This window comes from Salvelinus alpinus, chromosome 17 (assembly GCF_045679555.1).
Source record: "Salvelinus alpinus chromosome 17, SLU_Salpinus.1, whole genome shotgun sequence".
Classification (NCBI taxonomy): domain Eukaryota; kingdom Metazoa; phylum Chordata; class Actinopteri; order Salmoniformes; family Salmonidae; genus Salvelinus; species Salvelinus alpinus.
The window spans coordinates 40,450,969-40,523,057 of NC_092102.1; the positions used below are offsets into that span (position 1 = coordinate 40,450,969).

Sequence of the window (72,089 nt, forward strand, 5' to 3'; positions counted from 1 at the left end):
GGTTTTACAATATATAGGCCTCTGGTTATGTAAAGCTCTGACATGTATATGGATGTTTTGAATGAATCGTCACCTTAAAAAGCGCTGTCCATTTAGTTGTATAAGGCTTTGAAACAACATCCACAATGAGCATGTTTTCATTCAGTTTCAACCTGTTGTTGAACTTCTTTCTTCAAATTGATCAATCACAGTCAGGAGAGCTTTAAATGTTTTGATGATAAGTGTTTGATGTGATTTTCGATCACATTTGCATTGATGTCAGAGTGGTTAGAGGGACAATAGAGCCCTGAGTACCAGGTCATTAGCGACCTGATGATCGTTAGCAAATTGGGTACTACTAACACATGTCCAGAGTGCATAAGAGGAGATTACTACGACTCAAGAGTCATATAGAATTTTTACTGTGGTTATGACTCATGTGTTTAATGCGGTCACTGCAACAGCTTTAGTCGAGAGCCGTGCATTTGCCATACCAAGCGGCGAAACAGCCAGTCAAGAAGCTCTCGATGGTGCAGCTGTACAACTTTTTGATAATCCGAAGGCCCATGCCAAATCTTTTCAGCCTCTTGAGGGGAAGAGGCTCTGCCGTGCCCTCTTCAAACTGTGCGGATGTGTGTGGACCATGTTAAATACTAGGTGATGTGACGCCAAGGAACTTGAAGCTCTTGACCCCCTCCACAACAGCCCCATAGATGTGGATGGACGGGTACTGTCCCCTCTTTCTGCTTGTCCATGATCAGATCCATCTCACTGACTGTGCCGTCCCATTAGCTTTTAGGTGTCGTGGCAATGAGGTGACGTGCTCGAATTCCCCTTCTGCAGAAAATTTCCGGAACTCAAAGCAGGAGAATTGGGGTCCATTATCTGAGATGACCCTATCTGGCCATAGCGGGCTAACTGAGCCTTGTAATGTTTGATTGTTGTCTCTGCTGAGAGGTTTGAGAGAAGGTCAATCTCCCAGAAGTCTGAGTAATGATCGACTACCAGAAGAAAGTCTTTGCCACTGTGCCAGAAGAGATCTAGACTTACTGTCTGCCAGGGGCGCATCAGTAGCTCGTGGGACATCATCGGGGTAATTAAAAATGATAACCATTGTGGAAGAAAGGAATGTATGTGTGTACCGAAAGAAAACAAGAGACTCGTTAACCTATGTTTGAACCGACCCAGCTATAACTCTGTGGAGATAAGACAAGACAGCGAGAGCTCCTCCAGGTTTTCCGTATCTGGGGGGGACTGGAACTGTCAGCTAAGTGGTAATAAACTGTGGTGAGACTTCAGGAGATATTCCAGATATAGTGTGTAATGTATGTGCGTTAGTGTGTTGGAATGGACTTTTGAAGCAGCTTTGTCATTGTCGGAGAGGAGGAGGGACATTTAGGACGCTATGACACTATGTGTGATATATAAACTAATGTACATGGTGTTTTGATCTAGAGCTCTCTCGAGAATAAACGCTATTGATTAATTTGGTGGCTGGTCTTTGTCTATTTTATACAAATAAGAATCTTACAAATTCTTAGAAATGGACAGAGTGTTTGCTTTGTTATAATTAAATTGGTTAACGAACACATAGGAATCTAATTCCTCTAACAACGTGCACCAGCATCTCAGGGTGCAGAGACCGGGGAATAACGACTCTTGAATATTACTTCTTTTTGAACACTGAGCTCCTCTTTGACTGGCCAAAGCAGTTTTTTCCTTGCAGTCTCGCCAGCCAATCAGAATCACAGACCTCAATGCCTGGAGGTGCTCGTCCCTGCCTGTGTGCTGTATGATTTGTATAATGCGCTGGTCAGTAACATTGAGGTAGTCTGCCTGGTTGATGTGTTCAACATCCACTTGCTCTGTTTGTAAGCTGCACACTGTGTGTTGCTCATGCATGGAGCATGTGTGTGATACTGATGCAGTAGCCCTGCTGAGCGTGTCACTCAAATACATCTCCGTCCCTGGCTTATACACCACCTTGAGGTTGTAGCTTTGTAGAGCGAGTAGCATGCTCAGCAGTCGTTTTGGGGCGTTCAGAAGAGGTTTGCTGAATATTGCAATAAGAGGCTTGTGATCTGTCTGTGCGGTAATGTTTATTCATTTATAAAATAAAAAAAATGTGTTGTTGTGCCCGTACATATAGTGTTGCAAGCGTTGGCATGCAACCACAACGCTGAGGCACTCTTTCTTTATCTGGGCATAGTTCTGCTCTGTTGGAGTGAGTGCCCTAGGGGCAAATACCACAGGCTGGCCCTCCTGCATCAGGCAACAGCCAAGTCCATACTGGCTCGAGTCACTCTGAATGGTGACAGGTTGACACATCGTAGTAGTAGTTCCCCCTCACCGCTGCGTTGTGTTTTGGGAGCCAATGCCAGACGGCGTCCTTGTCCATGACAAGGGGGGGGGGTCTCAGGATCCGGGGGAGGACAAGATGTACCCATGAAAGTGGAAAGGAGGCACTTTGAATTGAAGCTTTTCTATGCTTAGCATTAGCTTGACCTGTCTGCATCTCTCCATCAGGGCCAGCAGCTTGGAGTCATGGTGCACTTTACCCTCCTTTCTCTTGTTTTTCATGCAGACCCTTGCGAAGTGAATATCAAGTTAATTTTTATATAGCCCTTCGTACATCAGCTAATATCTCGAAGTGCTGTACAGAAACCCAGCCTAAAACCCCAAACAGCAAGCAATGCAGGTGTAGAAGCACGGTGGCTAGGAAAAACTCCCTAGAAAGGCCAAAACCTAGGAAGAAACCTAGAGAGGAACCAGGCTATGAGGGGTGGCCAGTCCTCTTCTGGCTGTGCCGGGTGGAGATTATAACAGAACTATGCCAAGATGTTCAAAATGTTCATAAGTGACAAGCATGGTCAAATAATAATCATGAATAATTTTCAGTTGGCTTTTCATAGCCAATCATTAAGAGTTGAAAATAGCAGGTCTGGGACAGGTGGCGGTTCCATAACCGCAGGCAGAACAGTTGAAACTGGAATAGCAGCAAGGCCAGGTGGACTGGGGACAGCAAGGAGTCATCATGCCCGGTAGTCCTGACGTATGGTCCTAGGGCTCAGGTCCTCCGAGAGAGAGAAAGAAAGAGAGAAGGAGAGAATTAGAGAGAGCCAAGATTTTCAATATGTTCATAAATGACAAGCATGGTCAAATAATAATCAGGAATAAATATCAGTTGGCTTTTCATAGCCGATCATTAAGAGTTGAAAACAGCAGGTCTGGGACAGGTAGGGGTTCCATAACCGCAGGCAGAACAGCTGAAACTGGAATAGCAGCAAGGCCAGGCGGACTGGGGACAGCAAGGAGTCATCATGCCCGGTTTGCCGTGACGTATGGTCCTAGGGCTCAGGTTCTCCGAGAGAGAGAAAGAAAGAGAGAACGAGAGAATTAGAGAGAGCATACTTAAATTCACACAGGACACTGGATAAGATAGGAGAAGTACTCCAGGTATAACCAACTGACCCTAGCCCCCCGACACATAAACTACTGCAGCATAAATACTGGAGGCTGAGACAGGAGGGGTCAGGAGACACTGTGGCCCCATCAGAAGAAACCCCCGGACAGGGCCAAACAGGAAGGATATAACCCCACCCACTTTGCCAAAGCACAGCCCCCACACCACTAGAGGGATACCTTCAACCACCAACTTACAATCCTGAGACAAGGCCGAGTATAGCCCACAAAGATCTCCACCACAGCACAAACCAAGGGGGGGCGCTAACCCAGACAGGAAGATCACGTCAGTAACTCAACCCACTCAAGTGACGCACCCCTCCCAGGGACGGCATGAAAGAGCACCAGTAAGCCAGTGACTCAGCCCCTGTAATAGGGTTAGAGGCAGAGAATCCCAGTGGAGAGAGGGGAACCGGCCAGGCAGAGACAGCAAGGGCGGTTCGTTGCTCCAGAGCCTTTCCGTTCACCTTCACACTCCTGGGCCAGACTACACTCAATCATATGACCTACTGAAGAGATAAGTCTTCAGTAAAGACTTAAAGGTTGAGACAGAGTCTGCGTCTCTCACATGGGTAGGCAGACCGCTCCATAAAAATGAAGATCTATAGGAGAAAGCCCTGCCTCCCGCTGTTTGCTTAGAAATTCTAGGGACAATTAGGAGGCCTGCGTCTTGTGACCGTAGCGTACGTATAGGTATGTACGGCAGGACCAACTCGGAAAGATAGGTAGGAGCAAGCCCATGTAACGCTTTATAGGTTAACAGTAAAACCTTGAAATCAGCCCTTGCCTGAACAGGAAGCCAGTGTAGGGAAGCTAGCATGATATGATCAAATTTCTTGGTTCTAGTCAGGATTCAAGCAGCCGTATTTAGCACTAACTGAAGTTTATTTAGTGCTTTATCCGGGTAGCCGGAAAGTAGAGCATTGCAGTAGTCTAACCTAGAAGTAACAAATGCATGGATTAATTTTTCTGCATCATTTTTGGACAGAAATTTTCTGATTTTTGCAATGTTACGTAGATGGAAAAAAGCTGTCCTTGAAACAGTCTTGATATGTTCGTCAAAAGAGAGATCAGGGTCAAGAGTAACGCCGAGGTCCTTCACAGTTTTATTTGAGACGACTTTACAACCATCAAGATTAATTGTCAGATTTAACAGAAGATCTCTTTGTTTCTTGGGACCTAGAACAAGCATCTCTGTTTTGTCTGAGTTTAAAAGTAGAAAGTTTGCAGCCATCCACTTCCTTATGTCTGAAACACAGGCTTCTAGCGAGGGCAATTTTGGGGCTTCACCATGTTTCATTGAAATGTACAACTGTGTGTCATCCGCATAGCAGTGAAAGTTAACATTATGTTTTCGAATAACATCCCCAAGAGGTAAAATATATAGTGAAAACAATAGTGGTCCTAAAACGGAACCTTGTGGAACACCGAAATGTACAGTTGATTTGTCAGAGGACAAACCATTCACAGAGACAAACTGATATCTTTCCGACAGGTAAGATCTAAACCAGGCCAGAACTTGTCCGTGTAGACCAATTTGGGTTTCCAGTCTCTCCAAAAGAATGTGGTGATCGATGGTGTCAAAGGTAGCACTAAGGTCTAGTAGCACGAGGACAGATGCAGAGCCTCGGTCTGACGCCATTAAAAGGTCATTTACCACCTTCACAAATGCAGTCTCAGTGCTATGATGGGGTTTAAAACCAGACTGAAGCATTTCGTATACATTGTTTGTCTTCAGGAAGGCAGTGAGTTGCTGCGCAACAGCTTTTTCTAAAATTTTTGAGAGGAATGGAAGATTGGATATAGGCCGATAGTTTTTTATATTTTCCGGGTCAAGGTTTGGCTTTTTCAAGAGAGGCTTTATTACTGCCACTTTTAGTGAGTTTGGTACACATCCGGTGGATAGAGAGCCGTTTATTATGTTCAACATAGGAGGGCCAAGCACAGGAAGCAGCTCTTTCAGTAGTTTAGTAGGAATAGGATCCAGCATGCAGCTTGAAGGTTTAGAGGCCATGATTATTTTCATCATTGTGTCAAGAGATATAGTACTAAAACACTTAAGTGTCTCTCCCGATCCCAGGCCCTGGCAGAGCTGTGCAGATCCAGGACAGCTAAGCCCTGGAGGAATATGCAGATTTAAAGAGGAGTCCGTAATTTGCTTTCTAATGATCATGATTTTTTCCTCAAAGAAGTTCATGAATTTATTACTGCTGAAGTGAAAGCCATCCTCTCTTGGGGAATGCTGCTTTTTAGTTAGCTTTGCAACAGTATCAAAAATAAATTTGGGATTGTTCTTATTTTCCTCAATTAAGTTGGAAAAGTAGGATGATCGAGCAGCAGTGAGGGCTCTTCGGTACTGCACGGTACTGTCTTTCCAAGCTAGTCGGAAGACTTCCAGTTTGGTGTGGCGCCATTTCCGTTCCAATTTTCTGGAAGCTTGCTTCAAAGCTCGGGTATTTTCTGTATACCAGGGAGCTAGTTTCTTATGACAAATGTTTTTCGTTTTTAGGGGTGCAACTGCATCTAGGGTATTGCGCAAGGTTAAATTGAGTTCCTCAGTTAGGTGGTTAACTGATTTTTGTCCTCTGACGTCCTTGGGTAGGCAGAAGGAGTCTGGAAGGGCGTCAAGGAATTTTTGTGTTGTCTGAGAATTTATAGCACGACTTAGCTGTACCACAGGATTTGCAGTTTTTCCAATCGGCTGGGCAGTGTTCTTTTCCACGTCCGTGAGATACGCCACAATATCTGCACATATTGGGGTGGTCTATTGCAGAGTTGGCTGTAGCATTAGCTGTGGCAAAGGGTTCTTTACTGGCTGCCTGAATGTAGCATTGACATTGTCCATATGTTGCTTTTCTATCTCTATGGACCTTATCCGTATATCAGTAAGCTCTGCTGCACGGCATGTCTCCACTGCCAAGACAAGCATCAGGTCATGTTCTCTCAGCAAACGTCTGTGCATGCCCTCATCAGCAATGCCAAACACTATCTTATCTCTGATCAGTTCGTCTCTCTTAAAGCACCATATTCACATGTAGCTGCCTTTTCCCGTAGCCTGGGGACAAAGCTGTCAACAGACTCCCCGTCCTCCTGTTTGCAACAGCTGAAAACATAACGCTCGTGGATAACAGTATTTGCTTGCTTAAAGTAATGTTCAAAAGCATCAAGAATAGCTGTTGCGTTACCTTGCTGAGCTGCTGTTAGGTTCAGGTTGTGTTTGTATACGTGTCGGCATTCAGTTCCCATTATAATCCTCAAAGTGGCAGCCACTACCTCATCGTCCTTTTCAGAAGTCCCGTGGCTAGTGCACAGTCCTCCCATCCACCTTTAAACGTATCCCAGTTGCTCCAATCTCTGCGGAGCTTCATAACGGCAGGAGGGGGAATGTTCGCTGCCATGTCTATCCGATGCTAACAACACTGAATCTAACTGCTAACTAGTAAACTCACTGTAGCTAAGGTGAATTCCGGCAAAATTGTACTCACGGAAGCAATTCTTTTGGTAAACTAGAACAGTTCGCCCTAATTTACAAAAATCATGGATAGTTATCCCGATATTGACACCTTGTTTGGATGTTAACATTGATGCGAGTTACCAGTCTTGTTCAGTTGCAATACATCAAAGTATATCAAGCACACCGGTAAAAACAATGGTGTTGTAATAATTAACATTTACCAACAGATGGTATCAGCGTGCCATCTTACACCCATAACAAAGTTCCAGTAAGATAAGAGATATCTCTCTCACACACACACACACACACACACACACACACACACACACACACACACACACACACACACACACACACACACACACACACACACACACACACACACACACACACACACTTTTCTCTTTACTCCAATGGAGGTTTTAACTGTCAATCTGATGTCCAGAAGTGCATTGCGGTCATATGTGATGATAGTATGAACTTTCTGTACAAGAAAGTAAAGGTAAACATGATAAAAGTCACTATCTTTGTCATTCCACTACATTCATAGTTGATGAAAAGTTGTCCTGGAAAGATCATATTCACTTTGTCTGCATCAAAGTGGTGAAGTCTATTGGTATCATCAGAAAGATTAGTGGTTTGGTTCATCAGGCTTGCTTCCTAACACTACAGCTTCATTTACCTGTATCTCATTTACTGTAATACAATGAGTATCATTATCTGGCAGGTGAGAGTTTTACAGAAAGTATTGATAGGACTGTTACATCCTCATCAAACCTCTGTGGGTTGTCAGGAAGCTGCTGTTCATTTTGACTGTATCTCACACTGGTCAGATCTGTGAAGTTGTCTGGATGTCCTTTTGACAGACAAGCTGTCTTCATCAGGGTATAATAGCATTGGTCAATTCTCATATATTAAAATAGCATGCAAAAAAACATAAATGGATAGCATCTGATCGTAGATACAATTTGGCTACATAGGCCTACAAACATTTACAATAGCAAAATCACAATAATGACAAGAATGGCTTCAGATCAAAGTCTACGTTGAGACCGGAGGGAGCAAGGGTCTTTAAGTTAAAGATCCAGGCAGCCTCTCGTTTTAACAATAAATTGTTGAGGTCACCTCCTCTCCTAAGGAGGGTGACATGTTCTATGCCAGTATAATGTAAGGATGAAATCGAGTGGTTTGCTTCATAAAAGTGGTCCGCAACTGGGTAAGTCGAGTTTTTGCACCTAATGGTGCTACGATGCTCCGAGATTCGTACTTTTAATTTGCGCTTTGTTTTACCCACATCATTTTTTTGTGGGTAAAGTTCTAAGATAAATAACTGCCTTAGCTACTTCATGGAATTGCTCCGCTGTCACCTTGAACCCCAGGTCGTGGCGTTCCGCTAGAGATCAGAACCCCTCCATCAGGTTCTGAAGTAGCTCCTCCTGTTTCTTAGTGGTAGCTCCCTGAAGGGAGACAGCGTGACGGAGCTGGTCCAAGTCTGCTGGGTCAGTCATGGCCAGTTCGTACTATAACAGCACAAGGCGATACCCAGATGCAGACACGGGAGGCAGATGGTTTGAGCTGTGATATTTATTTTAGTCTAAGGGGCAGGCAAGAGTTCATAACCAGGTCAGAGTCAAAAACAGTACAGGGCGGCAGGCAGGCTCGAGGTCAGGAGCAGGCAGAATGGATAGGCAGGCAGGCTCGAGGTCAGGAGCAGGCAGAATGGATAGGCAGGCGGGCTCAGAGTCAGGACAGGCAAGGGTCAGAACCAGGAGGACGAGAAAAACAGAGACTGGGAAAAACAGGAGCTAGGAGACTTGGCAAACAAGACGAACTGGCACAGACAGACACAGGTAGATGGGCGATGTGTATTTATACACAGGTATAAATAAAAATGTATACACAGGTATAAATACACATGGGATAATGGGGAAGATGGGCGACACCTGGAGGGGTGAAACAGGTGAAACAGATCAGGGTGTGACAGTACCCCCCCCCCTCTAGGGGTGCCACCTGGTGTCCTACCTGGGCGCATACTTGGTTGACCGGGGTGCCGGCAGTGGAAGTTGGCAAATAGGACTGGGTCCAGGATGTCTCTAGCGGGGACCAAGCACCTCCCCTCCGGGCCGTAACCCTCCCAGTCAACCAGGTACTAGAAACCCCTGCACCGTGGTCGAACACTCAGGAGGCGTCTCACCGTGTACGCCGGATGGCCATCGATGACACGGAGAGGATGGGGTGGGCCTGGAAACAGAAGACAAAGGGCTGTGAGACACGGGCTTAATCCTAGACACATGGAACGTAGGATGAATATGGAGGGTACAGGGTAACAAAAGATGAACAGCAATGGAACTCTAAAGATGGGGAAAGGACCAATAAAACGGGGGGGGGGGGGGGAGTTTGCGGGACTCCACCCGAAGGGGCAGGTCCCGTGTGGATAGCCATACCATCTGCCTAATGCGATAGCGTGGAGCCGGAGTCCGGCGGCGGTCCGCTTGTCGGCGATACCTGGAGTTGGTCTTGAGAAGCGAGCTCTTTTCCAGGTACGCCGATAGCGGTGGATGAACATCTGGGCCGAGGTTATGTTGACTTCCTTCTCTTGTTCTGGGAAAAGCGGAGGCTGATACCCCATGGAGTACTCGAAAGGGGAGAGCCCTGTGGCCGAACAGGGAAGAGTGAACCCCCTTGGATTGTGCCGTGGGGGAGATCTTTGTGGGATATACTCGGCCTTGTCTCAGGATAGTAAGTTGGTGGTTGAAGATATCCCTCTAGTGGTGTGGGGGCTGTGCTTTGACAAAGTGGGTGGGGTTATATCCTGCCTGTTTGGCCCTGTCCGGGGGTATCGTCGGATGAGGCCACAGTGTCTCCCGACCCCTCCTGTCTCAGCCTCCAGTATTTATGCTGCAAAAGTTTGTGTCGGGGGGCTAGGCTCAGTCTGTTAAATCTGGAGTACTTCTCCTGTCTTATTCAGTGTCCTGTGTGAATTTAAGATTGCTGTCTCTAAGTCTCTCTGTCTTTCTGTCTTTCTGTCTTTCTTTCTCTCTCAGAGGCCCTGAGCCCTAGGACCATGCCTCAGGACTACCTGGCCTGATGACTCCTTGCTGCCCCCAGTCCACCTGGTCGTGCTGCTGCTCCGGTTTCAACTGTTCTGCTTGCGGCTATGGAACCCTCCCCTGTTCACCGGACGTGCTACCTTGTCCCAGACCTGCTGTTTTCAAATCTCTAGAGACAGCAAGAGCGGTAGAGATACTCAATGATCGTCTATGAAAAGCCAACTGACATTTACTCCTGAGGTGCTGACCTGTTGCACCCTCGACAACACTGGGATTACTATTATTTGACCATGCTGGTCATCTATGAACATTTGAACATCTTGGCCATGTTCTGTTATAATCTCCAACTGGCACAAGAAGAGGACTGGCCAACCCTCATAGCCTGGTTCCTCTCTAGGTTTCTTCCTAGGGTCCGGCCTTTCTAGGGAGATTTTCCTAGCCACCGTGCTTCTACACCTGCATTGCTTGCTGTTTGGGATTTTAGGCTGGGTTTCTGTACAGCACTCTGTGACATCAGCTGATGTAAGAAGGGCTTTAAAAATACATTTGATTGATTGATTGTTCTGTGCATACTCCACCCAGACCAGTTGTCGGCTCCAGGTAGTGGTGTTGGTCGAGACTAGGCATCTTAAGGTTGTTTCCAGGTCTTGGTTGGCTCGCTCCGACTGGCCGTTGGATTGGGGATGGAATCCGGAGGACAGGCTGGCTGACGACCCAATAAGTGTGCAGAACGACTTCCAGAACCGAGACGAGAACTGAGGACCCCAGACGGAGACCATGTCCACCGGGAGTCCATGGATCCAGAAGACGTGCTGCACCATGAGCTGGGCCGTCTCTTTTGGCAGAGGGTATTTTGGGGAGAGGAATGAAATGGGCGGCCTTGGAAACCCGATCCACTACCGTCAGAATGACGGTGTTGCCATCAGATGGAGGGAGCCCGGTGACAAAGTCCAGGGAAATATGGGACCAGGAACAATGAGGGACAGGTAGTGGCTGACGGAGGCCAGATGGAGCTTGCCGCGGAGTCTTATTCTGAGCACAAACAATGCAGGTGGAAATGAAGGCAGAGGCATCAAGAACCATTGTGGGCCACCAGAAACGTTGTCGGAGGAAGGCCAGGGTTCGACGGGAACCTGGATGACTGGTCTGAATTGGGGACGGACTGAATTAGGTACGAACACCCAGTTAGTCGTGCCCCTCCAGGGGCAGGCTGTGAACATTGTGCCTTGCGGACCAGGGTCTCAATACCCCAGCCCACTGATGCCGCAAGTGATGAGGTAAGGAAGATGGTCTCGGGGTCAGAGGGTTTAGGGGGTAACGATTCTTGGTCGTTATGTCATTTAGACCCCGGTAGTCAATGCATAGATGCAGGCAGGGGATGCAGAAGAACAGATACTTCCAGCAGCCAGAGAGTCCTCAATATACTCCTCCATGGCCTTGGTCTCCGGGCCAGATAGGGAATATAGCTGACCACAAGGCGGTGTTGTGCCTGAGAGAAGGTCAATGGCATAATTGCAGGGACGATGCGGGGGAAGAGAAGTAGCCCGTGCTTGGCTGAAGACCTCCAGGAGGTCATGGTACTCTGCGGGAACGGAAGAGAAAATCCGAGGCTTTACTTAAGACTTGAGGAGGATGTCTCGGGGAAGGCTGCTCCGCTTTAAGGCAATGGGAATGACAGAACGGACTCCAACCCTGGACTGAGCTCGTGGTCCAGTCAATAACGGGGTTGGGTTTTTGGAGCCAAGAAAATCCCAAAACAACAGGAACATGGGGGGAATCAATGAGAAGAAGCTGTATTGACTCACTGTGATTTCCTGAAACCCACAGATTACCGGAAACAGTTCACTTCCAGTGGAGCGGCCGTCCAGTGCTCTAGCGTCCATGAGAATAGAGATGAGTTGAGTGGGGATACCTAATTCAGAAACTAGGGTAGCATCCATAAAACTCATCTGCCCCAGAGTCAATGAGCACCCGGTGAGACTTAGTCTCCCCACAGCAGTATCACAAAAAAAGGAGTGCGGGTGATGGGAATTAGAGAATTCCCAGTCTGGCTCACCAGTGTACTTGTACCTACTAAAGAAATAGGTCTCTTAATAACAGGTTAGGTAATGTCCCGCAGCCCCACAGTACAGACAACAGTTGGAGATCACCCTACGTGAACGTTCCCTAGGTGACAATCTAGCTCTGCCCAGTTGTATAGGCTCAGGAGTAACCGACTCACCCGTCGCCGAGGATTCTCGAGGGAACTTGGCTGGCTTTAGCTCTTCTTGGAAATGCACACTTAGGGGATTTCCGGATTCCTTTGGAGGTGAGCAGAGCAGCAGCGGATACACGAATGTTCCCGAGACCCGACCTCCTCTCACTCTGGTATCTCGTGGACGTCCATCAATCCTAATCGTAAGGGCGATGAGGGAATCGAGGTCCAATGGTAGCTCCCGAGCTGCAAGCTCGTCCTTTATTTCCTCGGGCAGTCCGTGAAGGAAGGTATCGAACAGAGCCTCCAGTTTCCAGGCACTCTCGGCGGCCAATGTTGAAAACCTACCGCGTAGTCTGCCACACTACGGGAGCTCTGATGTACCTTCAGTAGTTTTCGGGCCTCCTCTCTCCCGGGCACCGGAGAATCGAATACCTTCCTCACCTCCGCCATGAAATCTTCCAGGTTATGACAAACGGCGGATTGTTGCTCCCAAACAGCCATCACCAGGAGAGCGCCCTTTTGGACATTAGCGTAATTAGATACGCTATCTTCGATTGATCCGAAGGGAATGAAGATGGCTTGAGCTCAAAAATGAGAGAGCTCTGGGAAAGATTTGCCCGGCAGGTTCCAGGATCGCCAGCATATTGCTCCGGAGGAGGTAAGCGGGGTTCTCAGGGAGCCGGGGTAGGCTGAACAAGCCCACCACTAGTAGGGAAGTTACTGAGTGGCTGGGAAGTCTCAGATGCAGCGTGTTGTCTGCGAGCTAATTCATTGGTACAAGGCGGCAGGCAGGCTCAAGGTCAGGGGCCGGCAGAAAGGTCAGACAGGCGGGCTTAGAGTCAGGACAGGCAAGGGTCAGAACCAGGAGGATGAGAAAAAAAGAGACTCGGAAAAACAGGAGCTAGGAGAAAAACATTGGTTGACTTGGCAAACAAGCCAAACTGGCACAGACAAACAGAAAACACAGGTATAAAAACACAGGGGATAATCGGGAAGATGGGCGACACCTGAGATGATTTTTTTTCTTGGTCATTTTTGGTGGGAAGCCTGGCTTCCCTTGGCATCCATGAATATACTCCACTGCTTACAGAAGCACTCATCTCAAAAGCACAAACTTTATTGCATGGAATGTGTTCAGTGGACATTTAGGTGCTGAGCGTAATTTAATGAAAGCTCGTAAACTGTGTTATTGGCCCTACATGTCTCGTGACATTCATAAAATTTTTACAAACTGTCTCTCATGTCAGACCCACAGCTCCCCAACTCCCAACGTGAGGGCCGCGCTGCAGTCCATCAATGCTGAGCGGCCATTCCAGAAGGTTGCAGCTGACATCACTGAGTTGCCCGTCACCTCCGAAGGCAATAGGTATGTGTTAGTTGTAATGAATTATATCACACGCTAAGTTATTCTTTACCCCCTTAAATGCATTATATCCCTCAGGTGGAGTTAAATAAAGGTTAAATATATATATATATACAGTGGGGAGAACAAGTATTTGATACACTGCCGATTTTGCAGGTTTTCCTACTTACAAAGCATGTAGAGGTCTGTAATTTTTATCACAGGTACACTTCAACTGTGAGAGACGGAATCTAAAACAAAAATCCAGAAAATCACATTGTATGATTTTTAAGTAATTAATTGTATTTGATACATCAGAAAAGCAGAACTTAATATTTGGTACAGAAACCTTTGTTTGCAATTACAGAGATCATACGTTTCCTGTAGTTCTTGACCAGGTTTGCACACACTGCAGCAGGGATTTTGGCCCACTCCTCCATACAGACCTTCTCCAGATCCTTCAGGTTTCGGGCTGTCGCTGGGCAATACGGACTTTCAGCTCCCTCCAAAGATTTTCTATTGGGTTCAGGTCTGGAGACTGGCTAGGCCACTCCAGGACCTTGAGATGCTTCTTACGGAGCCACTCCTTAGTTGCCCTGGCTGTGTGTTTCGGGTCGTTGTCATGCTGGAAGACCCAGCCACGACCTATCTTCAATGCTCTTACTGAGGGAAGGAGGTTGTTGGCCAAGATCTCGCGATGCATGGCCCCATCCATCCTCCCCTCAATACGGTGCAGTCGTCCTGTCCCCTTTGCAGAAAAGCATCCCCAAAGAATGATGTTTCCACCTCCAAGCTTCACGGTTAGGATGGTGTTCTTGGGGTTGTACTAATCCTTCTTCTTCCTCCAAACACGGCGAGTGGAGTTTAGACCAAAAAAGCTCTATTTTTGTCTCATCAGACCACATGACCTTCTCCAATTCCTCCTCTGGATCATCCAGATGGTCATTGGCAAACTTCAGACGGGCCTGGACATGCGCTGGCTTGAGCAGGGGGACCTTGCGTGCGCTGCAGGATTTTAATCCATGACGGCGTAGTGTGTTACTAATGGTTTTCTTTGAGACTGTGGTCCCAGCTCTCTTCAGGTCATTGACCAGGTCCTGCCGTGTAGTTCTGGGCTGATCCCTCACCTTCCTCATGATCATTGATGCCCCACGAGGTGAGATCTTGCATGGAGCCCCAGACCGAGGGTGATTGACCGTCATCTTGAACTTCTTCCATTTTCTAATAATTGCGCCAACAGTTGTTGCCTTCTCACCAAGCTGCTTACCTATTGTCCTGTAGCCCATCCCAGCCTTGTGCAGGTCTACAATTTTATCCCTGATGTCCTTACACAGCTCTCTGGTCTTGGCCATTGTGGAGAGGTTGGAGTCTGTTTGATTGAGTGGGTGGACAGGTGTCTTTTATACAGGTAACGAGTTCAAACAGGTGCAGTTAATACAGGTAATGAGTGGAGAACAGGAGGGCTTCTTAAAGAAAAACTAACAGGTCTGTGAGAGCCGGAATTCTTACTGGTTGGTAGGTGATCAAATACTTATGTCATGCAATAAAATGCGAATTAATTACTTAAAAATCATACAATGTGATTTTCTGGATTTTTGTTTTAAATTCCGTCTCTCACAGTTGAAGTGTACCTATGATAAAAATTACAGACCTCTACATGCTTTGTAAGTAGGAAAACCTGCAAAATCGGCAGTGTATCAAATACTTGTTCTCCCCACTGTATATATATATATATATATATATATATATATATATATATATTAATTTAAGACCAGCGTGCCACTAGTGTAGCTCATTGCATCTTTGAAGACTACATACGCCAGCATGTAATTTTTTTGTCCATTCATACTGATCAACGCCGACAATTCGAGTCAGACCTCGTAAAACAATTATGCAAAGTACTGTGCATTGAAAAAACACGCACATCCCCATATCATGCTGAGTGTGTTGGCATGGTAGCGAGGCAGAACCGGACCCTGAAGTACCAGCTTGCACAGGACATCAGTCAGTACGGTGGGGAATGGGACAAAAATATCCCTCAGGTGGATCTGGCCTAGAATTGAAGTGTGCACTTGTGCACAGGCTTCACCCCTTACTTTCTAGCTCATGGCAGAGAGCCTCGTCTGCCAGTGAATGTCCTGTTTAACTTGTACTCCTCTCTCGCAACAACAGCCCCCACCACAACCGCTGCTTATGCCCAGGACCTGACTACACGACTAGGCTACCTGGGGCAGCAGGTATAGAGCGTTGGAGAGCGTTGGACTTGTAACCAAAAGGTTGCAAGATCAAATCCCCGAGCGGACAAGGTACAAATCTGGCCCCCAAGGAGGCGGACCAGCAGTCTACTGCAACAGAAACATCATTATGATTGAAAAGTGGTGTTCTGCCCATACAAGGAAGGGGACCTGGTTCCCTTATATGACTCAGTCCAGCGCATAAACAAACTTACACACAGATGGAAGGGTCCATAGAAGTTGCTGACAAGGATAGGAGAACAGGGGTGGATGAAATCAAAGACCCCAGGAAGGTGAATGCAAGGAGATGGGTGGTTCATCACAATCGCCTTAAGCCATGCAACAGTGATTTGTCTGACTCCCCTGACAATCCCCCAGTGTCACCTCAGGCCAGTGAGACATAGACCCACTCCCATCTCATTGTCCAGAACTCTGTCTTACCGCCCACCAGCTGTACAGTCAAAAGCATTGCAAGTTAAAGGACTTTGTTACTTAGAATGTTTAGGCTCAGCCCCACTACTGTTATTTCTGTCAGGTTGACAGAACCAAGGAGAAGAGAGAGACATAATAAAAAGTCCCCTTACCTTTTCACTGTATCCTTGTAGTTCTGTAGGGAAACAAAATAACACATTAATGTGTATTGTATAGATGTATTGATCATAGCAAATCAATGTAAAACATATCAATTGATTACTAAAATGTTTATTCATAAATGACAGGGCAGTTGATTTATCAGAGGTCGATTAGTCCTTACCTGCAGGAATGAGATGTCCTCAGCTCCCAGCTCTTCCTCTATGGTTCTGATTGTGTCTGAAAGTGATGATATCTCTCTGCTCATCTCATCAATCTTCTTCTTCATCATCTGACTCTTCTGCTCCTCTTCCTCCTTCAGTGCAGCTATCCTGGCCCTCTCTTCTTGATGTAGAAACTGATGAAACTTCTCAAACCCCATCTTCATCAGCCTCTCTGTGTGCTGGGCCTGACTCTGGACACAGCAGAGAGGAATGTCAAAGATATCATCAATATCCATAATTCCACAGGGTTATATGTACATGCTGTAAGTCAAGCAGTGTTAAATACATCTCCTACCTTATGATCCAGTACAGCTTCATCTAATGGGCAGCAGTCATGGCTTTTCTGCTTTTTTGAAGTTTGACACAAAACAGACGGGCTGTTTATCTTCCAGACAGAAGAGGTTGAATTTCTCACTGTGCTGACTGCAGAGCACCTCAGACCCTGCTGAATATCTCTGACTTCTATCCTGTAAGTAGGCTTCACACAGGTTCTTTAAAACCAGGTTACAGGGGGGAATTCCATTGATGATTTTTTTCTGCAGACTGGACATTGTCGAGATGTCTTCTCTTTCCAGTATTCCTCCAGACAGGCTTTACAGAAGCTGTGGCTACACAACAGGACCACAGGATCATTAAAGATGTCACAGCACACAGGACAGGAGAAATCAACCTCGGAGAGATACGTTTTAAAGGCCATGTCTCACTGCTTATCTTGTGTTCTGGCTTTTGAACAGAAGGTTTACTTCCACTTTTGAAAACTCTTTTGAGGAAGGTTTACTTTTGAAAACTCTTCTGAACTTAGAAATCTGTGTTGTCCTGCCAGTGTTCCTTAGTCTTCAATTGTTGTTTTGATTCTTGATTGTTTTGCAAAGATTATTGGTCTTTCTATAAGACAGTTATCAGTTGAGCTGAATGCTGAATAGCCACATTTTACATTGTTATTCTGTTGTGAGCTTTTCTCCTTCCTGTTAAACAGGAGTAGGGTGGAGCTCTGCCGAGTTGTCATTTACATCAGTTTGAGTCTGTGCAGGACACTTCACTAGATGTGAGTGTTTAAATATAACTGGATTTGAATGCTTCAAAAATGCGAGGTGTATGAAATGTACCAAATAAACTGATCTAAGGTTTCTCCTCATCTGACTTGACTGTTAGCTGAATTCTGACTATCTATGTCTCTGGTCAATTCAGCACCATGGACAACCACTGTATGGAAGTGCCAAGCAGTCAACTTCAGCAGCTGAAACTCCTACATTGGATTAGCTTTTACATTCAGTCTGCCAAGAGCAAGATGGTGACTCCACCCCAACAAACCAACTCCCCAAACAAGCGCCCACAATATGTGTGTGTGTCTGTCTGTGTGCAAATGATATTTAACCCCATAAACACAGATGGAAGAAGTTCCAAATAATTGAACATGTTTATTGGGTGAAAATGTGTTGCATTCCATAGACATGTTGGTGTTAACAGGCTAGTTAACTGAGTCTTGGTCCACGGCCACAACACTATACGGCAAATGTTTTTCAGGGAGCCCAAGTGTATTGGGATACATGCCAGTGTTAACATAACCAGTGACAACATCTAAATGTGTTAAAAAGAAAACCCAACAACCAACAGGTGACATTTATATTCTATAATAGTAACAGGTGAGTCAACAATGATACTCTCCATCACAGTGTGTCCTCCCTCTGTGAGAATCGCAATGAAAGACATCAATGGGTGTTACTGACTATTTTACATCATGTTAGTCCCTGATTCAGACAGAGACAGTATCCACTGATACAGTCACCTTACCTGGTAACACTCTCAGAGGGTGGAGAAAACAGAGATTCCTGATGTATGGAAAGACTCTCTCAGTGAAAGTGTGTGTGAATGTGTGTAGATGTGTGTTATTGACAGGGTCAGAGAATGACAGCTTTCCTCCTTCCCAGTCTAGCTGCACTCTGATCCTCTGGGGGTTCTGTCTCACTGTGAGGTGAGTGAATGGCTTATTTGGTACATGTGTTTTATATTTACCAACACCAAACAACACACCCCAGGATCCATGCCAATATCCACTGTCTCCCTTCCTCTGGACAGACTCTGTGGTCACACCCAGGTCCCAGAATGTATTCTCCCCAACATCAATGTCCCAGCTGTGTGTTCCTGAGTTAAAGCCCTCAGAACCCAGGACCGTTCCATCCTCATCAAATCTCTCTGGGTTGTCTGGAAGCTGCTGTTCCTCATCACTGTGTCTCACACTGGTCAGATCATCAGACAGGATGAGTTCTGGGTGGGCAGTGTTGGGGTCCAGAGTCACTGGAGCTGGACAGAGAGAACACAAACACACCAGATTAATTCAAATGTAGGGGGAATACATTACTGTATATGATATGTTGTATGTTTTGTGTTATATATATGTTTACATTACTTATTGTAAGATCCTCTGTAAACGTACAAAGCAAATGTACAGTATGTAAGTCATTCTAAATATCATTCACTGTTTCTTTTTTTAGTATTGGAGAGTTTTAGGGGTGGTCCAATATACAGAGTACAAAACAGTAAGAACACCTTCCTAATACTCATTTCTGATACTCACGGGAACTGCTGAGCGTGAAAAGCCCAGCAGAGTTGTAGTTCTAGACACCATACCCCGTTCAAATGCACTTAAATATTTTGTCTTGCCAATCCACCCTCTGAACGGCAAAAATAAACATTCTATGTCTCAACTGTCTCAAGGCTTTAAAATCCTTCTTTAACCTGCCTTCTCCCCTTTATCTACACTGATTGAAGTGGATTTAACAAGTGACATCAATAAGGGTTCATAGCTTTCACCTAGATTCACCTGGTCAGTCTATATCATGGAAAGAGCAGGTGTTCTTAATGTTTTGTACTCTGTGTTTAATACCCGTTATACAGGGCCTTCTGAAAGTATAGACCCCTTGACTATTTTCACATTTTGTTATGTTACAACCTCATTCTGAAATTGATTAAATCGTTTCATTCCCTCAATCTACACACAATACCCCATAACGATGAAGCAAAAAAAGGTTTAGACATTTCCAATTTATTTAAAATAAAAATAAAAATAAATATCTCATTTATATAAGTATTCAGATCCTTTAATCTGTATTTTGTTGAAGCACCTTTGGCAGTCTTGAATCTTCTTGGGTAAGACGCTACAAGCTTGGCACACCAGATTTTGGGGAGTTTCTCACATTCTTCTCTGCAGATCCTCTTAGGCTCTGTCAGGTTGGATGGGGAGCGTTGCTGCACAGCTATTTTCAGGTCTCTACAGAGATGTTCAATCGGGTTCAAGTACGGGCTCGGCTGGGCCACTCAAGGACATTCAGAGACTTGACCCGAAGCCAATCCTGCATTGTCTTGGCTGTGTGCTTAGGGTCGTTGCCCTGTTGGAAGGTGAACCTTCGCCCCAGTCTGAGGTCCTTAGTGCTCTGGAGCAGGTTTTCATCAAGGATCTCGCTGTACTTTGCTCCGTTCATCTTTGCCTCGATCCGGACTAGTCTCCCAGTCCCTGCTGCTGAAAAACATCCCCACAGAATGATGCTGCCACCACCATGCTTCACCATAGGGATTGTGCCAGGTTCCTCTAGACGTGACGCTTGGCATTCAGGCCAAAGAGTTCAATCTTGGTTTCAACAGACCAGAAAATCTTGTTTCTCATGGTCTGAGAGTCTTTAGCTGCCTTTTGGCAATTTCCTGCCATGTGCCTTTTACTGAGGAGTGGCTTCAGTCTGGCCACTCTACGATAAAGGCCGGATTGGTGAAATACTGCATATATGTTTGTCCTTCTGGAAGGTTCTCCCATCTCCACATAGGAACTCTGGAAGCTGTCAGAGTGACCATCGGGTTCTTGGTCACCTCCCTGACCAAGGCCCTTCTCCCCTGATTTCTCAGTTTGACCGGGCGGACAGCTCTAGGAAGAGTCTTGGTGGTTCCAAACTTCTTCCATTTAAGAGTGAGGGAGGCCACAGTGTTCTTGGGGACCTTCAGTGCTGCAGACATCTTTCGGTACCCTTCCCAAGATCTGTGCCTCGACTGTCTCGGAGGTCAACAGACAATTTCTTCGACCTCATGGCTTTGTTTTTGCTCTGACATGCACTGTCAACGTTTGGACCTTCTATAGACAGGTGGGTGCCTTTCAAAATCATGTCACATCGATTGAATTTACCACAGGCGGACTCCAATTAAGTTGTAGAAACATCTCAAGGATGATCAATGGAAACAGGATGCACCTGAGCTCAATTTCGAGTCTCATAGCAAAGGGTCTGAATACTTATGCAAATAAAGTATCTGTTTTTATTTCATATAAATTATAAATATTCTAAAAAACAGTTTCCCGCTTTGTCATTATGGGGTATTGTAAGTAGATTTCTGAGGAAAAACATGTATTAATAAATTTTATAATAAGGCTGTAAAATCAAGGGGTCTGAATACTATTTGAAGGCTCTGTATCTAAAAGAACCACTCACTGTATTGAACTCCTCCCTGCATCTTCTCCCAGACTCTGAACTGCAGGTTGCCCAGGTGCTTTGCAAAGTATATCAGTTCTCCTGAAACCCTCTCTGGATCTGGCAGTGGACACTGGGCTCTGGAAGAACATTCAGGAGTCATTGTTGCTGTGGCCTTACTTTTGTTATGACTTTCATGATGTCGTAATGTATTGAGGCACTGTTATTTTGTACCATGGGGACTTTTATTTTGAAAGCAATAGTATTCCCAGGGGCACCTGCTCGTGTCGGGAGAGGGTGGAGGAAAAAAAGACCAGAGTGAATTTTCATGACTGCATCTCCTGGTCCAGTAGACATTACACCACAAGTAATAGTTTTCAGTTATAACCCGTGTTTTATTTTTTTCTGCTGAACCCACAAGTCCTCTGGTGGAGAAAGTGTTAAATACCAACAACAAGAAATAAGGGTTACAGACTAGTGTAATTGGACTGTGCCCTTGCTTTGTTCTAGACACAGTGCCCCACTCAGATGCAGTGCTGTTACTTTTGATCCCCTGTGCATCCCAGCCCTGTCCCAGACAACATTATCAGGGACCCCCAACTGAGCCTCCGTCAAAGTCCTCCAACTAGGTAGGGCTACTTGAACCTGACGTTAGCAACTTCCCAGATCTGTATGTGTCACGCACTGTATCCCCAGTCAGGAAAGGTGTCAAATTCATCCGTGTAATGAAGCCAACCAAAATTGACAGTCATATCCCAAGTGACACCATGCTAGTTCCATTCTCGTCAGTCAGGGAGGTGAGGAATACACTGTAGTTGAGATTGTTTTACTGCAATCTGCAGACACAACGACAGGGTCTCCCAAAACCTGACCTCCATTAATCACCAGTGAGCAGCGCCAAGTTCTCCAACTTGGTGCACAAATACTCTGATGTCTTCAGTGCTCATGAGCAGGACTATGGACACACAGATCTCATCAGACACACTATCAACACAGGAGACTCCCTGACCTTCTGACAACATGCATATAGGACTAAGCCCAAGGTGAGGAAAGACCTGGACAGGCAAGTTGAGAAGCTGTTAGTTCAGAAGAGAGAGCAGGAGAGCAGATTTTGCATTGATTTTTGGAAGCTGAATGCAGTGACAGTGCGAGATGCATATCCCCTGCCACGGACATAAGATGCTTTGGACAGCTTGTCAAGTGTGTGGTGGTTCAGTACAATGGACTTATCTAGTGTTTACTGGCAGGTTGAACTAGCTTAGGAAGACAGAGAGAGAACTGCCTTCACACCTGGCAGCTCCTTGTACCATTTTAAGGTCATGCTGATGGACCTCATAAATGCTTCTCCCACTTTTGAGAGATTAAAGGAGCTTGTACTTTGTGGCCTATAATGGAAAGTGTGTCTCATCTACCTTGATGATGTGTTGGTGTTCAACAGGACCTTCATGGAACACCTACAGACTCTCAAAGAGGTGTTTATCTGTTCTCAAAAGTCTGGATTGAATCTCAAGCCAAGTGTCATCTTGCTTGCACCCAAGTCATATCCAGTGATGGCCTACAGCCCGACTCGAAGAACCTGGACAAGGTCAGGGACTGGCACAAACCTAGAATGACTACTGAAGTGAGAGCCTTTACAGGCTTGTGCTCCTACTACAGAAAGTGTGTTATCAAAACCTCTTGGGGCTAGGTGTCCCTCTAGCGGGATCGAAGCTGACAACATCTGGTGAAATTGGCGTGTAATTTAAATAAATATTCATGAACATACAAGTGTCTTATATAATTTAAAATCTTAACTTCTTGTTAATCTAACTGCGTTGTCAGATTTCAAAAAGGCTTTAGGGCGAAAGCATACCATGCGATCGTCTGAGGACGGCGCCCCACAACATATTTTTCAACCAGCACAGGCTTCACAAAATCACAAATAGCGATAAAATAAATCACTTACCTTTGAAGATCTTCCTCTGTTTGCAATCCCAAGGGTCCCAGCTACAACATGAATGGTCGTTTTGTTCGATAAAATCCTTCTTTATAACCCAAAAAGTCTGTTTAGTTGGCGCCATTGACTTCAGTAAACCACTTGTTCAACATGCAGACAAAGGAGTCCAAAAAGCTACCACTAAACTTTGTCCAAACAAGTCAAACGATGTTTCCATTCGATCCTCAGGTACTCTAAAATGTGTTCAATGTAGTATGTTCAATATGAAAGCCAAATTCGTAAGCGCACGCACTCTCCTTCGCGCGCCGAAAGACTGATTTGCTCCAGGTGGTAACCTTACCCTCCAAATACTTGTTTGTTTTTCAAAATAGGAGCCTGAAACCTTGAATAAAGACTGTTGACATCTATTGGAAGCCATAGGAATTGCAATCTGGGTGACGGACACCCATACAAACAATAGGTTTACATAATAAGAGCTTGGGAGCTGAAAAAAATTTATAATTCTGTTCGGATTTTCTTCGGACTTTCGCCTGCCATATCAATTCTGTTACAGCCACAGACATTATTTTAACAGTTTTAGAAACGTCAAAGTATTTTCTATCCAATGCTATGCATATCCTGGCTTCTGAGCTTGAGTAACAGGCAGTTTACTTTGGGCACTTCAGTCAGGTGTAAATTCAGGATACTGCCCCCTAGCCTTAAGAATTAAGAACGTTTGATGCCTTTGTGGCTCCATTGAATGCTCCCGAGTGGCACAGCGGTCTAAGGAACTGCATCTCAGTGCTAGAGTTGTCACTACAGACACCCTGGTTCGAATCCAGGCTGTATCACAACAAGCCGTGATTGGGAGTCCCATAGGGCGGGGCACATTTGGCCCAGCGTCGTCCAGGTTTGGCCAGTGTAGGCCGTCATTGTAAATAAGAATTTGTTTTGAACTTACTTGCCTAGTTAAATAAAGGTCTAACACCTCTCCCATTGTGGCACACTCATTGTTCAGCGCCGTTCCTACTCTTGCACATTGCCAAGGCAAGAACTGGAAGTGTGTCATAGCATACCACAGTCACACCCTCTCATCATCAGAAGGAAAGGAATCTACTAAACAACTATTGATTTAGAGCTACCACAAGTCGACAAGAAAACAGGCGCTGCCTCCACTATTTCAGCACCATTTTAAATTCAACATTTCAACATTTTTTATTTATTTATTTATTTTATTTCACCTTTATTTAACCAGGTAGGCTAGTTGAGAACAAGTTCTCATTTGCAACTGCGACCTGGCCAAGATAAAGCATAGCAGTGTGAACAGACAACACAGAGTTACACATGGAGTAAACAATAAACAAGTCAGTAACATGGTAGAAAAAAAAGAGAATCTATATACAATGTGTGCAAAAGGCATGAGGTAGGCAATAAATCGAATAATTACAATTTAGCAGATTAACACTGGAGTGATAAATCATCAGATGATCATGTGCAAGAAGAGATACTGGTGTGCAAAAGAGCAGAAAAGTAAATAAATAAAAGCAGTATGGGGGGGTGAGGTAGGTAAATTGGGTGGGTAGTTTACAGATGGACTATGTACAGCTGCAGCGATCGGTTAGCTGCTCGGATAGCAGATTTTTAAAGTTGTTGAGGGAGATAAAAGTCTCCAACTTCAGAGATTTTTGCAATTCGTTCCAGTCGCAGGCAGCAGAGAACTGGAAGGAAAGGCGTCCAAATTAGGTTTTAGCTTTAGGGATGATCAGTGAGATACACCTGCTGGAGCGCGTGCTGCGGGTGGGTGTAGCCATCGTGACCAGTGAACTGAGATAAGGCGGCACTTTACCTAGCATAGCCTTGTAGATGACCTGGAGCCAGTGGGTCTGACGCCGAACATGTAGCGAGGGCCAGCCGACTAGGGCATACAGGTCGCAGTGGTGGGTCGTATAAGGTGCTTTAGTAACAAAACGAATGGCACTGTGATAAACTGCATCCAGTTTGCTGAGTAGAGTGTTGGAAGCTATTTTGTAGATGACATCGCCGAAGTCGAGGATCGGTAGGATAGTCAGTTTTACTAGGGTAAGTTTGGCGGCGTGAGTGAAGGAGGCTTTGTTGCGGAATAGAAAGCCGATTCTTGATTTGATTTTGGATTGGAGATGTTTGATATGAGTCTGGAAGGAGAGTTTGCAGTCTAGCCAGACACCTAGGTACTTATAGATGTCCACATATTCTAGGTCGGAACCGTCCAGGGTGGTGATGCTAGTCGGGCGTGCGGGTGCAGGCAGCGAACGGTTGAAAAGCATGCATTTGGTTTTACTAGCGTTTAAGAGCAGTTGGAGGCCACGGAAGGAGTGTTGTATGGCATTGAAGCTCGTTTGGAGGTTAGATAGCACAGTGTCCAAGGAAGGGCCGGAAGTATATAGAATGGTGTCGTCTGCGTAGAGGTGGATCAGGGAATCGCCCGCAGCAAGAGCAACATCATTGATGTATACAGAGAAAAGAGTCGGCCCGAGAATTGAACCCTGTGGTACCCCCATAGAGACTGCCAGAGGACCGGACAACATGCCCTCCGATTTGACACACTGAACTCTGTCTGCAAAGTAGTTGGTGAACCAGGCAAGGCAGTCATTAGAAAAACCGAGGCTACTGAGTCTGCCGATAAGAATATGGTGATTGACAGAGTCGAAAGCCTTGGCCAGGTCGATGAAGACGGCTGCACAGTAATGTCTTTTATCGATGGCGGTTATGATATCGTTTAGTACCTTGAGCGTGGCTGAGGTGCACCCGTGACCGGCTCGGAAACCGGATTGCACAGCGGAGAAGGTACGGTGGGATTCGAGATGGTCAGTGATCTGTTTGTTGACTTGGCTTTCGAAGACCTTAGATAGGCAGGGCAGGATGGATATAGGTCTGTAACAGTTTGGGTCCAGGGTGTCTCCCCCTTTGAAGAGGGGGATGACCGCGGCAGCTTTCCAATCCTTGGGGATCTCAGATGATACGAAGGAGAGGTTGAACAGGCTGGTAATAGGGGGTGCGACAATGGCGGCGGACAGTTTCAGAAATAGGGGGTCCAGATTGTCAAGCCCAGCTGATTTGTATGGGTCCAGGTTTTCCAGCTCTTTCAGAACATCTGCTATCTGGATTTGGGTAAAGGAGAAGCTGGGGAGGCTTGGGCGAGTAGCAGCGGGGGGGGGCGGGGCTGTTGGCCAAGGTTGGAGTCGCCAGGAGGAAGGCATGGCCAGCCATTGAGAAATGCTTGTTGAAGTCTTCGATTATCACGGATTTATCGGTGGTGACCGTGTTACCTAGCCTCAGTGCAGTGGGCAGCTGGGAGGAGGTGCTCTTGTTCTCCATGGACTTTACAGTATCCCAGAACTTTTTGGAGTTAGAGCTACAGGATGCGAATTTCTGCTTGAAAAAGCTGGCCTTTGCTTTCCTGACTGACTGCGTGTATTGGTTCCTGACTTCCCTGAACAGTTGCATATCGCGGGGGCTCTTCGATGCTGTTGCAGTTCGCCACAGGATGTTTTTGTGCTGGTCGAGGGCAGTCAGGTCTGGAGTGAACCAAGGGCTATATCTGTTCTTGGTTCTGCATTTTTTGAACGGAGCATGCTTGTCTAATATGGTGAGGAAGTAACATTTAAAGAATGACCAGGCATCCTCAACTGACGGGATGAGGTCAATATCCTTCCAGGGTACCCGGGCCAGGTCGATTAGAAAGGCCTGCTCGCAGAAGTGTTTTAGGGAGCGTTTGACAGTGATGAGGGGTGGTCGTTTGACCGCGGACCCGTGGCGGATACAGGCAATGAGGCAGTGATCGCTGAGATCTTGATTGAAGACAGCAGAGGTTGGTCAGGATAATGTCTATTAGGGTGCCCATGTTTACGGATTTAGGGTTGTACCTGGTGGGTTCCTTGATGATTTGTGTGAGATTGAGGGCATCAAGCTTGGATTGTAGGACTGCCGGGGTGTTAAGCATATCCCAGTTTAGGTCACCTAACAGAACAAACTCTGAAGCTAGATGGGGAGCGATCAATTCACAGATGGTGTCCAGGGCACAGCTGGGAGCTGAGGGGGGTCGGTAGCAGGCGGCAACAGTGAGAGACTTATTTCTGGAGAGATTAATTTTTAAAATTAGAATTTCGAACTGTTTGGGCATAGACCTGGAAAGTATGACAGAACTTTGCAGGCTATCTCTGCAGTAGATTGCAACTCCTCCCCCTTTGGCAGTTCTATCTTGACGGAAAGTGTTATAGTTGGGTATGGAAATCTCAGAATTTTTGGTGGCCTTCCTAAGCCAGGATTCGGACACGGCAAGGACATCAGGATTGGCAGAGTGTGCTAAAGCGGTGAGTAAGGCAAACTTAGGGAGGAGGCTTCTGATGTTGACATGCATGAGGCCAAGGCTTTTTCGATCACAGAAGTCAACAAATGAGGGTGACTGGGGACATGCAGGGCCTGGGTTTACCTCCACATCACCCGAGGAACAGAGGAGTAGTAGGATGAGGGTGCGGCTAAAGGCTATCAAAACTGGTCGCCTAGAGCGTTGGGGACAAAGAATAAAAGGAGCAGATTTATGGGCGTGGTAGAATAGATTCTGGGCATAATGTGCAGACAAGGGTATGGTGGGGCGCGGGTACAGCGGAGGCAAGCCCAGGCACTGGGTGATGATAAGAGAGGTTGTATCTCTGGACATGCTGGTCTCAATGGGTGAGGTCACCGCATGTGTGGGGGGTGGGACAAAGGAGGTAACAGAGGTACGGAGAGTGGAACTACAGGGTCCATTGCAAACCAAAACAATGATAATGATAACTAGCCTGAACAACAGTATGCAAGGCATATTGATATTTGAGAGAGACATACAATAAGGCATAAAGTGATTGCAGGTCTTGATTGGGAGAGCTAGCTAAAACAACAGGTAAGATAACAGCAGCAATAACAGGGTGCTAGTCTAACACAGCAACAACAGGTAAAAATGGCGACGACTAGGCAGAGAGGGTCGGATTAACTACACACAGATCCTGAGTTAAAGCACAGAGCCGACAGATAAAACACAAATAAACAGAATGGAGTACCGTGAATTAATGGACAGTCAAGCATGCATCAGCTATGTAGCCAAGTGATCATAGTGTCCAGGGGGCAGCCGTAGATGGAGCAGGGAGGCCTCCACTAAGCTAGCACGCGGCGTTTAAAGTTAGTAGCCCGGGGGGTGGTCTGCTCAGACGGAGGGGGTCTGCTCAGACGTGGTCGTGTCGACAGAGAATCCAAGCCGGATGGTGAAAGAGAGGTTGTGAATCGTAGAATTGTGTTTGCTAACTGGTGCTAGCTTCGTGGCAGTGGCGCTAGCTGCGCTAGCTGCAAGCTAGCTGTGAGGATCAGAAGTAGTGGCTCAGGGATTACGGCAGGAATCCGGCGTTGTTGTCGAGAGACAGTCCGATGCTGGTAAATTGGTGAGTAATATCCAGGCTAATAACAGGGCTGGTGTCTGTGCAGAAGGTAAAAGCTACTAGCAGCGGCAAAAAAATGGCTAAATTAGCTTGTAGCTGATTTAGACCAGTTGTGATGGATTGGCAGGGCTCTGTTTCGGCAAAAAAAGGTCCAGTCCAATTGGCAAAAGAGGTATTGTAGCCCAAGAATTCGCTGGTAGACCTCTTCGGCTAGCCGGCAGATGGGCCTAGCTCGAGGCTAGCTCAAGGCTAACTGGTGCTTGCTTCGGGACAGAGGTGTTAGCCAGTAGTAGCCACTCGGTTGCAGCTAGCTAGCTGTGATGATACGGTGTAATTGTCCAGAGCTTGCGTCAGGAATCCGGTGATGTGGTAGAGAAAAAGCAGTCCTATATGCTCTGGGTTGATATCGCGCTTGCAGACTGGCAGGTATTGGCCCGGTATTGAAGCTGGCTGTGTCCGAGTTAAGGGCGAAGACCGCAGCAGTGGCTAACTGACTACTAGCTAGTAGCTAGTTATCTGGCTAGCTTCTGATTGGGGTTACGGTTCTAAAGTATAAAAAAAAATAGCAGGTCCGTACCACATTGGGTGAGGCGGAATGTAGGAATGTATATTCAGTTCCTAGACGGAAAGTGAAATTAAAATATATACGAAATGTATACGAAAAATATACGAACAAGACAAGACAAGACAAGACAAAGACACGTCCTACTGCTACGCCATCTTGGATGGCGTAACATCATCTAATGCTTATTCTAATACAGTGACAACTAAATGATACCAAAAAACGATTTAGTCCAATCAACCTAAGCTAAATATGATGGGTTGGTACTGATTTCTCTGTGTGTGTGTGTGTGTCTGTGCGTGCAAGTAGACAAAACAATGTTGACTCACCCTACTTGTAGAGAAACGCCAATGCCGCCATCCTCTCTCATGTTGCCTGAACAGTCTATGACTCTGTCATACAGTACACACTTTTAGTTTTTGTTGTCCTAGGCTACCTGTCTAAAACTTTTGCTCGCTATCCTAACTTCCATTAATTGGCAACGATGCGCCAGGCCAGCTAGTTAACATTAGCCTTCTACATCTAGCTAAATATTGAACTTTCATCCTCTCAGCCAGGAGCACAATGTATGCATTTTTGGTTGGATCAGAAACGTTGTTATAATCATTGGCCAGTACAGAGATTTAAGTAAAATCACAAGTCCAAATCCCTATCTCCATCCATGACTAATTTAAGAAAGGGCCAATTTGAACTAGCTAGCTAGCCACCGGAGGACAACTACACAATGAGATGCAACAAGTTTTCTGTCAGTGACATTTGGCATCTTATGTGATTTGATTGGTTTGAAGTCAAATCCAAACTGGCTTCCTTTGACAATTGTTTTTGGTTCGCCTGGATCATTCACAGATGAGCTCACTCACATGTTTCAAGCAGACCACCATAGTCCCTGTGCCCAAGGAAGTGAAAGTAACCTGCCTAAATGATTACAGCCCCGTAGCACTCACGTTGGTAGCCATGAAGTACTTTGAAAGGCTGGACATGGCTCACATCAACCGCATCTTCCCGAACACCCTAGACCCACTCCAATTCAAATACCGGCCCAACAGATCCACAGATGACGCAATCTCAATCACACTCCACACTGCCCTTTCTCACCTGGACAAAATGAACACCTATGTGAGAATGCTGTTCATTGACTACAGCTCAGCGTTCAACACCATAGTGCCCACGAAGCTCATCACTAAGCTAAGGACTCTGGAACTAAACACCTCCCTCTGCAACTGGATCCTGGACCTCCTGATGGGCCGCCCCCAGATGGTAAGAGTAGGCAACATCATGTCTGCCACGCTGATCCTTAACACTGGGGCCCCTCAGGGGTGTGTACTTATTCCCCTCCTGTATTCCCTGTTCACCCATGACTATGTGGTCATACACGACTCCAACACCATCATTACGTTTGATGACGACACAACAGTGGTAGGCCTGATCACCGAAAACGATGAGACGCCTATAGGGAGGAGGTCAGAGAACTGACAGTGTGGTGCCAGGACAACAACCTCTCCCTCAATGTGAGCAAGACAAAGGAGCGGATCATGGACTACAGGAAAAGGTGGACCGAACAGGCCCCCATTAACATCAACGGGTCTGTAGAGGAGCGGGTTCAGAGTTTCAAGTTCCTCGGTGTCCACATCACCAACGAACTATCATGGTCCAAACATACCAAGAGTTGTGAAGAGGGCACGACAAAACCTTTTACCCCTCAGGAGACTGAAAAGATTTGACATGGGTCCCCAGATCCTCTAAAGATTCTACAGCTGCACCATCGAGAGCATCCTGACCGGTTGAAACACTGCCTGGCATGGCAACTGCTCGGCATCTGACCATAAGGCGCTACAGAGGGTAGTGCGAACGGCCCAGTACATCACTGGGGCCTAGCTTCCTGCCATCCAGGGCCTATATAATAAGCGGTGTCAGAGGAAAGCCCATAAAATTGTCAGACACTCCAGTCACCCAAGTTATAGACTGTTTATCTGCTACTGCATGGCAAGCGGTACTGGAGCACCAAGTCTAGGACCAAAAGGCTCCTCAACAGCTTCTACCCCGCAAGCCATAAGACCGCTGAATAATTAATAAAATTGCCACCGGACAATTTACATTGACACCCCCTCCCTTTTGTACACTGCTGCTACTCGCTGTTTATTATCTATGCATAGTCACTTCATCCCCAGCTACATGTACAAATTAACAAACTAGCCTGTACCCCCACACACTGACTCAGTCCCCCCTGTATATAGCCTCGTTATTGTTATTCTTATTGTGTTACTTTTTATAATTACTTTTTATTTTAGTGTACTTGGTAATATTTTGTTAACTCTTCTTGAACTGCACTGCTGGTTATGGGCTTGTAAGTAAGCATTTCACTGTAAAGTCTACACTTGTATTCGGCGATGTGACAAATAAAGTTTGATTTTATTTGATTCATGCCACTGCTTCCAGAGGCACTCATCCCGAAAGCACAGACTTTTATTAATGGAAATGTGTTCTGTGGACATTTAATTGCTGAACGTACTTTGCTGAGAGCTCGTAAACTGTGTTTTTGACACTATATGTCTCGTGACATTCACAAAAATGTTGCTAACAGTCTCCCATGTCAGACCCGCAGCTCCCCAACTCCCGCTGCAGTCCATCAATGCTGAGCGGCCATTCCAGAAGGTTGCAGCTGACATCACTGAGTTGCCCGTCACCTCCCAAGGCAATAGATATGTGTTAGTTGTAATGAACTATTTCACACGCTATGTTAATCTTTACCCTCCTTAAAGACCAGCGTGCCACTAGTGTAGCTCATTGAATCATTGAAGACTACATACGCCAGCATGGAATTTCTGGACATTCGTACTGATGAAGGCCGAGAATTCGAGTCAGACCTCGTAAAAAAAATATTTTAAAGTACTGGGCACTGAAAAAACACGCACATCCCCATATCATGCTCAGTGCGAAGGCATGGTAGAGAGGGAGAACCGGACCCTGAAGGACCAGCTTGCACAGGACATCAGTCAGGACGGTGGGGAATGGGACAAAAATATCCCTCAGGTGGAGCTGGCCTAGAATTCAAGTGTGCACTCGAGTACAGGCTTCAACCCTTACTTTCAAGCTCATGGCAGAGACCCTTGTCTGCCAGTGGATGTCCTGTTTAACTGTAACTCCTCTATCACACCAACAGCCCCCACCACACCCACTGGTTATGCCCAGGACCTGACCACATAACTCACATAGGCCCCCAAGGAGGCGAACCAGCAGTCTGCAATGGCTAAACTGCAACAGAAACATAATTATAATTGAAAAGTGGTGTTCTGCCCATACAAGGAACGGGACCTGGTTCCCTTGGATGACTCATTCCAGCGCATAAACAAACTCGCACACAGATGGAAGGGTCCATACAAGTTGCTGAAGAGGATGGACAAGGATGGGAGCACAGGGGTGGATGAAATCAAAGACCCCAGGAAGGTGAATGCAAGGAGATGGGTGGTTCATCACAATCGCCTTAAGCCATGCAACAGTGATTTGTCTGACTCCCCTGACAATCCCCCAGTGTCACCTCAGGCCAGTGAGACATAGACCCACTCCAATCTTATTGTCCAGGACTCTGCCTTACCGCCCACCATCCTGTGTGCCAGACTTGATCCCTTTCCGTGTGCTTGTCCATGCCCCGGCCCCTGCCGCTGGGAATCAGGCAAAATTGGGGATCAAGCAATGCCTTCACTACCTCCACCCACCCAGGGTCACCCTAACCCTGCACACGATGCTGAACCAAACGGGCCATCTCCTGTAGTACAGGCTTCTGCCACAACAAGGTGTTTCCGTACAGTTAAAAAGCCTTCCAAGTAATAGGACTTTAATACTTAGAATGATTAGGCTCAGCCCGACTACTGTGTTTTTTTGTCAGGTTGACAGGGTGTTCTCAAGTTCTCATTGAAATGAGGACGTTTCCTTTTCTAGAGAGTACAACTCTAGCCCTAGTTTTGTTATGATTTTTATTTTGGCATAACGTATTGAGGCACTGTTATTTTGTACCATGGGGACTTCATTTTGAAAGTTATAGTAGTGCCAGGGACACCTGCTCGTGTCGGGAGAGGGAGGAGTAAAATAAACACCAAAATGAATCTTCATGACTGATTGGCTGCATCTCCTGGTCCATGAGACAATAAACTACAAGTAATAGTTTTCAGTTGTGTTTTGGTGGTGGAAATAGTGTTCAATACCTACAACATGAATGAAGGGTTACACTAGTGTGGGGTTGGGTACAGAACCGCAGAGAAGAGAGAGACATAATAAAGTCCCCTTACCTTTTCACTGTATCCTTGTAGTTCTGTAGGGAAACAAAATAACACATTTAAAGATGTATTAATCATAGCAAATCAATCTAAAACATATCAATTGATTACTACAATATTTATTTCATAACTGATAGGGCCGTTGATTTATCAGAGGTAGATTAGTCCTTACCTGCAGGAATGAGATGTCCTCAGCGCCCAGCTCTTCCTCTATGGTTCTGATTGTGTCTGACAGTGATGATATCTCTCTGCTCATCTCATCAATCTTCTTCTTCATCATCAGACTCTTCTGCTCCTCTTCTTCCTTCAGTGCAGCTATCCTGGCTCTCTCTTCTTGATGTAGAAACTGATGAAGCTTCTTAAACCCTGTCTTAATCAGCCTCTCTGTGTGCTGGGCCTGACTCTGGACACAGCAGAGAGGAATGTCAAAGATATCATCAATAATTGAGCATCTGTAATTCCACAGGGTTATGATTCATCTTTACAGTTTCATTGTATCTCAGCTTCACTCTGTATTCTTACATTGATGTGTACTGCTGTTTGATCATAGGTCAGTTTAACTTCTCTAAAGACCTTCAACTTCTCTTTTAAGGGCTCCAGTGCAGTCTTGAGTTCCTCCTGGAATGAAACAACATTATAAAGAGGTGCTGTGTGTAAAATGAGTGGATTGGCACACAGATCTTAATTCACATGTGACTATATGTACATCTTGTAAGTCAAGTAGTGTTAAATACATCTCCTACCTTATGATCCAGTACAGCTTCATCTATTGGGCAGCAGTCATGGCTTTTATGCTTTTTTGAAGTTTGACACACCAAACAGATGGGCTGTTTATCCTCCAGACAGAAGAGCTTGAGTTTCTCACTGTGCTGACTGCAGAGCACCTCAGGCACTGCTGAAGATCTCTGACTTCTATCCTGTAAGTAGGCCTCACACAGGTTCTTTAAAACCAGGTTACAGGGGGGGAATTCCAGTGATGATTTTTTTCTGCAGACTGGACATTGTCGAGATGTCTTCTCTTTCCAGTATTCCTCCAGACAAGCTTTACAGAAGCTGTGGCTACACAACAGGACCACAGGATCCTTGAAGATGTTACGACACACAGGACAGGAGAAATTATTCTCGGAGAGAGAAGCTTTAGAGGCCATGTCTCACTGTTTATCTGCTTATCTCTGTAATTAAGATTTAGTTGAACTTTTGACAACTTTTTTGATGAAGGTTTACTTTTGAAACTCTTCTGAACTTAGAAATCTGTGTTTTCCTGCCGGTGTTCCTCAGTCTTCAAATGTTGTTTTGATTCTTGATTGTTTACAAAGATTACTGGTCCTTCTATGAGAGATATATCATTTTAGCAGAATGATGAAAGTTACAGCGTTGTTCTGTTGTGAGCTTTGCTCCTTCCTGCTAAACAGGTCAGTAAGGGGTGGAGCTCTCTGCTGAGTTGTCATTTATATCAGCTTGAGTCTGTGCAGGACACTTCCACTTGCTGTCAGTGTTTGGTTAAATAGAACTACATTTTTAAGATACAATGCAGCCGTTTTTATCTCAATATCAAATAATTTCTGTGTAAGGATTTTAAAAAGATACAAACATAGCTTCTTAGCAAACATAAAAATTTCATGCAATAATTGTCTGGGAGTGGTCTGAGTGGGATGGGAAAAATGTAAACTAGCTGTTATTGGCAGAGAAGATTGGAAGTCTATTTCTTATTGGTCTTATTGTCACAGAATTACTTTTGTTAAATATTCTCCATTCCCTCCTGTTCATTTCCAGCTGCCACGAGAAGTGGAATATTGGAAACTGGTCAGAAATGTCAGTATAAAGTATACCTGTTTTATCCACATTATTCAAAGAATTAGTAAAAAACTATTATCAATATTATCAGTCTGTTGGGGCGGAGTCACCATCTTGCTCTTGGCAGACTGAATGTAAACTCCAGTCCAATGTAGGAGTTTCAGCTGCTGAAGTTGACTGCTTTGTACTTCCATACAGTTGCTGTCCATGGATCTGAATTGACCAGAGCCATAGATAGAATTTAAATAAAACATTTCATTCACTTAGCGTTTTGCAGCATTAAAGGCCCACTGCAGTCAAAGATATGATTTCCTGTGTTTTATAGACACTACCGGTCAAAAGTTTTAGAACACCTACTCATTCAAGGGTTTTCTTTAATTTTTACTGCTTTCTACATTGTAGAATAATAGTGAATACATCAAATACATCAAAATAACATATATGGAATCATGTAGTAACCAAAAAAGAGTTAAACAAATCAAAATATATTTTAAATTTGAGATTCTTCAAATAGCCACCCTTTGCCTTGATGACAGCTTTACACAATCTTGGCATTCTCTCAAACAGCTTCACCTGGAATGTTTTTCAACAGTCATGAAGGAGTTCCCACATATGCTGGGCACTTGTTGGCTGCTTTTCCTTCAATCTGCGGTCCGACTCATCCCAAACCATCTCAATTTGGTTGTCGGGTGATTGTGGAGGCCAGGTCATCTTATGCAGCACTCCATCACTATAATAGCCCTTATACAGCCTGGTGTGTTTTGGGTCATTGTCCTGTTGAAAAACAAATGATAGTCCCACTAAGCCCAAACCAGATGGGATGGTGTATCACTGCAGAATGCTGTGGTAGCCATGCTGGTTAAGTGTACCTTGAATTCTAAATAAATCAAAGAAAGTGTCACCAGCAAAGCACCCCTACACAATAACACCTCCTCCTCCATGCTTTACGGTGGGAAATACACATGCAGAGATCATTCGTTCACCCACACTGCATCTCACAAAGACAGGGCAGTTGGAACCAAAAATCGCACATTTGGACTCCAGATCAAAGGACACATTTCCACTGGTCTAATGTCCATTGCTCCTGTTTCTTGGCCCAAGTAAGTCTCTTCTTCTTATTGGTGTCCTTAACTGTTTCTTTTGCAGCAATTTGACCATGAAGGCCTGATCACAGTCTCCTCTGAACAGTTGATGTTGAGATGTGTCTGTTACTTGAACTCTGTGAAGCATTTATTTGGGCTGCAATTTCTGAGGCTGCTAAGTCTAATGAACTTATCCTCTGCAGCAGAGGTAACTCTGGGTCTTTCTTTCCTGTGGTGGTCCTCATGAGAGCCAGTTTCATCATAGCGCTTGATGGTTTTCGTGACTGCTCTTGAAGAAACTTTACAAGTTCTTGATTTTCCTAATTGACTGATCTTCATGTTTTAGAGTAATGGTGGACTGTCGTTTCTCTTTGCTTCTTTGAACTGTTCTTGCCATAATATGGACTTGGTCTTTTACCAAACAGGGCTATCTTCTGTATACCCACCCTACCTTGTCACAATACAACCGATTGGCTCAAACGGATTAAGAAGGAAAGAAATTCCACAAATTAACTTTTAACAAGGCACACCTGTTAATTTATATGCATTTCAGGTGACTACCTCATGAAGATGGTTGAGAGAATGCAAAGAGTGTACAAAGCTGTCATCAAGGCAAAGGGTGACTATTTGAAGAATCTCAAATATAAAATATTGTTTGATTTGTTTACACGTTTTTGGTTACTACATGATTCCAATGTGTTATTTCATAGTTTTGACATCTTCACTATTATTCTACAATGTAGAAAATAGTAAAAATAAAGAAAAACCCTTAGGAGTAGGTGTTCTAAAACTTTTGACCAGTAGTGTAAATTTCAAACTATGCAGTTGGATTTACCACTATGAAACACTGTGAAAATTATGGTAATGCCCTTTTAGTGTAAGAGCTGCTTGAAAAGACCGCCTGAAATGTCAGTCTGTTTTGGTGGGATGGAGTTTCGGCCTGCTTGGTGACAATAACACCAATAAGTAATAGACTTCCAATAACAGTTAGTTTTACTTTTCCCTTACCCACTCAGACCATTCCCAGACGGTCCTCGCAAAAGTATTGCATGAGAAATTGCTCATTAATAAGAAGCTATTTTTGTTTCTTTTTGAAATGATTTGATATTGAAACAGAATGAATATCCGCAATGTCCAGTCTGCAGAAAGAAATCATCACTGGAATTCCCCCCCTGTAACCTGGTTTTAAAGAACCTGTGTGAGGCCTACTTACAGGATAGAAGTCAGAGAGCTTCAGCAGGGTCTGAGGTGCTCTGCAGTCAGCACAGTGAGAAACTCAAGCTCTTCTGTCTGGAGGATAAACAGCCCATCTGTTTTGTGTGTCAAACTTCAAAAAAGCATAAAAGTCATGACTGCTGCCAAGTAGATGAAGCTGTACTGGATGATAAGGTAGGAGATGTATTTAATACTACCTGACTTACAGCCTGTACGGCATATATTGTGAAATGTGAATTAAGATCTGTGTGCCATTCCACTCCTTTCACACACAGCACCTCTTTATAATGTTGTTTCATTCCAGGAGGAACTCAAAACTGCACTGGAGCCCTTAAAAGAGAAGCTGAAGGTCTTTAGAGAAGTTAAACTGACATGTGATCAAACAGCAGTACACATCAATGTAAGAATACAGAGTGAAGCTGAGATACAATGATTCTGTAAATATTTACCATAACCGTGTGGAATTATAGATTATCAATTATTGATGATATCTTTGACATTCCTCTCTGCTGTGTCCGGAGTCAGGCCCAGCACACAGAGAGGCTGATTAATACGGGGTTTGAGAAGTTTCATCAGTTTCTACATCAAGAAGAGAGAGCCAGGATAGCTGCACTGAAGGAGGAAGAGGAGCAGAAGAGTCAGATGATGAAGAAGTAGATTGAGGAGATGAGCAGAGAGATATCATCACTTTCAGACACAATCAGAACCATAGAGGAAGAGCTGGGAGCTGAGGACATCTCATTCCTGCAGGTAAGGACTAATCTACCTCTGATAAATCAACGGCCCTATCAGTTATGAAATAAATATTGTAGTAATCAATTGATATGTTTTAGATTGATTTGCTATGATCAATACATCTTTAAATGTGTTATTTTGTTTCCCTACAGCACTACAAGGATACAGTGAAAAGGTAAGGGGACTTTATTATGTCTCTCTCTTCTCTGTGGTTCTGTATCAAACCCCACAGCAACACTGACTCCTGAATGTTCTTCCAGAGCCCAGTATACACTGCCAGATCCAGAGAGGGTTTCAGGAGCACTGATAGACGTGGTAAAGCACCTGGGAAACCTGCAGTTCAGAGTCTGGGAGAAGATGCAGGGAATAGTTCAGTACAGTAAGTATTTAAGGGGTATAACAAGGTATTATATACTGTAGACCATGACATCACTATGACTCTCTAATACAGAAAAAGAGACTGAATTATATTTAAAGTGGAACTCCAGTCTCCTTTTCACCTAATTTATTACCTGATTTACTCAACAAAGGCTCATCTCAATAGGTGGTCCAGCTATCCTCGTGACATGGAACAAGTGTTGGAGGTGGGGGGAGGGGCTTTTCTATTTTGTCCTCTAATACTCCTCTATTGTTCCTCAAGCGAGGGGGAGGACGATGACATCACAGTGCACCCACCAGACCAACTCATTGAATGGTCAACTCCTTGAAGTTTGCAGTTGTGTCTAAAAAACAGTATTTATTCCCTTTTAAGTCTGGGAACATTACTGTATTTATACATGAGATATTTCTTTTTAACAGGACAAGTACAAGACTAGCTGGAGTGTGTCTTTAAAATAAATAACATCCATTTTCTTTACAACATCAAATCCGTTTCTGTGTATTTATCAAAAAGCAGATGGTACATTTACAGATGTGAAGTTAAGAGGATTTCCCAATAAGTAATGTGCACATATAGAACACAAAACATACAACACATAGCATTATATATCATATACAGGAATGTACGCGTGTGTTCTTTCTGTCCAGCTCCAGTGACTCTGGACCCCAACACTGCCCACCCAGAACTCATTAGCTTCTCAGCAGCTTCCAGACAACCCAGAGAGATTTGATGAGGAAGAAACAGTCCTGGGTTCTGAGGGCTTTAACTCAGGAACACACAGCTGGGACATTGATGTTGGGGAGAATATATACTGGTACCTGGGTGTGATCAGAGTCTGTCCAGAGGAAGGGAGACAGTGGATATTGGGATGGACCCTGGGGTGTGTTGTTTGGTGGTGGGGTTTATAACACACATGTACCAAATAAGCCACTCACTCCCCTCACAGTGAGACAGAACCCCCAGAGGATCAGAGTGCAGCTAGACTGGGAAGGAGGAAAGCTGTCATTCTCTGACCCTGTCAATAACACACATCTACACACATTCACACACACTTTCACTGAGAGAGTCTTTCCATACATCAGGAATCTCTGTTTTCTCCACCCTCTGAGAGTGTTACCAGGTAAGGTGACTGTATCAGTGGATACTGTCTCTGTCTGAATCAGGGACTAACATGATGTAAATGAGTCAGTAACACCCATTGATGTCTTTCATTACGATTCTCACAGAGGGAGGACACACTGTGATGGAGAGTATCATTGTTGACTCACCTGTTACTATTATAGAATGAATATGTAACCTGTTACTATTATAGAATGAATATGTAATCTGTTACTATTATAGAATGCATATGTAATATGTTACTATTATAGAATGAAAATGTAATCTGTTCTTTGTTGGTTTTATTTTTACCACATTTACATTTCGTCTGGTTGTTTTAACCCCTGCAGTATGTATCCCAATAAACTTGGGCTGCCTGAATGAATGGCATTTGGTGTATAGTGTTGTGGCCTTGTACCGTGCCTCTGTTAGCTAGCTTGTAGACAATGACACCGTTAATGTATGTCTATAGAGTGCAACACATTTTCAACCAATATCAATAAACATGTTATATTATCTGGAGATTTTTCCTTCTGGGTTAAGATCAGCTGGAGACAAACTGTGTACAGACACACACACAATTCCTATAACCTTTTTGCCTCTTTCTGGGTACCACAGGTTAACATTAGGAAAAGTCTATAATTAATCATTGTTTCAGTTACTGTGATATCGTAAAGCCTTTGATAAAACCCCACTCACCCATGAAGGGACATAACATCGTTCAATTAGAAATGACTGTAGATTACCCCAGCATATCATCATTCACACACATTTTCACTGAGTCTTTCCAATCATCGGAAATTATTGCCGTCTCCACCCTCTGAGGGTGTTACCAGGTAAGGTCTGACGGTGCCACGTTGAATGTCACTGAGCTCTTCAGTAAGGCCATTCTACTGCTATGTGTTCCTATGGAGATTGCATGGCTGTGTGATCGATTTTATACACCTGACAGCAACGGCTGTGGCTGAAATAATCCAATCCGCTAATTTGAAGGTGTGTCCACATACTTTTGTATATACGGTGTATTCGTAAAGTATTCAGACCCCTTGACTTTTTCCACATTTTGTTACGTTACAGGCTTATTCTAAAAAAAATCCTCTCAACAATCTACACACTGTACCCCATAATGACTAAGCAAAAACAGGTTTATTTATTTTTTTGTTAATTTATTGAAAATAAAACCTGAAATATGACATTTACATATTCAGACGCTTTACTTAGTACTTTGTTGAAGCACCTTTGGAATTGATTACAGTCTCAAGTCTTCTTGGGTATGACACTACAAGCTTGGCACACCAGATTTTGGGGAGTTTCTCCCATTCTTCTCTGCAGATCCTCTCAGGCTCTGTCAGGTTGGATGGGGAGTGTTGCTGCACAGCTATTTTCAGGACTCTCCAGAGATGTTCGATCAGGGTTCAAGTCTGCTCTGGCTGGGCCATCTTTTCCTCGATCCTGACTAGTCTCCCAGTCCCTGCTGCTGAAAAACACCCCCACAACATGATGCTGCCCCCACCATGCTTCAAAGAGGGGATGGTGCCAGGTTTCCTCCAGATGTGACGCTTGGCATTCAGGCCAAAGAGTTCAATCTTGGTTTCATCAGACCAGAGAATCTTGAGTTCGAGTTTATTTTTACAGGGACAGCGCACATTAATCAACGTTTCAGTAAAGTGCCGGTTTTATCCAGCCGGCTAATTTTCAACCCCAGTCCCTGGGCAGGTTAGTAAAAACAATTACAATACAGACAATAATTGAGCAGTGAGCACATGCAGAGCAACATAGGACAAGCAAGACATAGCATGCAGACAGAGCAACATAGGACAAGCAAGACGTAGCATACAAACAGAGCAACATGGCACAAAAAGCAATGTATTCCAGACATCATGGGAAGCTCTCACGGAAAAAGCATATTGACTGAAGGTGCTTTTCCTTAAGGGAACTATACAGTCACCTCTCATGGCAGACCTTGTGGATCTGCTGCCATATGTTAGGGTTTTCTGTTTAACAAAAGTCCTAAGTGGAGGGGGAGCCAGGCCATTTAGGATCTTGAATACAAGACATGCGTCAGTGTATTGCACACAATTTTCCCAACTCATGAGCTCATGCCTTCTGAGGATGTAACAGTGATGATGGCTATTGGGCTTCCTATCAAGCACTTTGAGAGCCTGTTTGCAGACAGACTGAATAGGTTTTAATGTTGTACTATAAGCTTGGGACCAACTAGTCAAGCAGTATGTTAAGTGGGGGAGTATCATAGATTTGAAGTACAGTTTTGCTTCCTCTGTAGTCAATTTTTTTTGTATAAATCGGAAATTAGCTAGGTTGAATTTGGTTATTTGAATTACCTTTTTCACCTGCTTTTTAAAAGAGAGGTTGGAATCAAGTACGATGCCAAGGTACTTAAATTCAGATATCACCTGGAGCTTCTCCCCTGACACATAGACATCTGGCTCAGTAGCATCAGTTGCCCTCTTTGTGAAGAACATGAAAACAGTTTTTCCCACATTGAGATGCAAACACGAGTCACTGAGCCACTTTGTAACCTGGACCATTACAGTAGTGAGTTATTGTGCAGCTTGTTGTTTGCTCTTTGCAATGCACATATATCACTGTATCATCTGCATACATTTGAACTTCAGACCCAGTACAGACAGAAGGCAGATCATTAATGTACAGGCTGAACAGGAGGGGCCCCAGTATTGACCCTTGGGGCATACCCACATCATAGCTAAGAGTGGGCGACAGCTCATTGCTCACTCTGACACACTGAGTTTTGCCTTCAAGGTATGATTTCATCCATCTCAAGGCATCGGGGGAAAAGTTGAACTTCAACAATTTTATGATGACAACCTCATGGTTAACAGTATCAAAAGCCTTCCTTAGGTCCAGAAACACAGCCCCAACAACGCACCATTTGTCCATCTTGGACTTCACATTTTCCAGAAGAAAGCAGTTGGCCGTTTCTGTGGAGTGTTTTGCTCTGAAGCCAAACTGCATGGAGTGTAATGTGAAGGGGCTGTTGTTGAGGTGCGCAATCAGTTGTTCTGCTACACACTTTTCAACAACCTTCAACACCACAGGTAGTATACTAATGTGCCTGTAGTTACTCACGTCAGCAGAGTCACCCGATTTAAAGATGGACGTTATTATTGCCGACTTCCATACCCTTGGAAACACCCCCAGACCATCTTGTTTCTCATGGTCTGATAGTCTTTAGGTGCCTTTTGGCAAACTCCAAGCGGCCTGTCATGTGCCTTTTACTGATGAGTGGCTTCCGTCTGGCCACTCTACCATAAATGTCTGATTGGTGGAGTGCTGCAGAGATGGTTATCCTTCTGGAAGGTTCTCCCATCTCCACAGAGGAACTCCAGAGCTCTGTCCGAGTGACCATCGGGTTCTTGTTCATCTCCATTGCTCAGGCTGGCCAGGTGGCCAGCCCTAGGAAGACTATTGATTGTTCCAAAATTCTTCCATTTAAGAATGATTGAGACCACTGTTCTTCAGGACTGTAGTGGCTTCCTTACCAATTGACCATAGCCACTGCCCAAGCCTGAAGCGCTGTTATTTCAGATGCATACAGTCCACATTCAAAGTTCCCAAACAGCAAAACACATTCAATGAGACCACAGTACAATGAACGGGCATATATTTACACAGACGTACATGGAGCTCTATGTTCTGTCTTTTATACAAATATGTTTAAATCGGCTCTAACAGGGACCTTCAATGCTGCAGAAACGTCTTGGTACCCTTCCCCAGATCTGTGCCTCGACACAATCCTGCCTCAGAGCTCTGCAGACAATTCCTTCAACCTCATGGCTTGGATTTTGCTCTGACATAAACTGTCAACTGTGGGACCATATATAGACAGCTGTGTGCCTTTCCAAACCATGTCCAATCAATTGAATTCACCACAGGTGTACTCCAATCAAGTTGTAGAAACATCTCAAGGATGATCAATGGAAACAGGATGCACCTGAACTCAATTTCGATTCTCATAGCAAAGGGTCCGAATACTTATGAAAATTAGCTAAATTTAGCAACATTTTCTAAAAACCTGTTTTAATTTTGTCGCTATGGGGCATTGTGTTTAGATTGCTGAGAAAAAAAAGTCGTATTCAATCAATTTTATAATAAAGCTGTAATGTAACAAAATGTGGAAAAAGTAAATGGGTCTGAATAATTTCCAAAGGCACTGTATAGTGTAGTTTGAAGTAGAATGCCAACATAGATACTGTATTAAGTCAAAGCTGTGCGCTGGAAAACCTTGGTAGATCACGGGTGGATTCGGCATTGTGGCACTCATGTGAATAGGCATTGTGGCGCTTCAGACCAATGCCTATTCTCACTTATAATTTTGTTTTTTGTTTCTAATTTCCATGTTTTTACAGGTGATTATACAACATTATAATTAATCAATAAGGCCCGAAGGGGTGTGGTATATGGCCAATATACCACAGCTCATCATCCAGACCGTGTTCAGCATTATCTACTCCAATATGTCATGATTCCACTATTTGTATCATTTGTAATAGCTTTCAATAGGGGACTTTGATTTTGAAGCAGAACCGCAAATTCCACTATTGTGTCTAATCCTTATTTTGGCTATTTTCACACAGGTGTGCATGGCAGAGATGAACATTTCCAACACATGGCAGAGTTGTTAGTTTGGAACCATTAATCAGCACAATTGTATTCAAATGCCAAGAAGACTGGAGAAGGACTGTCCACAGATCAATTTATAAGAGAAAATGTCGGTCGGAACCGGTACCAGAACCACGCAGGTCCTCTATTTTATGTATTTTTTAATTTCACCTTTATTTAACCTTTCTGGTGCAGGCGTTCCGCTAGCGACCCACCTCGACAACATCCGGTGAAATTGCAACAACACCTGACTATTTTTGAAAAATCTTGCTAATTTTTCAAAATAAAAGCCTTAAACCATGTCTAAAGCCTGGTCACAGCCTGAGGAAGCCATTGGAAAAGGAATCTGGTTGATACCCCTTTAAATGGAAGAAAGACGGTCCAGGAAACACAGATAAAAAAAAAAGAATTGCACTTCCGGGTTAGATTTTCTCAGGTTTTCGCCTGCAGAACCAGTTTTGTTATACTCACAGACAATATTTTGACAGTTTTGGAAACTTTGGAGTGTTTTCTATCCTAATCTGTAAATTATATGCATATTCTACGATCTGGGCCAGAGAAAATGTATGTTTACCTTGGGAACATTATTTTAAGAAAATAAAAAAATTCTGACCCCTAGCGCTAAGAGGTTTTAACCAGGTAGGCTAGTTGAGAACAAGTTCTCAATTACAACTGTGACCTGGACAAGATAAAGCAAAGCAGTGCGACACGAACAACAACATAGAGTTACACATGGAATAAACAAACATACAGTCAATAATACAATAGAGAAAGTCTATATACATTGTGTGCAAAAAAGGTAGGATAAGGGGGGTGAGGCAATAAATAGGCCATAGTGGCGAAATTATTACAGTATGGCAAATTAAACACTGGGGTGAGAGATGTGCAGAAGTTGGGTGTGCAAGTAGTGATACTGGGGTGCAAAGGAGGAAAATAAATAAAACAAATAACAATATGGTGATGAGGTAGTTGGATGGGTTATTTACAGATTGGCTATGTACAGGTGCAGTGATCTGTGAGCTGCTCTGACAGCTGGTGCTTAAAGCTAGTGAGGGAGATATGAGTCTCAAGCTTCAGTGTTTTTTGCAGTTCGTTCCAGTCATTGGCAGCAGAGAACTGGAAGGAAAGGCAGAAGGAGGAATTGAATTTGGGGGTGACCAGTGAAATATACCTGCTGGAGTGCGTGCTGCGGGTGGGTGCTGCTATGGTGACCAGTGAGCTGAGATAAGACAGGGCTTTACCTAGCAACAACTTATAGATGACCTGGAGCCAGTGGATTTGGCAAAGGATATGAAGCGAGGGCCAGGCAACGAGAGCATACAGGTCACAGTGGTGGGTAGTATATGGGGCTTTGGTGACAAAGCCCCATATAGATAGGGTAGACTGCATCCAATTTGCTGAGTAGAGTGATGGAGGCTATTTTGTAACTGACATCACCGAAGTCAAGGATCGGTAGAATAGTCCGTTTTACTAGGGTATGTTTGGCAGCATGAGTGAAGGATGCTTTGTTGTGAAATAGGAAGCCGATTCTAGATTTAATTTGGGATATATTAATATTCTAAGTCAGAACCGTCCAGAGTAGTGATGCCGGATGGGTGGGTAGGTGTGGGCAGCGATCGGTTGAAGAGTATGCATTTAGTTTTGCTTGCATTTAAGAGCAGTTGGAGGCCACGGAAGGAGAGTTGTATGGCATTGAAGCTCGTCTGGAGGTTTGTTAACACAGTGTCCAAAGAATGGCCAGAAGTATACAGAATTGTGTCAGCGAATCACCAGCAGCAAGAGCGACAACATTGATGTATACAGAGAAAAGAGTCGGCCCGAGGATTGAACCCTGTGGCACCCCCATAGAGACTGCCAGAGGACCAGACAACAGGCCCTCAGATTTGACAAACTGAACTCTGTCTGAGAAGTAGTTGGTGAACCAGGCGAGGCAGTCATTTGAGAAACCAAGGCTGTTGAGTCTGCCGATAAGAATGTGGTGATTGACAGTCGAAAGCCTTGGTCAGGTCGATGAATACAGCTGCACAGTATTGTCTCTTATCGATGGCGTTTATGATATCGTTTAGGACCTTGAGCGTGGCTCTAAATAGGGGACTTTACATCTAAGAGGTTTAACGAAAGAATGGTCAAAACATCTCCTCCAGGAAGCAAACCCACAATGTTCTAAACCACAGGCAGGAACTCTAACCATTACACTATGAATCTTGTTGAAAATCTTGACTTCGACAGACCATTTAAGTGTCTGGAAGTGTTGGTTCCAAAATGATTTTGTTCATTCACTCAAGAGTGATTGCATGTTTATTTCTCTTGCTTGGTGCAAATATAACAGTTTAAAATAGTTGATTTGTTGAGAACAGACTAATTTAATCAAGTAGTTAACCAAGTTTGCAAGCATTTCCTTTTCTTTTGACTGCACCCTGCTGGCTGGCTGAGCTGGTATCAACCCGATCTCATAGCATGCTGTATTATTCTGTACACGCCATTTAGTAGGATATGGTAGGTTTCATATGGTATGTTATGAATTTCAATTGGTAAAATATGTAACAGATTTCCAACGAGTATGATATGTTGCAAATTCCAATTTGTTGTTGATCACCTTAGCTAGGTGGCAAACGTTAACGTTAGCTAGGTGGCTAACGCTAGCGAGGCTAGGGGTTAATGTTAGGAGTTATGTTAAAGGGTTAAAGGAAGGGTAACATGCTTAGAAGTTTCAAAGTAGCTAAGAAATAGTAAGAAGTTGCAAAGTTGTAAATCAACTGAAATGCTAAAGTTAGTCATGAGATTATAACACTCAACCTTTGGGTTGCTAAACATTTGTGTAATACTCCCACCCTTTCTTCATGACCAATAACCCTCATTTTTGCTTAAGTAACCTTCTGTCTTATGTAACCATACCAAAAATAAAATATAACAATTTCAACGTCCCGAATTTACATTTACTATGCTCCGTCTACTCTATGAGACCAGGCTGCAACACAGCACATCAAGCATGCAGTGATTTTGATGTTGTTTTATTCTGGTGCAGCCCCTGCCTCACTACTATTTACTTTTGCATGGCGACTTCAGATTTTCTGTTAACACAATGAAAAGTAACTTCAAACTGTTGATCAGTCAGCACAAATTTGGATTATAAGAATGACAAGACAGAAGGAGAAAGAGCTTTTGCCAGAGCTGGTATTTATTCTAGCCATGTTTGAAACAGCGATACTGTCAGTCAAATCTGGTAAATTGATGCTAGCATGCACAACTGAGGTTCTGTTCACATGTGATTTGGGGTTCAACCATTTACTATATGTGGTTCATAACTAGCTTACTGTTTTTTAACAAAACAATTTGTTTTTGTCGGCTGTGGTTTGTGTGGGCTTGGTTGTTTTTTGAGGAAATGCAGCATAGCTAACTGCAGTGTTTGTCCTTTCTGAAGTCTGGCTAGCTCATCTTACTGTAGCATGGTCTGTAAAAAGCAAATGAACGTGAATTGCTTGGCAGTTTGTTGGTTTTAACACTTTTTACATGTGATTTCCAAATCTCTCAAATGGTCTCCCCAGCCTGAGTTGTTTTACGCACAAGAGCTCAGAATTGAGCTCAGGTGCATCTTGTTTCCATTGATCATCCTTGAGATGTTTCTACAACTTGATTGGAGTACACCTGTGGTAAATTCAATTGATTGGACATGGTTTGGAAAGGCACACTGCTGTCTATATATGGTCCCACAATTGACAGTTTATGTCAGAGCAAAAACCAAGCCATCAGGTCGAAGGAATTGTGTCGAGGCACAGATCTGGGGAAGGGTACCTAGAATCCTAGCTAGACACGGGAGCGGTATAGTCTTTTGACCATACAGACATACATACATTTGAAGTCAGAAGTTTACATACACTTAAGTTGTAGTCATTAAAACTCGTTTTTCAACCACTCCACAAATGTCTTGGTAAACTATAGTTTTGGCAAGTCGTTTAGGACATCTACTTTGTGCATAACACAAGTCATTTTAACAACAATTCTTTACAGACAGATTATTTGACTTACAATTCCAGTCGGTCAGAAGTTTACATACACTAAGTTGACTGTGCCTTTAAACAGCTTGGAAAATTCCAGAAAATTATGTCATGGCTTTTGAAGCTTCTGATAGGCTAATTGACATATTGACGCAACATCAGTCAGGAAGTTAAAGCTTGGTTGCAAATGGGTCTTCCAAATGGACAATGACCCCAAGCATACTTCCAAAGTTGTGGCAAAATGGCTTAAGGACAACAAAGTCAAGGTATTGGAGTGGCCATCACAAAGCCCTGACGTCAATCCCATAGAAAAATTGTGGGCAGAACTGAAAAAGAATGTGCGAGCAAGAAGACCTACAAACCTGACTCAGTTACACCAGCTCTGTCAGGAGGAATGGGCCAAAATTCACCCAACTTATTGTGGGAAGCTTGTGGAAGGCTACCTGAAACGTTTGACCCAAGTTAAACAACTTAAAGGCAATGCTACCAAATACTAATTGAGTGTAAGTAAAATTCTGACCCACTAGGAATGTGATAACAGAAATCAAAGCTGAAATAAATCACTCTCTACTATTATTCTGACATTTCACATTCTTAAAATAAAGTGGTGATCCTAACTGACCTAAAACAGGGAATTTTTACTAGGATTATGTGATGACCCTCACTCTGTCTGCCAAATTTGCTATTGTTTTCCTTAATAGGATGTCGGTGGGTGGAGTTGGGAGGGTCGTCAGTGAAATGGGACACACTTGGGCTCGGGTGTGTCCCAGGATAAATGGGATCTTGAAGGTATTGTGTTTGGGAGAAAACGTGGAGTTAATGTTAAACTCTAGGTGATTTGTGCACATTTTTTGTTACAGCTTGTTTGAGTTGTAATGTTTGGTGCCCAGTATTGGTTTTGTTTGTTTGGTAAACTTGCCACTGCGGTGGATAGTTGGTTGTGTGCTTCATTGGAGAGAGTACATTGGTTTGTTTCCTAGCCCTTTCCCAGGCAGGATACTCTTGATCTACTTGCTGTTGGGACATCGGTCAGAGGAGGTGAGTACAGTCAGCTGTGTACCTCAGTGGGAGATTTGGGTAGGCTAGTGACACTTACTACCCGGAGTTATAGCCTGTTCCCATGTTAGGCTTAGCGAAGTGTTTCATTTTGGAATATGTTGGGCATGATTATTTTGTTATTTTTGTGTGGTGTCTGTGGACTGAGCAGTTGTCTCTGGGGAATCTGCCAGCGTGCCTGGTGGTTTATTTCCTTGCCAGCAGGCTACAGTGCGTAATTACCCACAGCAAATCTGCACGAAGACTAGGGTTGAGTTACTGTAGGTTTTGAGGCAGCTCCATATATATCTCATCTCTCTTCTGTGGTGCCCAGTGTGATTGTTACTTCTCTTGTGGTCCGGTCTGGTGTGTTCAGCAGAGGGGAAGAGCAAGATTTATTTTTTTGTATTTACTTCTATGTCATCTAATGTAGACGAGTTCATTTGCTTTCCATCAGAGGAACTGTTAGAAATATGTACTAAAGAACAGCTGAAGATTGCTGAACACTACAAGGTTGACATTTATGATAAACGTCAAATTCTATTAGGTTAAAATTGAAGGCCAATCTGATGAGTGGTATTCTTGAAGTTACCACTGTGGAAGCCTCTGCTGAGGACTCGTCGTCTCCCGTAACGCTACAATGGCCGCTCCATCTGTTAGTCCTAGTAAACTTCTTTTTGAACAGCAGAAAGAACTGCTTCTGTTACAGCTAGAGCATGATCGTGTAAAATATGAAAAGGAATTGGAATTTAAACAGGATTTGGAGCGTGCTAAGATCAAGCTGCAACAAGAGCGGCTAGAGCTGGTTCGGGAAGGAAAGCTCTCAGGGGAGAGTTTGCTCTGGGAAGGTGACCCAGATTTATCTAGAGGTCGTTCCTCTTTTGGTCGTGCCCCGGACACATTTGATGTTGGGAAACTTATGGTTGTTGCCTGAATTTAATGAGAAGGACCCTGAGACGTTTAAGCGTGTTGCTGATGCTAGGAGATGGCCTGATTCTGAATGCACTTTAATGTTGCAGTGTGTGTTGACTGGTAAAGCGCAGGAAGCTTATTCAGCTCTTAGTGTAGCCGACAGTGTCAGTTATGTTAAATTCTTATGGCTGGGGGCAGTATTGAGTAGCTTGGATGAATAAGGTGCCCAGAGTAAACTGCCTGCTACTCATGCCCAGTTGCTAATATATGCATATTATTAGTAGATTTGGATAGAAAACACTCAGAAGTTTATAAAACTGTTTGAATGAAGTCTGAGTATAACAGAACTCGTATGGCAGGCAAAAACCTGAGAAAAAATCCAACCAGGAAGTGGGAAATCTGAGGTTTGTAGGTTTTCACCTCTTTGCCTATCAAAGATACAGTGGGATATTGGTCATTTTGCACTTCCCAAGGCTTCCACTAGATGCCAACAGTCTTTAGAACCTTGTTTGATGCTTCTACTGTGAAGGAGGGGGGAATGAGAGCTCTTTGAGTCAGGGCTCTGGCAGAGTGCCATTAGCTGACCAGGTGCGTTCACGTGAGAGAGTTAGCTTGTGTTCCATTGCATTTCTGAAGACAAAGGAATTCTCCGGTTGGAACATTATTGAAGATTTATGTTAAAAACATCCTAAAGATTGATTCTATACTTCGTTTGAAATGTTTCTACGAACTGTAATATGACTGTCTGAACTTTCGCATGGACTTGCCCAAGTGTCGTGAGTTTGGATTGTGTACTGAACGCGCAAACGAAAAGGAGGTATTTGGACATAAGTGATGGACTTTATGGAACAAATCAAACATTTATTGTGGAACTGGGATTCCTGGGAGTGCATTCTGATGAAGATCATCAAAGGTAAATGAATATTTATAATGCTATTCTGACATCTGTTGACTCCAACATGGCGGATATCTTCATGGCTTGTTTGGACTCTGAGCGCTGTACTCAGATTATAGCATGGTGTGCTTTTTCCGTAAAGGTTTTTTGAAATCTGACACAGCGGTTGCAATAAGGAGAGGTTTATCTAAAGTTCCATGTTTAATACTTGTATCTTTTATCAATGTTTATTATGAGTAAGTTATCTTCAGTTTAATCACTGGTGTTTCCGCCTCTGCAGTTATGACTTTCCAAGGGCTGTGTGATCTGATTATGCTAGAGCAATTTAAGTACACAATCCCTGATCATATAGCCAAGTACATTAACGAACAAAAAGTAAAGACTATTGCTGCGGCTTTGGCGGACAAGTATGTTTTGACTCAAGTGTCTTTCCAGAACCTCGTATTCGGAGTGAGTGGGGGCGTTCGGAGAGTTTTGGGCCTTGCTCACCGAGATACTTTGGTTGACGGGCAGAGTTTCATTCAACTAGCGTTCAGCCTGACTCCTGTGGTAAAGCTGACTTTGGTCAAGAGTGTCACTACTGTCAAGGTTTGGGTCATTGGAAAAACAAATGTCTGGTTCTCAGGGCTAAGGGTAAATTCAGTACGTGTGCTTACGTTAAATCTAAGCCTACGACGTTAGCTGCGCCTGTTCCACATCAGTTCATTCCTGACACATTGTCTCAATACCAGGGGCATGTGAAAGTCCATATTGACCCAGACTATTTACCTTTCATTACGGAGAGTTTGTGTCTATATTAGGGAGTAAGGATCTTGTGCCAGTGACGATCCTGAGAGACACAGGTGCCTATGAATAGTTTGTGTTGGAGTCTGTTACCCTTCTCTGCTGAGACTGATTCGGGGAATAGGTTTGAACACTGTCAGTTCCATTGCATAAACTGATGTTGGATTGTGGACTGGTGAAAGTTGAGGTTGTTGTCGGGGTGCGTCCTTCTTTGCCTATTGAGGGTATCGCCGTTATCCTTGGGAATAACTTGGCTGGTGAGCGTGTGTGGCCTATCGTGTTTTCATCTCTAGTGGTTTCCGCTAAGCTGTCATTTGTAGGGATTCCTGATGAGAGTGCGCAGAGTTTCCCAGAGGTGTTCCCTGTGTGTGCAGTCATGCGTTCTATTAGCTGTGGTGACCTGGTCACTGCGCCAGCTAACAAGAATGCCGCAAAGAATTCTGTCACTACTTTCCCTGTAATCCCGTTATCTGTACCCCGCTCCGATCTAATCAAGGCGCAATGGGCTGACCCCACATTAGAAGAGTTGCGTGACCAAATTGTGCCTGTGGAACAGTTGGGAGATGTCGCCCATGGCTATTTTCTCCAAGAGGATCTCCTGATGAGAAAGTGGGTGTCTCATGGTAGTTGTTTTCTGGGGGAAGCATTTTTTTACGGCTGGACATGCTTTCCACTTGGCTACCCCTACCCCGGTCAACAGCACTGCACCCCCCCACAGCAACTCACCAAAGCCTTCCGCATTTCTCCTTCTCCCATATCCAGTCAGCTGATGTTCTGAAAGAGCTGCAAAATCTGGACCCCTACAAATCAGCTGGGCTAGACAATCTGGACCCTTTCTAAAATGATCTGCCAAAATTGTTGCAACCCCTATTACTAGCCTGTTAAACCTCTTTCGTTTCGTCTGAGATTCCCAAAGTTTCATAAGCAGCTGCGGTCATCCCCCTCTTCAAAGGGGTGGACACTCTTGACCCAAACTGCTACAGACCTATATCTATCCTACCCTGCCTTTCTAAGGTCTTCGAAAGCCAAGTCAACAAACAGATTACCGACCATTTCGAATCCCACCGCACCTTCTCAGCTGTGCAATCTGGTTTCAGAGCTGGTCATGGGTGCACCTCAGCCACGCTCAACGTCCTAAACGATATCATAACCTACATCAATAAGAGACAATACTGTGCAGCCGTATTCATCGACCTGGCCAAGGCTCTCGACTCTGTCAATCACCACATCCTCATCGGCAGACTCAATAGCCTTTGTTTCTCAAATGATTGCCTCGCCTGGTTCACCAACATCTTCTCTAATAGAGTTCAGTGTGTCAAATCGGAGGGCCTGTTGTCCGGGCCTCTGGCAGTCTCTATGGGGGTGCCACAGGGTTCAATTCTTGGGCCGACTCTCTTCTCTGTATACATCAATGATGTCGCTCTTGCTGCTGGTGAGTCTCTGATCCACCTCTACGCAGACAACACCATTCTGTATACTTCTGGCCCTTCTTTGGACACTGTGTTAATAACCCTCCAGACGAGCTTCAATGCCATACAACTCTCCTTCCGTGGCCTCCAACTGCTCTTAAATGCAAGTAAAACTAAATGCATGCTATTCAACCGATCGCTGCCTGCACCTGCACGCCCGTCCAACATCACTACTCTGGACTGTTCTGACTTAGAATATGTGGACAACTACAAATACCTAGGTGTCTGGTTAGACTAAATTCTCCTTCCAGACTCGCATCAAACATCTCCATCTCCAAAAGTTAAATCTAGAATTGGCTACCTATTTCGCAACAAAGCATCCTTCACTCATGCTGCCAAACATACCCTTGTAAAACTGACCATCCTACCGATCCTCGACTTCGGCGATGTCATTTACAAAATAGCCTCCAATACCCTACTCAATAAATTGGATGGAGTCTATCACAGTGCCATCCATTTTGTCACCAAAGCCCCAAATACTACCCACCACTGCAACCTGTACGCTCTCGTTGGCTGGCCCTCGCTTCATACTCGTCGCCAAACCCACTGGCTCCAGGTCATCTACAAGACCCTGCTAGGTAAAGTCCCCCCTTATCACAGCTCGCTGGTCACCATAGCAGCACCCACCTGTAGCACACGCTCCAGCAGGTATATCTCTCTGGTCACCCCCAAAACCAAATCTTCCTTTGGAAGATTTGCTCCTTCCTCCTTCCTCCTTCCAGTTCTCTGCTGCCAATGACTGGAACGAACTACAAAGTCTCTGAAACTGGAAACACTTATCTCCCTCACTAGCTTTAAGCACCAGCTGTCAGTGCAGCTCACAGATTACTGCACCTGTACATAGCCCATCTATAATTTAGCCCAAACTACCTCTCCCCCTACTGTATTTATTTATTTTGCTCCTTTGCACCCCATTATTTCTATTTCTACTTTGCACATTCATCCACTGCAAATCTACCATTCCAGTGTTTTACTTGCTATATTATATTTACTTCACCACCATGGCCTTTTTTTGCCTTTGCCTCCCTTATCTCACCAGATTTGCTCACATTGTATATAGACTTATTTTTCTACTGTATTATTGACTGTATGTGTAACTCTGTTGTATGTGTCGAACTGCTTTGCTTTATCTTGGCCAGGTCGCAATTGTAAATGAGAACTTGATGGTTCTAAAATCGTCTCAAATAAATTCTGTGAAGGACCTCGGCGTTACTCTGGACCCTGATCTCTCTTTTGACGAACATATCAAGACTGTTTCAAGGACAGCTTTTTTCTATCTACGTAACATTGCAAAAATGTAGTGGAAATTTCCTGTATTACTCAAAGAGAGAGAGAGCCAACCACACACAAGTCAGAGTTAAATTATATATTCCCTCTTTAATATATATACAAGCTTCACCAAAGCACTTTATGACTCTCAGATCAATTCAGTGTCTATAAATGAATTCTCTGAGTCCTTAAAAAACAATTCTTAGTTTATTTAGTTCATTTATAGCCAAGATACACCCCTCTCAACTTACAAAGAATCCTTTACCCGAAAGAAGAGTATCCTATCGCTAGACAGCATCAGCTATAAATCATTGTTCAGTTTGATCTCCCAAGACCAGGTTTAAATCTCATGCTTGATACTTCACTGTCTACCAAAACTTTACCTCATCCAATGGCATATATCAATTGTCATTTCTAGATACTCCCAAACCTGGACAAACTCAAAATCAGACAGTGAGCCCCTTAGGTCAAATACTAGGTCAAGATAAGGGCAACCTCAGAGGGGACATACAATGGTTCCAAACACGGCCAAACTCCTTCCCCCTATGAGAAAAGTAGGGAGTGACTGGCGTACAGACATTATATGAGAACTAACTGGTTCCCCAATTAATAACTCCATCCCATGGTTTATGAATAGTTACAAACAACGTTCCCATAAGAAACCAACGTTCCACTCTGTCCTCCCCCCCCCTTCTGATATTCTACTTTGCACCACATGGTTTAACAGATACATTGACATATGAAGACAAGCCTGACCTCTCCCCTCTCTGGCCCCAAGTTACCAATCCCTAGCTAAGAAGATTCTAATGAAAAGTATCTCACAAGCATATGATGAAAATAACATCTTATCTATGTTACTTAGCTAAATCTGATTCTGCCACGACAAAAATCAGAAATTCTGTCCAAAAATGATGCAGAAAAATTTATCCATGCTTTTGTTACTTCTAGATTAGACTACTGCAATGCTCTACTTTCCGGCTACCCGGATAAAGCACTAAATAAACTTCAGTTAGTGCTAAATACGGCTGCTAGAATCCTGACTAGAACCAAGAAATTTGATCATATTACTCCAGTGCTAGCTTCCCTACACTGAAGACTTCTCTTCAGTAGGTCATATGATTGAGTGTAGTCTGGCCCAGGAGTGTGAAGGTGAACAGAAAGGCTCTGGAGCAACGAACCGCCCTTGCTGTCTCTGCCTGGCCGGTTCCCCTCTCTCCACTGGGATTCTCTGCCTCTAACCCTATTACAGGGGCTGAGTCACTGGCTTACTGGTGCTCTTTCATGCCGTACCTAGGAGGGGTGCGTCACTTGAGTGGGTTGAGTTACTGACGTGATCTTCCTGTCTGGGTTGGCGCCCCCCCCTTGGTTTGTGCTGTGGTGGAGATCTTTGTGGGCTATACTCGGCCTTGTCTCAGGATGGTAAGTTGGTGGTTGAAGATATCCCTCTAGTGGTGTGGGGGCTGTGCTTTGGCAAAGTGGGTGGGGTTATATCCTTCCTGTTTGGCCCTGTCCGGGGGTATCATCGGATGGGGCCACAGTGTCTCCTGACCCCTCCTGTCTCAGCCTCCAGTATTTATGCTGCAGTAGTTTATGTGTCGGGGGGCTAGGGTCAGTTGGTTATATCTGGAGTACTTCTCCTATCTTATCCGGTATCCTGTGTGAATTTAAGTATGCTCTCTAATTCTCTCCTTCTCTCTTTCTTTCTCTCTCTCGGAGGACCTGAGCCCTAGGACCATGCGTCAGGACTACCGGGCATGATGACTCCTTGCTGTCCCCAGTCCACCTGGCCTGGCTGCTGTTCCAGTTTCAACTGTTCTGCCTGCGGCTATGGAACCCTGACCTGTCCACCGGACGTGCTACCTGTCCCAGACCTGCTGTTTTCAACTCTCTAGAGACCGCAGGAGCGGTAGAGATACTCTTAATGATCGGCTATGAAAAGCCAACTGACATTTACTCCTGATTATTATTTGACCATGCTTGTCACTTATGAACATTTTGAACATCTTGGCATAGTTCTGTTATAATCTCCACCCGGCACAGCCAGAAGAGGACTGGCCACCCCTCATAGCCTGGTTCCTCTCTAGGTTTCTTCCTAGGTTTTGGCCTTTCTAGGGAGTTTTTCTTAGCCGCTGTGCTTCTACACCTGCATTGCTTGCTGTTTGGGGTTTTAGGCTGGGTTTCTGTACAGCACTTCGAGATATTAGCTGATGTACGAAGGGCTATATAAAATAAACTTGATTTGATTTTGATTTGATTCTTCGTCCAGACCGAAGCCACTCTTCAGTAAAAGGCACATGACATCCCGCTTGGAGTTTGCCAAAAGGCACCTAAAGACTCTCAGGCCTTGAAAGAAGATTCTCTGGTCTGATGAAACCAAGATTGAACTCTTTAGCCTGAAAGCCAAGTGTCACATCTGGAGGAAACCTGGAACCATCCCCACAGTGAAGCGTGGTGGCAGCATCATGTTGTGGGGGTGTTTTTCAGGGACTGGGAGACTAGTCAGGATCGAGGCAAAGATGGCCCAGCCAGAGCAGACTTGAACACTATGGAACATCTCTGGAGTCCTGAAAATTGCTGTCCAGCAATGCTCCCCATCCAATCTGACAGATTTAGAAGATCTGCAGAGAAGAATGCGAGAAACTCCCCAAATACAGGTGTGCTAAACTTGTAGCGTCATATCCAAGAAGACTCGAGGCTGTAATCACTTCCAAAGGTGCTTCAACAAAGTACTGAGTAAAGGGTCTGAGTCATTGCTTAGTCATTATGGGGTGTTGTGTGTAGCTTGTTGAGAGGAAAAAAAATAATATTTTAATCTATTTTAGAACAAACAACAAAATTCCACACAACAAAATGTGGAAAAAGTCAAGGGGTCTGAATACTTCCCGAAGACACTGTATATACAAAAGTATGTAGACACGCCTTCAAATTAGCGGATTAGATTATTTCAGCCACAGCAGTTGCTGTCAGGTGTATAAAATTGAGCACACAGCAATGCAATCTCCATAGACAAACATTGGCAGTAGAATGGCCTTACTGAAGAGCTCAGTGACATTCAACGTGGCACCGTCATACTGTACACCTTACTTGGTAACACCCTCAGAGGGTGGAGACAATAATTCCCGATGAATGGAAAGACTCTCTCAGTAAAAGTGTGTGAATGATATGCTGGGGTCGTCTACAACAAAACAGTGCTGTAACATTCAACCTCAAGGATATGTTTGTCTTATCGAAGGACTTATAACATTTGGAAATAATCAAGGATCAAAACAAGAATCGCTGAACAAAAGAAAATAAAAAAAATAGGAATTACCAAGTTCTACAGTCTTCACTGCTGAGAGGCTTCAGTCCAGAAGATATTATAGCAGAGAGACGGAGGTGTTGACAAAATGGCCTCTAAACCTCTCCCAGAGGATGATTTCTCCTGTCCTGTATGTTATTACATCTTCAAGGATCCTGTGGTCCTGTTGTGTGTAGCCACAGCTTCTGTAAAGCCTGTCTGGAGGAATACTGGAAACAGAAGACATCTCGACAATCTCCAGTCTGCAGAAAAAAATCATCACTGGAATTCCCCCCCTGTAACCTGGTTTTAAAGAACCTGTGTGAGGCCTACTTACAGGATAGAAGCCAGAGAGCTTCAGCAGGGTCTGAGGTGCTCTGCAGTCAGCACAGTGAGAAACTCAACCTCTTCTGTCTGGAGGATAAACAGCCCATCTGTTTTGTGTGTCAAACTTCAAAAAAGCATAAAAGCCATGACTGCTGCCCAATAGATGAAACTGTACTGGATCATAAGGTAGAAGATGTATTTAACACTACTTGACCTACAGTATGTACAGTACCAGTCAAAAGTTTCAACACACCTACTCATTCAAGGGTTTTTCTTTATTTTTACTATTTTCTACAATGTAGAATAATAGTGACGACATCAAAACCATGAAATAACACCGAAAAAGTGTGAAACAAATCTAAATGTATTTTAGATGTGAGATTCTTCAAAGTAGCCACCCTTTGCCTTGATGACAGCTTTGCACACTCTTGGCATTCTTCAACATCTTCATTCAACATATTCATTCAACATCTTCAACATATTCATTCAATAACTTCAACAACTTCAACATATTCATTCAATAACTTCAACATATTCATTCAACAACTTCAACATATTCATTCAACAACTTCAACATATTCATTCAACAACTTCAACATATTCATTCAACAACTTCAACATATTCATTCAACATATTCATTCAACATCTTCAACATATTCATTCAACAACTTCAACATATTTCTTCTTGCCACTGTATATGGAATATCATTCATGTACGTTGTTAGATTTGTGGAAATATATCGTGCAACCTTCTCTTTAATGAAGTCACCTTACCTGGTCACACCCTCAGAGGGTGGAGAGGACAGATTGCTGATGAATGGAAAGACTCTCTCAGTGAAAGTGTGTGTGTAGATGTGTGTTATTGACAGGGTCAGAGAATGACAGCTTTCCTCCTTCCCAGTCTAGCTGCACTCTGATCCTCTGGGGATTCTGTCTCACTGTGAGGGGAGTGAATGGCTGCTTTGGATCATGTGTTTTATAATCACCACCATCAAACAACACACCCCAGGATCCATCCCAATAACCACTGTGTTCCTTCCTCTGGACAGACTCTGTGGTCACTCTCAGGTCCCAGCCTTTATTCTTCCTAACATCAATGTCCCAGCTGTGTGTTCCTGAGTTAAAACCTTCATAGCCCAGGACCATTCTATGGCTATCAAACCTCTCTGGGTTGTCAGGAAGCTGCTGTTCCTCATCACTGTATCTCACACTGGTCAGATCATTAGACAGGATGAGATGTGGGTGGGCAGTGTTGGGGTCCAGAGTCACTGGAACTGAACAGAGAACAGAAACACACTAAATTAATTCATATGAAGGGGGAATACATTACTGTATATAATATATAATGCTATGTGTTGTCTGTTTTGTGTTATATGTGTGCACATTACTTATTGTGAAATCCTCACAATTTCACATGTGTAAATGAACCATCTGCTTTTGAATATTTACACTGAAAAGGACTTGATGTTGTAAAGAAAATGGATGTTATTTATTTTAAAGACACACTCCAGCTAGTCTTGTACTTGTCCTGTTAAAAAGAAATATCTCATGTATAAATACAGTAATGTTCCCAGACTTAAAGGGGAATAAATACTGTTTTTTAGACACAACTGCAAACTTCAAGGAGTTGACCATTCAATGAGTTGGTCTGGTGGGTGCACTGTGATGTCATCGTCCTCCCCCTCGCTTGAGGGACAATAGAGGACGAAATAGGAAAGCCCCCCCAACACTTGTACCATGTTATGAGGATTCCTGAACCATCTTTTGAGATGAGCCTTTGTTCAGTGAATCAGGTGATACATGAGGTGAGAAGTACGGCAGATAGATATGTGGTTAGAGCGTAGGGCCAGTAACCAAAAGGTTGCTGGATTGAATCCCGAGCGGACAATATTCCCCGGTAGGCCGTCATTGTAAATAAGAATTTGTTCTTAACTGACTTGCCTAGTTAAATAAGTAAAAAATAAAAAAGGAGACTGGAGTGCCACTTTAAAAATCATTCACAGTCTCTTTTTCTGTATTGGAGAGTCATAGTGATGTCATGGCCTACAGTATATAATACCTTCTTATACCCCTTAAATACTTACTGTACTGAACTATTCCCTGCATCTTCTTCCAGACTCTGAACTGCAGGTTGCCCAGGTGATTTACCATGTCTATCAGCGCTCCTGAAACCCTCTCTGGATCTGGCAGTGTACACTGGGCTCTGGCAGAACATTCAGGAGTCAGTGTTGCTGTGGGGTTTGATACAGAACCACAGAGAAGAGAGAGACATAATAAAGTCCCCTTACCTTTTCACTGTATCCTTGTAGTTCTGTAGGGAAACAAAATAACACATTTAAAGATGTATTGATCATAGCAAATCAATCTAAAACATATCAATTGATTACTACAATATTTATTTCATAACTAATAGGGCAGTTGATTTATCAGAGGTCGATTAGTCCTTACCTGCAGGAATGAGATGTCCTCAGCTCCCAGCTCTTCCTCTATGGTTCTGATTGTGTCTGAAAGTGTTGATATCTCTCTGCTCATCAGCTCAATCTTCTACTTTATCATCTGACTCTTCTGCTCCTCCTTCTCCTGTAAGGGCTTCAGTGAAGTCTTGAGTTCTTCCTGGAATGAAACAACATATGAAGAGATGCTGTGTGTAAAAGGAGTGGATTGGCACTCAGATCTTTATTCACATGTGACTATACACTCTTGGGAAAAAAAGGTGCTATCTATAACCTTAAAGGTTTGGCTTTCCCCATAGGAGAACCCTGTGAAGAACCATTTCTCATTCCAAGTATAACCGTTTTGGGTCCAGGTAGAACCTTTTTGGGTTCCATGTTGAACTATTTCCACAGAGGGTTCTATATGGAACCTAAATGGGTTCTACCTGGTACCAAAAAGGGTGCTCCTACGGGAGCAGCCGAAGAACCCTTTTGGAACCCTTTTTTATAAGAGTGTACGTAGAATAAATCCATTTGAATTCAATCACTTTTTCACAGCACTCCTTTTGACTTTTTGTATTTAAATGCCAAAATATTCATGAGATAAAGATGCTCAAAGTTGATCCATTTTAGATTCGCAACCTTTCCATGAGAGATCCATGTCTTCATCACTTGAAAAGATAAACAGATGAGATTGATATCATATAAAAGCTTACGAACAGGGTTGTCAAACTATTTTATAACCACAGCTTTAGCTGACTATCTGAATGTTACAGCGCTGGTCTGTTGTGAGTGTTGCTCCTTCCTGCTAAACAGGGGTGCAATCATTAGTCCAAATAACTGCAACTAAAATGCTAGTTTCTTTTGGACCAATGCAGGTAAGTCCCTCCCTGGTTCGTTTGTTTCCATTTAAGATACATTTTGCAACTAAATCGGCTGAATTAATACAGCCCTTGGAGTGGGGTGGAGCTCTCTGCTAATTTCCAGGACACTCCACTAGATGTCAGTGTTTAGTTAAATATAACTGGATTTTAAACTGTGTAACTGATCAATGTACCATCATACCAGGTAATTTAACGCTTAAAAACTACGAGAAATTGATGAATAAGATATTTGACTACTGAAGTGCCATTTCTTACCGATCTCTACAGCTTTCGTCCAAAAACAAATCCTTTAAATTGACGTCAACACAGACTGGAGGAGTTACCGACTAGCTATTGTGACTAGCTTAGCTAACGAACTAGCTGCATCAGTCACGGTGCACATGACCAGAACGATACATCAATGAACCACCAAAGCAACACCCCATTTCTGTTCGAAAATTGAGAAAAAGGCAGAGTTGGACCATTTGTCGTGCCCAAAGTCAACCTTAAATGTGTCTAAATGCTAGGGTTTATGAAACTGAACTGGAGTTGACAGAGGACAGTAAGCTGATATCTGCCAATTTATGGCTCTGGTCAATTCAGCACCATGGACAGCAACAACAAAAACATCTTATTATTGACATACACATATTTAGCAGATTTTATTGCAGGTGTAGCGAAATTCTTGTGTTCCTAGCTCCAATAGTGCAATAATATCAACTGTACAGAATTGTAAACCAGTCAACTTCAGCAGCTGAAAATTCTACAGTACCAGTAAAAAGTTTGGACACAAATACTAATTCTAGTATTTTTACTATTTACTACATTGTAGAATAATAGTGAAGACATCAAAACTATGAAATAACACATATGGAAATATATTTGATATTTTATATTCTTCAAAGTAGCTACCCTACCCAAAGTAGCTTTTCCCACTCTTGGCATTCTCTCAACCAGCTTCATGAGGTAGTCACCTTTTATACATTTCAATTAACTGGTGTTCCTTGTTAAAAGTTAATATGCGGAATTTCTTTCCTTCTTATTGCGTTTGAGCCAACGTGTTGATTTGTTTAACACTTTTTGTTTACTTCATGATTCCATATGTGTTATTTCATAGTTTTGATGTCTTCACTATTATTCTACAATGTAGAACAAATATAAATAAATAAACCCTGGAATGAGTAGGTGTGACTAGTTTTTACATTCAGTCTGTAAAGAGCAAGATGGTGACTCCACCCCAACAAACCAACTCCTAAAACAAGAGCCCGGAATTGTCTGTGTGTACAGTATAAAGTGCCTTCTGAAAGTATTGCCTTGACTTTTTCCACATTTTGTTGTGTTACACCCTGAATTTAAAATGGATTAAATTGGAAAAAATAGTCACTGTTGTACACAAAATACTCCATAATGTCAAAGTGAAATTATGTTTTTCAAAATGTTTAATTTTTTTTTTTCTTGAGTCAACAAGTTTTCAACCCTTTTGTTATGGCAAGCCTAAAAAGTTTCAGGAGTTAACGTTTGCTGAACAAGCCACATGAACAGTTATATTGACTCACTCTGTGTGCAATAACAGTCTTTAAAAAAGTATTTTTGTACTTTTGTACCCCACACATACAATTATCTGTAAGGTCACTCAGTCGAGCAGTGAATTTCAAACACAGATTCAACCACAAAGACCAGGGAGGTTTTCCAATGCCTGGCAAAGAAGTGTACATATTGGTAGATGGGTAAAAAAAAAAAAAAAGTAGACATTGAATATCTCTTTGAGCATGGTGAAGTTAATGACACTTTGGATGGTGTATCAATACACCCAGCCACTACAAATATACAGGTGGAGCTGGCCTACAATTCAAGTGTGCACTCTAGTGCAGGCTTCAACCCTTACTTTCAAGCTCATGGCAGAGAGCTTTGTCTGCCAGTGGATGTCCTGTTTAACTGTAACTCCTCTCTCACACCAACAGCCCCCACCACAACCGCTGCTTATGCCCAGGACCTGACCACACAATTCACATAGGCCCCCAATGAGCCAGACCAGCACTCTACAATGGCTAAACTGCAACAGAAACATCATTATGATTGAAAGGTGGTGTTCTGCTCGTACAATGAAGGGGACCTGGTTTTCCGTGTGCTAGTCCATTTCTCGGCTCCTGCTGCTGGGAATCAGACAATACTGGGGCCTGGGGATCAGACAATACTGGGGCCTGGGGATCAGACAATACTGGGGCCTGGGGATCAGACAATACTTCCACCCGCCCAGGGTAACCCTAACCCCGCACACAATGCTGAACCAAACAAGCCACCTCTTCTGCTCCTCTTCCTCCTTCAGTGCAGCTATCCTGTCTCTCTCTTCTTGATGTAGAAACTGATGAAACTTCTCAAACCCCGTCTTATTCAGCTTCTCTATGTCCTGGGCCTGACTCTGGACACAGCAGAGAGGAATGTCAAAGATATCATCAATAATTGATCATCTATAATTCCACACGGTTATGGTAAATATTTACAGTTTCATTGTATCTCAGCTTCACTCTGTATTCTTACCTTGATGTGGTTGGCTGTTTGATCACATGTCAGTTTAACTTCTCTAAAGACCTTCAACTTCTCTTTTAAGGGCTCCAGTGCAGTCTTGAGTTCCTCCTGGAATGAAACAACATTATAAAGAGGTGCTGTGTGTTAAAGGAGTGGAATGGCACACAGATCTTCATTCACATGTGACTATATGTACATCTTGTAAATCAAGAAGTGTTAAATACATCACCTACATTATGAACCAGTACAGCTTCATCTATTGGGCAGCAGTCGTGGCTTTTATGCTTTTTTGAAGTTTGACACACAAAACAGATGGGCTGTTTATCCTCCAGACAGAAGAGGTTGAGTTTCTCACTGTGCTGACTGCAGAGCACCTCAGGCACTGCTGAAGCTCTCTGACTTCTATCCTGTAAGTAGGCCTCACACAGGTTCTTTAAAACCAGGTTACAGGGGGGGAATTCCATTGATGATTTCTTTCTGCAGACTGGACATTGCGGATATTCATTCTGTTTCCAGTATTCCTCCAGAAAGGCTTTAGAGAAGCTGTGGCTACACAACAAGACCACAGGATCCTTGAAGATGTCACAGCACACAGGACAGGAGAAATCATCCTCGGAGAGAGATGCTTTAGAGGCCATGTCTCACTGCTTATCTTTCTGTTATGGCTTTGGAAGTCTTTTGATGAAGGTTTACTTTTAAAAAGTCTAAATCTATATTTGGATGCCGGTGTTCCTTAGTCTTTAATTGTTGTTTTGATTCTTGGTTGTTTACAAAGTTTCTTGGTCCTTCTATAAGACAGTTCACTGAATATTTAATTGCTGCATGTTACAGCGCTGTTCTGTTGTGAGCTTTGCTCCTTCCTGCTAAACAGGAGTGGGTGGAACTTTCTCCAAAATGTTGTCTTTTATATCAGTTTGAGTCTGTGCAGGACACTTCCACTAGATGTCAGTGTTTACTTAAATATAACTGGATTTTATTGCTTCAAAATGCCAGGTGTGTGAAATGTACCAAATAAACTGATCTAAGGTTTCTCCTCATCTGACTTGACGGTTAGCTGAATCCTGACTATCTATGTCTCTGGTCAATTCAGCACCATGGACAGCAACTGTATGGAAGTGCCAAGCAGTCAACTTCAGCAGCTGAAACTCCTACATTGGACTGGAGTTTACATTCAGTCTGCCAAGAGCAAGATGGTGACTCCACCCAACAAACCAACTCCCCAAACAAGGGCCAGGTATTCTGCTACAGAACATCTGAAAGTAAGTCAGAGACATTCACGAGTATAAACTTTCCTCTGTAACACTATCATCCAGCTTTTCCCCCCTTCCTCACCCATCCCTCCGTCAGCCAGGCAGGAGGATAGGAGCAGTGTTTGGTGGTGTTAATCTGTCTCTCCTCAGAACTCCAGAGTGAGGATCCTCAGAGTGCTCAAAGCTGGGATTCGGACTTTGTGGCCGCAGCCTGCGAGGAGACAGATAGGCCTGCCTGTTTTATATGTAAAGCTGCCAGCCATAAAGCACAGGCCCGCCGGGTATTTCACACAGTTCTTTTGTCCCAGCCAAACTGTGGTGGGGTCCCAGCGTCTAAGAGGCTTTGCATTCTGGGAGCAAAGGAGAGGGAACGGACGCTGAGGATTGTGGGTAAATTTGGACGGGCATCAGGCAGGCGTTTGGCAGTCCATATATTGACGTTGCTCATCCATATATTTATATATTCTTAATTCCATTCCTTTACTTAGATTTGTGTGTATTAATCAAATCAAAATCAAATCAGATTTTATTGGTCACACACACATGATTCGCAGATGTCAATGAGGGTAGCGAAATGCTTGTGCTTCTAGTTCCGACCGTGCAGTAATATCTAACAAGTAATCTAACAAATTCACAACAACTACCTTATACACACAAATGGGATGAATAAGAATATGTACAGATAAATACATGGATTAGCGATGGCCGTGCGGCATAGGCAAGATGCAGTAGATGGTTTAGAATACAGACTATACATATGAGATGAGTAATGTAGGATATATAAACATTATTAAATTGTCATTATTTAAAGTGACTAGTGATACCTTTATTAAGTCCATTTATTAAAGTGGCCAGAGATTTGAGTCTGTATGTTGGCAGCAGCCTCTCTATGTTAGTGATGGCTGTTTAACAGTCCGAGATAGAGATAGAAGCTGTTTTTTGGCCTTGAGATAGAAGCTGTTTTTCAGTCTCTCGGTCCCAGCCTTGATGCACCTGTACTGACCTCGCCTTCTGGATGATAACGGGGTGAACAGGCAGTGGCTCAGGTGGTTGTTGTCCTTGATGATCTTTTTGGCCTTCTTATGACATCGGGTGCTGTAGGTGTCATGGAGGGGAGGTGTTTGCCCCCGGTGATGCGTTGTGCAGACCTCACTACCCTCTGGAGAGCCTTGCGTTTGAGTGCGGTGCAGTTGCCGTTCCAGGCGGTGATACAGCCCGACAGGATGCTCTCGATTGTGCATCTGTAAAAGTTGAGGTATTATTGTTAGGTTTTGTTGTGAAATGTTTTGAAATTACTTACAGTTGAAGTTGGTAGTAAACATACACTTAGGTTGGAGTATTTAAAACTCGTTTTTGAAGCAATCCACAAATTTCTTGTTAAACAAACTATAGTTTGGCAATTCTACTTTGTGCATGACAAAAGTAATTTTTCCAACAATTGTTTACAGACAGATTATTTAACTTATAATTCACTGTATCACAATTCCAGTGGGTCAGAAGTTTACTGTGCCTTGAAACAGCTTGGAAAATTCCCCAAAATTATGTCATGGCTTTAAAAGCTTCTGATAGGCTAATTGACAACATTTGAGTCAATTGGAGGTGTACCTGTGGATGTATTTCAAGGCCTACCTTCAAACTCTTTGCTGGAAATCATGGGAACATCAAAAGAAATCAGCCAAGACTTCAGAAAAAAATGTGTAGACCTCCACAAGTCTGGTTCATCCTTAGGTGCAATTTCCAAATGCCTGAATGGTACCACGTTCATCTGTACAAACAATAGTACACAAGTAAAAACACCATGGGACCACGCAGCCGTCATATCGCTCTGGAAGGAGACGCTTTCTGTCTCCTAGAGATTAACTTTCTTTGTTGCGAAAAGTGCAAATCAATCACAGAACAACAGCAAAGGACCTTGTGAAGATGCTGGAGGAAACAGGCACAAAAGTATCAATATCCACAGTAAAACGAGTCCTATATCGACATAACCTGAAAGGCCACTCAGCAAAGAAGAAGCCACTGCTTCAAAACCGCCATAAAAAGCCAGATTACGTTTTGCAACTGCACATGGGGACAAAGATTGTACTTTTTGGAGAAATGTCCAAAAATAGAACTGTTTGGCCATAATGACCATCGTTATGTTTGGATGAAAAAGGGGGAGGCTTGCAAGCCGAAGAACACCATCCCAACCGTGACGCACGGGGGTGGCAGCATCATGTTGTGGGGGTGCTTTGCTCACAAAATAGATGGCATCATGAGGATGGAAAATGATGTGGATATATTGAAGCAACATCTCAAGACATCAGTCAGAAAGTTAAAGCTTGGTCGCAAATGGATCGATATGGATCGCAAATGGATCGAACAGGATCGATATGACAATAGCCAGTGAAAGTGCAGGGCGCCAAATTCAAAACAACAGAAATCTCATAATTAAATTCCTCAGACACAAGTATTTTACACCATTTTAAAGATACACTTCTTTTTAATCCCACCACAGTGTCCGATTTCAAATAGGCTTTTCGGCGAAAGCACCACAAACGATTATGTTAGGTCAGCACCTATTCACAGAAAAACACAGCCATTTTTCCAGCCAAAGAGAGGAGTCACAAAAATCAGAAATAGAGATAGAATTAATCACTAACCTTTGATGATCTTCATCAGATGACACTCATAGGTGTAACGGTCGTTCTCCTCCTCTTCGTCTGAGGAGCATAAAGTCCAGGGGAGGGTCTGGGTGGGCGTCTGTCCACGGTGGCGGTTCTGGCGCTGGTCGTGGTCCCCACCCCACCATAGTCACTACCCGCTTTCGTAGCCTCCTCAAAATGACCACCCTCCAAATTAACACCACTAGATTAAGGGGCAGCACCGGACTAAGGGGCAGCACCGGAATGAGGGGCAACACCGGAATGAGGGGCAACACCGAAATGAGGGGCAACACCGGAATGAGGGGCAACTCCGGAATGAGGGGCAACTCCGGAATGAGGGGCAACTCCGGAATGAGGGGCAACTCCGGAATGAGGGGCAACTCCGGAATGAGGGGCAACTCCGGAATGAGGGGCAACTCCGGAATGAGGGACGGATCCTGGCTGGCTGGCGGATCCTGGCTGGCTGGCTCTGGCGGATCCTGGCTGGCTGGCTCTGGCGGATCCTGGCTGGACGGCTCTGGCGGATCCTGGCTGGACGGCTCTGGCGGATCCTGGCTGGACGGCTCTGGCTGCTCATGGCTGGCTGACGGCTCTGGCTGCTCATGGCTGGCTGACGGCTCTGGCTGCTCATGGCTGGCTGACGGCTCTGGCTGCTCATGGCTGGCTGACGGCTCTGGCTGCTCATGGCTGGCTGACGGCTCTGGCTGCTCATGGCTGGCTGACGGCTCTGGCTGCTCATGGCTGGCTGACGGCTCTGGCTGCTCATGGCTGGCTGACGGCTCTGGCTGCTCATGGCTGGCTGACGGCTCTGGCGGATCCTGGCCGGACGGCTCTGGCTGCTCATGGCTGGCTGGCGGCTCTGGCTGCTCATGGCTGGCTGGCGGCTCTGGCTGCTCATGGCTGGCGGAAGGCTCTGGCTGATCCTGTCTGGCGGAAGGCTCTGGCTGATCCTGTCTGGCGGAAGGCTCTGGCTGATCCTGTCTGGCGGAAGGCTCTGGCTGATCCTGTCTGGCGGAAGGCTCTAGCGGCTCCTGTCTGGCGGAAGGCTCTAGCGGCTCCTGTCTGGCGGACGGCTCTGAAGGCTCAGTATAGACGGGCGGCTTTGCAGGCTCAGTACAGACGGGCGGCTTTGAAGGCTCAGTACAGACGGGCGGCTTTGAAGGCTCGGGACAGACGGGCGGCTCTGACGGCTCGGGACAGACGGGCGGCTCTGACGGCTCGGGACAGACGGGCGGCTCTGACGGCTCGGGACAGACGGGCAGCTCTGACGGCTCAGGACAGACGGGCAGCTCTGACGGCGCTTGGCAGACAGACAGCTCTGGCCGGCTGAGGCGCACTGTATGCCTGGTGCGTGGTGCCGGAACTGGAGGTACCGGGCTAAGGACATGCACCTTCAGGCTAGTGCGGGGAGCAGGAACAGGGCACACTGAATTCTCAAAGCGCACTATAGGCCTGGTGCGTGGTGCCGGAACTGGTGGTACCGGACTGGAGACACGCACCTCAGGGCGAGTGCGGGGAGAAGGAACAGTGCGTACAGGGCTCTGGAGACGCACAGGAGGCTTGGTGCGTGGTGCCGGAACTGGTGGTACCGGGCTGGAGACACGCACCATAGGGCTAGTGCGTGGAGGAGGAACATGGCTCTGGAGACGCACTGGAAGCCTGGTGCGTGGTGAAGGCACTGGTGGTACTGGACTGGGGCGGGAAGGTGGCGCCGGATATACCGGACCATGAAAGCGTACTGGCTCCCTTGAGCACTGAGCCTGCTCAACCTTACCTGGTTGTATGCTCCCCGTCGCCCGACCAGTGCGGGGAGGTGGAATAACCCGCACCGGGCTATGTAGGCGAACCGGGGACACCATGCGTAAGGCTGGTGCCATGTAAGCCGGCCCGAGGAGACGCACTGGTGGCCAGATGCGTTGGGCCGGCTTCATGACATCCGGCTCAATACTCAATCTAGCCTGGCCGATACGAGGAGCTGGTATGTACCGCACCGGGCTATGCACACGTACAGGAGACACCGTGCGCTCTACTGCGTAACACGGTGTCTGCCCGTACTCCCGCTCTCCACGGTAAGCATGGGAAGTGGGCGCAGGTCTCCTACCTGCCCTCGCCACACTACCCTTTAGCCCCCCCCAAGACATTTTTTGGGGTTTCTTCACGGGCTTCCAGCCACGCCTCCGTGCTGCCTCCTCATACCACCGATCTTGGGCTTTCGCTGCCTCCATCTCCTCACGAGCGTGGCGATATTCCCCAATGTGAGCCCAGTGTCCTTTTCCCTCCAGTATTTCCTCCCATGTCCAGGATTCCTGTGTAGTGGGCCACTGCTCGTACTCACGCTGCTTGGTCCGGGTATGGTGGGTGGTTCTGTAACGGTCGTTCTCCTCCTTTTCGTCTGAAGAGGAGGAGTAGGGATTGGACCAAAGCGCAGCGTTGTTATAGGACATAGTGATTTATTTAAACAAAACCGAAAACACGAAGAACACTTGAATTGATACAAAAATAACAAAAGACGTAGACTGACCTGAACATAAGAACTTACATAAACACGAAGAACGCATGAAACAGGAACAGACTAAAACAAACGAACGAACGAAAACATGAAACAGTCCCGTGTGGTGCATACAGACACAGACACAGGAAACAACCACCCACAAAAAAACTGTGAGAACACCCTACCTTAATATGGTTCTCAATCAGAGGAAACATCAAACACCTGCCTCTAATTGAGAACCATATCAGGCAACACATTAACCCCAACATAGAAACACAAAACATAGACTACCCACCCAGCTCACGTCCTGACCAACTAAACAAAGTAAAACAAAGGAAAAATAAGGTCAGGAACGTGACAATAGGACTTAATGTTACACAATACATGTATGTTTTGTTCGATAAAGTTTATATTTCTATCCAAAAAATCTCAGTTTACATTGGCGCATTATTTACATTATGTTCAGTAATGTTTTGCTTCCAAAACATCCGGTGATTTTGCAGAGAGCCACATCAATTTACAGAAATACTCATAATAAACATTGATAAAAGATACAAGTATTAAACATGGAACTTTAGATAAACTTCTCCTTAATGCAACCGCTGTGTCAGATTTTTTTTTACACTTACGGAAAAAGCACACCATGCTATAATCTGAGTACAGCGCTCAGAAGCCAAATAAGTCATAAAGATATCTGCCATTTTTTGGAGTCAACAGAAGTCAGAAATAGTATTATAAATACTCACTTACCTTTGATGATCTTCATCAGAATGCACTCCCAGGAATCCCAGTTCCACAATAAATGTTTGTTTTGTTCGATATAGTCCATGATTTATGTCCAAATATCTTCATTTTGTTTGCGTGTTCAGTCCAGTAATCCACATTCATGACGCGCAGTTCAGACGAAAAGTCAAATAATTCCATTACAGTTCGTAGAAACATGTCAAACGAAGTATAGAATCAATCTTTAGGATGTTTTTAACATAAATCTTCAATAATGTTTCAACCGGAGAATTCCTTTGTCTTCAGAAATGCGATGGAAAGCAGTTCGCTCTCACGTGACCGCGCATGTTCAGCTCGTGCCAGACACCTGACTCAAAGAGCTCTTCTTCCCTCATTCTTCACAGTAGAAGCATCAAACAAGGTTTTAAAGACTGTTGTGGAAGCCTTAGGAAGTGCAAAATGACCAATATCCCACTGTATATTGGATAGGCAAACCTACAAACCTCAGATTTCCCACTTCCTGGTTGGATTTTTTCTCAGGTTTTTTCCTGCCATATGAGTTCTGTTATACTCACAGACATCATTCAAACAGTTTTAGAAATTTCAGAGTTTTCTATCCAAATAAAATTTACTCTGGGCACCTTTTCATCCAAGCTACTCAATATTGCCACCCAGCCATAAGAAGTTAAACATTTAGGTACATATAAGTGTCTTATATCGGTTGAAAGCTTAAATTCTTGTTAATCTAACTGCACTGTCCGATTTACAGTCGTTATTACAGCGAAATCATGCCATGCGATTGTTTGAGGACGGCGCCCCACATCAAATTGTTTTTCCACCGGCACAGGTTTCATAAATTCACAAATAGCGATTAAATATTCACTTACTTTTTGAAAATCTTCCTCTGATTTGTCATCCAAAGGGTCCCAGCTATAACATGTAGTCTCGTTTTGTTAGATAAAATCCTTCTTTATATCCCAAAAAGTCAGTGTAGTTGGCGCCATCGATTTGAGTAATCCACTCGTTCAACGTGCAGAGAAAAGAATCCAAAAATCTACCCCTAAACTTTGTTTCAACAGGTCAAAATACGTTTCTATTTA

At 44.3% G+C, this 72,089-nt stretch overlaps 2 protein-coding genes and 1 pseudogene across 2 annotated transcripts; 1 reads left to right on the forward strand and 2 right to left on the reverse strand.

Moving 5' to 3' along the window:
* Positions 1–17,910: 17,910 nt before the first annotated feature.
* LOC139542941 (zinc-binding protein A33-like) lies at positions 17,911–34,580 on the reverse strand. The gene is made up of 6 exons (XM_071348958.1): positions 33,899–34,580; positions 33,678–33,773; positions 33,328–33,558; positions 33,168–33,190; positions 20,982–21,100; positions 17,911–18,813 (listed from the first exon to the last, which is right to left on the reverse strand). The coding sequence occupies exons 1-6, from the start codon at positions 34,301–34,303 to the stop codon at positions 18,266–18,268; spliced, it is 1,422 nt and encodes a 473-aa protein (XP_071205059.1). The 5' UTR covers positions 34,304–34,580; the 3' UTR covers positions 17,911–18,265.
* Positions 34,581–37,770: 3,190 nt separating this feature from the next.
* On the forward strand, positions 37,771–39,980 carry LOC139542944 (E3 ubiquitin-protein ligase TRIM35-like). The gene is made up of 4 exons (XM_071348961.1): positions 37,771–37,996; positions 38,134–38,156; positions 38,242–38,360; positions 39,008–39,980. Exons 1-4 carry the CDS (start codon positions 37,913–37,915, stop codon positions 39,088–39,090), a joined length of 309 nt encoding a protein of 102 aa, XP_071205062.1. The 5' UTR covers positions 37,771–37,912; the 3' UTR covers positions 39,091–39,980.
* An 18,337-nt stretch (positions 39,981–58,317) lies between these two features.
* LOC139542947 (zinc-binding protein A33-like) lies at positions 58,318–65,769 on the reverse strand (annotated as a pseudogene).
* Positions 65,770–72,089: the final 6,320 nt, after the last annotated feature.

Bases quoted from the DNA above. Each gene is read 5' to 3' on its own strand.
- LOC139542941 (XM_071348958.1), bottom strand. From the start codon at position 34,303: ATGGCCTCTAAAGCTTCTCTCTCCGAGAATAATTTCTCCTGTCCTGTG. The intron at 33,774-33,898 runs GTAGGAGATGTA...GTTTCATTCCAG, and splicing joins AAGCTGTACTGGATCATAAG to GAGGAACTCAAGACTGCACT. The intron at 33,191-33,327 runs GTAAGGACTAAT...GTTTCCCTACAG, and splicing joins AGGACATCTCATTCCTGCAG to AACTACAAGGATACAGTGAA.
- LOC139542944 (XM_071348961.1), top strand. From the start codon at position 37,913: ATGAGCAGAGAGATATCATCACTTTCAGACACAATCAGAACCATAGAG. The intron at 37,997-38,133 runs GTAAGGACTAAT...GTTTCCCTACAG, and splicing joins AGGACATCTCATTCCTGCAG to CACTACAAGGATACAGTGAA. The intron at 38,157-38,241 runs GTAAGGGGACTT...ATGTTCTTCCAG, and splicing joins TACAAGGATACAGTGAAAAG to AGCCCAGTATACACTGCCAG.